The 72,089-nt window shown below is 43.5% G+C and overlaps 7 non-coding genes across 7 annotated transcripts; 4 read left to right on the forward strand and 3 right to left on the reverse strand.

Moving 5' to 3' along the window:
- Positions 1–7,573: 7,573 nt before the first annotated feature.
- On the forward strand, positions 7,574–7,644 carry TRNAG-CCC (transfer RNA glycine (anticodon CCC)). The gene has a single exon. It is a non-coding gene; the product is annotated as a tRNA-Gly (tRNA).
- A 7,541-nt stretch (positions 7,645–15,185) lies between these two features.
- On the forward strand, positions 15,186–15,258 carry TRNAK-CUU (transfer RNA lysine (anticodon CUU)). Its single transcript has one exon. It is a non-coding gene; the product is annotated as a tRNA-Lys (tRNA).
- Positions 15,259–19,128: 3,870 nt separating this feature from the next.
- On the reverse strand, positions 19,129–19,202 carry TRNAN-GUU (transfer RNA asparagine (anticodon GUU)). Its single transcript has one exon. It is a non-coding gene; the product is annotated as a tRNA-Asn (tRNA).
- Positions 19,203–25,925: 6,723 nt separating this feature from the next.
- Positions 25,926–25,997, forward strand: TRNAQ-CUG (transfer RNA glutamine (anticodon CUG)). Its single transcript has one exon. It is a non-coding gene; the product is annotated as a tRNA-Gln (tRNA).
- A 17,808-nt stretch (positions 25,998–43,805) lies between these two features.
- Positions 43,806–43,877, reverse strand: TRNAQ-CUG (transfer RNA glutamine (anticodon CUG)). Its single transcript has one exon. It is a non-coding gene; the product is annotated as a tRNA-Gln (tRNA).
- Positions 43,878–50,659: 6,782 nt separating this feature from the next.
- TRNAN-GUU (transfer RNA asparagine (anticodon GUU)) lies at positions 50,660–50,733 on the forward strand. The gene has a single exon. It is a non-coding gene; the product is annotated as a tRNA-Asn (tRNA).
- Positions 50,734–54,606: 3,873 nt separating this feature from the next.
- On the reverse strand, positions 54,607–54,679 carry TRNAK-CUU (transfer RNA lysine (anticodon CUU)). The gene has a single exon. It is a non-coding gene; the product is annotated as a tRNA-Lys (tRNA).
- Positions 54,680–72,089: the final 17,410 nt, after the last annotated feature.

A 72,089-nucleotide genomic window follows, 5' to 3' on the forward strand; every position in this document is an offset into this window, starting at 1 on the left:
ACGGTGTGTCAACTTTCTCATCATTTCCATCTGATTGTTCTGTTTCCAGTTATCTAGTTTTCCTGCCCCCTTGACTTCTCTTCTTTGCTTTAGAGTGAGTGTTGACCTTTTGGTCTCATACAGGTGACTTTTATTTTTTTAAGGAGTGCAGTACTCATAGGTGATATTGATTATTTTATCAGCCAGTCATCTCTTATTTAGCTAGATAATGACTTCGTGGAGTAGTTTTGGTTCAAGGTTTAAGAGTATCTCATGGAGATGATCATGGAGAGTCCTCCAGTCTCAACTGATCCAGTAAGTCTGGACTTTTTAAGACTTTGTGTTATTTTCCACATTTTGCTCCCATTCTATCAGGGTCTATCTATTGTGTTCTTGATCAGAATGGTCAGTAGTGGTAGCCAGGTACCAACTAGTTCTTCTGATCTCAGTAGATAAAGTCGTTGTCATTCATGTAGACTATTAGTCCTGTGGGCTAGTTTCTTCTCTGAGCCTTTGGTTTCCTTCATTCTCTTTTACTCCGATGCATGGAGATTGACAGTTGTATCTTAGATGGCCATTCACAAACTGTTAAGACCCCAGATGCTACTCACCAAATTAGGACGCAGAACATAAACGTAACATACTATACTATGGCAATTGACCGAGTTGTGACATGAAAGTATTGTCCTAAGCCTTTAGATCCCATAAACCAATTCCTCAAGGTATTTAATAAGTATCTGTGCTTGTGCTATCAACTGGTTTATTGTATATATGAATATATATGGATGCATACACTTACATATATATTCACCTGCATATACTTATATCTATATCTGCCCACCTAGATACTCACATACATGCCTGGTAACCACCAGTGAATGTTAGTTTCATTATGTATACTTATTCATGTCTTTTTATTGCAGTGAGATCATATAGTACTAGTTCTTTTGTAACTGATTTATTTCACTCAGCATAATGTCCACCAGTTTCATCCATATTATATTTTGAGAACTCATCATTATTCTTTATGGCTCCATAGTATTGCATTGTATGGATGTACTGTCTTTATGTTGAACATAAAGAACTCTTAAGAACTATCTGTTTGTGATCAAATTGACAACAGCAACTCAGAAGATTAGATAGGAACCTTAGGGCCCAGTGAGTTTATGTTAATGGAGGGAGGAACAACACAGAAAAGGAGGGTGATAATGGCTGCACAACTCAAAGAATGTAATCAATGTCACTGAATTGTACATGTAGAAACTGTTGAGTTGGTGTATGTTCTGCTGTGTATACTCAGAACAACAACAAAATAAATAAAATAAAATTACCTAGAATAATAAAAACAAAACCTCAAAGAGATATTATTACACATCCACCAGAAGAGGCAACACTTAAGAGACAGAAAACACAAAGTGCTGAGAAGATATGAAGTAAGTTATTGCTGGTTAGGATTCTGTTCTAGGCAACTGTTCAGCAGCTTGTTATGACGTGAAACTTGCACCTACCCATGACCCAGCAGTTACAGTACCTGGTATATGTGTCGCCATGAGTTGGAATTGACTGGACGGCCACGGGTTTGGTTTTTTGTTTTGGTGCACACGTATTGAGTAAAAATACAACATACCAAAATTTGTGAGGAACAGCTGAAGCAGGGAAATTTAACCCACTAAGTGCTTATATTAGAAGAGTCTCAAATCACTAACCTTATCCTATCACCCCAAGAAAAGAAAAAAAGAATAAAACAAACCCAAAGCAAACACAACAGGAAATAATAAAAATAAGAGCAGAAGCCGATGATGTTAAAAACCGAAAAACAACAGAGAAAACCAATGGAACAAACAATGGTTTTCTAAAATGATCAATGAAATCGGTAAAGAAAAGAGAGAAGATACAAATCACTAGTATCAGGAAAGAAACGGGATATCATATATCCCCGAATCGGAGCTGAAGACCCCGGTCAACTGGAAATGCCAAGAGGTGAAGACTGAAAAGTTCCCCAAAAAATCCAGTTGCATCTAAAGACTAGGAAAAGTGCAGCTTAGCAAGACAGAAAACTTTTAGACAATAACCACTCTCCTCTAGGCAAACACAGAAAAAGATTGTTTTTTATTATGTAGCATGTTGGGGAAGGAAAAACGGGGAGAAGACATGAAAGAGAGAAAAGCACGAGGAACTGTACCTGTCCAAGAACAAATCAGCAATATATTGTGACTGTTTTTACGTCAGAAATATAGTGGTTGCTAGGAGTTGTGACGCGCCGTGATTTTACAGTGGTTAGTTTTTTTTTTAGTTAGTACTCTGCGTTGTGGCTGCAACAACCTCGGTTCCAGTTCGAGTCACAGCAGTGTCATGGTGTCTACCGTGGCTGAGCTTGGGGTGTCTATTTTTTCCTTTCGCTTTTCATCTCTGTACTGGCTGGGCCTAGTATCTGAGGTCAGAGAGTTCCCCTTACTGGTGGCTCCGGAGGACTCTCTAGTCGGGAGAGGGGAAGGAAATCCTACAGTGCACACACTGCTGGAGGTTATCCGTACACCCTGGAGTTGCCCAATGTCTGAGCATGCGCGCAAGGTATCCCAAAAGGTGAAGGCTGTCTACCAGCCTTGTCCATAGCTTCCACTAATGAAATGTGTAGTCATAACTTTTTTGTGTGTGTGTGTGGTCGAGGTGTTTCAAATATCAGTGACGACCTTTTAGACGAAAAGAGAAATGAGATGAAATAAGAGTTTCCACTCCAACAGAAAATTTTACAATACAATCTAATAAACATAAAATCTAAACTTGGTGTCCTCCCCTGGCCCTGAATTTTTATGCTAACAGTAAATTATTGAAGTATAATTCACAGAGTAAAATGTACAAATCTTATGTACTCAGTCCGGTGAATTTTGACAAATGTAACCATCACCTAAATCAAGTTACAGAAAGTTTCCATCAGCCCAAGAAGATCCTTTGAACACTTTCCCAGTCAATCAACCTCACCCCCACTTAGACAAGCACCATTCTGATTTCTATCTCCATAGATTAGTTTTGACAACTCTTGAAATTTACATAAATGACTATACCTTTTTGCGTTTGTCTTTTTTTTTTTTTTTTAATGGAGCCTAATTAATGTTGCTGCATGCATGTGTGTGTTTTATTTTGGTGTTATTGATGAGTGTAATTTCAATTTGCGAATACAAGAGAGTTGATGAACAACTAGGCCATTTCTAGTTTTGGCTATCGTGAATAAGACTGCTCTGAAAATGCTTGTTAAAGCCTTTTTGTAGATATGTGCATTCATTTCTTTTGAGTATGTGTCTATTAGTGGCATTACTGGGCTGTGGGTTTTCCAGAATGGTTGTGTTAGATTACTGCCTCAACAGCAACAAGAGATACAGTTGATCCACATTCTTCTCAGCACTTGGTATTCTCTCTCAATTTTTAAAAATTTTCCCCATTCTGATGGCTGTATAATGGCATACCATGGCGACAAAAATTTCTGCTCCCTTAAGGATTAATGATGTTTAAAGTCTTTTCTTATGCCTTTTGCCTAATAAAAAATTCTCTTTTGTGAAGACAGCCTGTTTGCTTTTAATTGTCCAAACTATTTTTTTTTTACTTCCTAAACAAATGTTTTATCTTAGAATAGATTGTTTACAGAAAAGTTAAAATGATAGTACTGAGAATTCATACATATTCCACAACCAGGTTCTCCTATTATTTATATCTTAAAATGGCATATTTGGCACAATTAATGAACTAATATTCATACATTATTATTAACTAAAGAAGGTATTTTATTCAGGTATCCTTAGTTTTTACTTAGTGTCCTTTTTCTGTTCCAGGATACATCATTACATTTAGTTGTCATGTCTCCTTAATCTCTTCTTAACTGTGACAATTCCCCAAACTTTTCTTATGTGTGATGGCTCGACAATTCCAAGGAGTACTGGTCAGGCATTTTGAAGAATGTCCCTCATTTGGGATTTGTCTGATGTTTTTCTCCTGATTAGACTGGGGTATGGGCTTGGGGAGGTAAAATGCTATTCCCTCACACCGTATCAACATGACTTAACAGTACTGATGTTAATCCTGATCATCTGACTGAGGCAGTGTTCCTCAGGTTTCTTCCATGGAAAATTGCTCTTTTTTCCCCCTTTCTGGACTGTTTCTTTGGGAGGAAGTCACTATGAGTAGCCACATTTAAATAGTGGGTTTTACGCCACACCTCTGTGAGGGCAGAGTACATAAAGTATTTGGGATTCTTCTGCAACGGACATTTGTCTATTCTTATGGGGGTACATTTATTTGTTTATTCAAGCATCTGTTTATATTAACATGACCTCATGGATATGTATTTTATACTTTGGGTTATAATCTACTATTACTGTGTTTATATTGTTGCTCAAATTATTTCACTTTGGCCATTGGGAGTTCTCTTAATTGCCTCCTGTGTCTCTTTGACATACCCCTATCATTTTGGTTTTTTTTAAAGGAGGCCCTGGTTGGCACAAAGAGTTAATCGTTCAACTAGGCAGTTTGAACCCAGCCAGAGGCACCTCAGAAGACAGGTCGGTCTGCTTTGCAAAGATCACAGCCTTCAAAATCCTGTGGAGCAGTTCTACTCTGCTCACAAGAGGTCACCATAAGTCATAATAGACTCCACAGCAATGAACGACTTTCTTAAAATCGATATTTAAATTTACTCCAATTAAAAGTCTAATTTATATTTACAACTGCAAACATAAGCTGACGACTTTAATGTATACATTTATGATGTGTGAGGTAGATTCTTACTGCCTCTGCCCATCCTTCTCCTCAGCTTTGTCTCTGACCTTCTTATTTCTGTCTAGATCAGAGACACCTTAGCTGCCAGAGCTTGGCTCAACTTCACTCCTCCTGGAGATGCCCCACTGCTCTCTGGCATCAAATGACACTGCTGAGGGCAGCTGAGTGCTCTCAGCTGGTGTAGTTGAAGATCACAGGCTCCTGATTCATCCACGCTCTGTCCTTTGGCCATGTGAAGTCCTAAGAGTCCTTACTGGCTGCTTCCAGTCAGCTCTATCCTGATTATTACCCACAAGCCTCACCCTTTCGTGGACCCTAAGGCCATGGTCTCTAACATCTTCACTACCACGGGTTATCTGTACCACCTAGGAGCTACTCTCTTTCCTGGAGGTTCCATTGCTTGATCCTCACTATGTGATGAGCACAGTGCCTAGCCCAAGGCCCAGGATGGGAATCACGGCTCAATAATGACATTATGAATCCTTGCCTGAACTCCACACATCTGGCAGGAGAATAGGTGAATATGACAAAAACATTATTTCTAAACGTTTCATACTACTGAAACACACCAGAACTTACTCCCCAGCTTGTAAGGCATGCTGCAGAGGTGGTTGTTGCACTTCAGGTGAAACACTAATTCCTTCAGGATCACATACTAGTCCCCAAGGCTGCCATATTACTGTGTAGGTGTCTTAGCTATCTAGTGCTGCTATAACAGAAAAACCACAAGTGGTAGGCTTGAACAAAGAGAAATTTATTCTCTCACAGCCTAGGAGGCTAGCAGTCTGAATTCAGGGTGCCAGCTCCAAGGGAAGCCTTTCCCTTTCTGTGGACTCTGAGGGAAGGTCCTTGTCATCTATCTTTCCAGGTCAAGGTTCTTCTCAGAACAGGGATCCTGGGTCCAAAGGACACGTTGTTCTCCTGGCTCTGGTTTCTTGGTGGTGTGAGGTCCCACGTTTCTCTGCTTGCTTCTCTTTTATATCTCAAAAAAGATTGACTTAAAACACCACCTAATCTTGTAGATGGAGTCTTGCCTCATTAACATAACTGCCATTAATCCTGCCTCATTAACATTATACAGGTAGGATTTACAACACATAGGAAACTCACATCAGGTCACAAAATGGTGGACAATCACTCAATACTGATAATTATGGCCTAGCCACCTCGACATACGTTTTGGGGGGACACAATTCAATCCATAACAATAGCAAACTCTTGAATATCTTTTATTTTATTATCAATGCCTGGTTCTCCAGAATTTCCTCTTTGACAGCAGGATTGCTCTTTTCTGCTGGATCTCAGCATAGACCAGCATAGACCAGACTTACCATGAAATAAAGCGCTCAGCAGAAGTAAGGAAAGGGCTACTGTTCTGATCTTGCATGCACGATAAAACTTGTGCAGGTACACCCAGATGCAGTAAATGAACTGTGGTGGAAAGAACAGGAATCACACACATTGGCCAGGAATCAAAACTGGGTGCCCCTTGTGAATATACTTTTACCATTGAACCACCAGTGTTCCAAATTCAAGGTTACCTGCATAGCTCATAACACTCCCAATAGCATTGTTTTTCCCTGAACTGACATCTTTGAGTGACCAAAGAGGGGTGGTTAAGGGAAGAAATCTTGGAGTGAATTTTCACTTACTTGCTGTTTTGTAGGCCTGTGTAACACATAACAGTTGAAAAACAGGACTTTTTAATCTTTGGCCTTTTCCAAGGACTCGAAAGAGGCATCAGAGAAGAAAAGCTCAAGAATCACCTAGACCTCCTGGAGTACCTCAGACACATCAGCCTCCTGAACCACCGCTGGGTACTGAATGCCCCTCTGGGAAAAAGTGAAACCCATCTCAAGGTTGGAAGGAAAGAGATGGGAGGTACCAAGCAACCAGAGGACAAAGAGATTGGACCAGCTCGTGGATAAATGACATTTCCTTAGATTCATGCTGATTTAGGACCAGAGGTAAGAGACTCAATAATTTCTGACGTTTTCTATAGAGATTTGTTATGGATTGAATTGTGTCCCCCAAAAATATGTGTTATAAAGCCTAACTCCCCCTCCCTCACCCCTGCAACTTGGGTTTGTAATACCAATTGAATTTTCTTTGTTATGTTAATGAGGCAGAATCGGTATAGGGTGTGTCTTAAGCCAATTTTGAGATATAAAAAGAGCAGATTAGGCATAGAAGCAAGGAAGCACAAAAGGAGAAAGACTGATGCCACAGAGAGATTACCAAGAAACCAAGGAAAATAAACTGAAAGAGACAAGGGTTTTTCCCCAGAGCTGACAGAGAGAGCCTTTTCCTAGAGCCGGGCCCTCAATTCAGACTTCTGGCCTCTGAAACTGTGAGAACATAAATTCCTAATTAATAAAGCCTTCCAATTGTGATATTCTTGTTATAGCAGCATTAAGAAAATAAGAGAAGGTGTATTATCCACTTGGATCCCTCATGCCCCAGTGGGTAAGTGCTGGGCTGCTAACCAGAAGGTCAGCAGTTGGAATCCACCAGCCTCTCCTTGGAAACCCTATGGGGCAGCCCCTACTGCCAAGGGTTGCTATCAATTTGATGGCGTGGGCATTAAAAATTACCCAGTTGTAAAGAGTTGATATCAGAATCTTTCAAGTCAGATCATTTTATTTGAATGCTATAACTTTATAGTATTGCCTGATGCCTTTTGTTCTGGGCAGCCTTTCTGTGTGCTAGTTATTTCTTCCAAAGGGAACACCATTTAAACCCATTTTAGATTTGCTTTTTCCAAATCCTGTCAGTCTTTTTCAAAATAGCCCTTAGCACCACAAGTTACAAGCGGCTTTATCAGTCAGCATTGGTGGTTCAGTGGTAGAATTCTCGCCTCCCACGCGAGAGACCCGGGTTCGATTCCCGGCCAATGCACACTTTTTCACCCGTCACTCCTTCATATGCCCAATGCTGTTACACTTCCTGCTCTGCTGAAATATGCACTGCGCTGTTAAGACACTGTCCTCCCGCTGCAGGGGCGGTAAAGGAAGGAAAACAAGAACTAGATACTTGGAGTTATTTCTGGAGCAGAAGACTCCAAGCAGTCACCAACGAGGTTCGGTGATCCCGTAGGGGTTAGTACGCAGTATGCAGAGCAGCAACTACACGGCGAGACCGGGTCTTTCAAATGCCAAGTGGGGTGGGTGGGTCTCTGTGGTTTGTGTGCTTGAAATCCAAACTACTGTTTCTTTTATCTAGTCTCCTGACAAATCCCTGGAATCTAAAGTGTATCTGGTCACTGATTCAAGTCCTGGACTTGGACTGACCGCTTGGCCAGGTCTCACTATGGGGTGGAGAAAAAGAAACGAAATTCCTGCAAGGAAAGAAGCTGTGGGCTGGGCAGATACCCTGGCGGGTATCTGCATATTAATAGGATTATCAGAAGACAAAATACTTCCCTATACAAATGGCATGGGGGTGATGTTGGACGTCCTCTAACTTCACAAGGAGGAAGGAGAATCAAGATCAACAACCCAAGGCTGATTCCTATGAGGTGGAGGTCAGACATGCCTCCTCTCTCTGCCATCTTTATCAATTCTGACACCAACCGTCCCTTCCAAAGCACTCTGCACTTCTATACTGGGTTTGATAAATTCATTGCAATGGCCACACAGAACTCACAGAGAATACTCATGATTATGGGGTCTATTAGGGAAGTAACAGGTTACAGCTCAGGTTCAGGAACACTCAAGATACAGTACTTCCACCAGAATAGCCTCTTCCCAGCAGTGCTTGCAGGCACATCTCTCCCTGGCCCTCCATGTCTGCTCAAAGGCACTTGGCTTTCTTGATCCATGGACTGGGAAGCCCACCGAGGTCTCCCCTGCCAGTCTCTCCTGCCAACGCTTCTCTGCCACGGCTTCTCCCTGTCTTCATGGTTATAGCTTGCTCCCTGTTTCCTGAGTCCAAGAGCTTCTCAGCACAGGGATCCCAGGTCCAAAGGACATGATTTCTGCTCCTGGCTGTTCTTCCTGTCGTGGGATCCTGTCTTTCCCACCTCTGGGTGGCTCACTTCAAGCTCAGGGGAATGGTAAAACGGACCAATCCCTTTGGTGAGCCACAATTACCCTATCACACAGTCCCACCCCATCACTTTGATAAGAGTTACAAGACCATTGCTAGAAAGGCCACACAAAAGTGAACCATTGCATTACATTCCTCCAGAAATCAAGTCCACCAGCATATCTAACCCTTAAAATTTATGTTGGTAGGACATAACCGTTTGAGTCTCATTGATTCATTAGTGTTTGAAAACCTTATCCCAGATATTAACTTATATACACTACAGGTACTTTCTCCAATTTTTCACTTTCCTTGTAACTGTGTTCCTAGTTTTTTTGTTTTTTTCTTTAATGTGCATAGACTCATTTTTAAAATTTTCATATAGTCCCGTGTTTTGCTTAAAAGTCTCACCCACAATTTGTTTATGAGCATGTATCAAAGGTTTATTCCAAGCTTATCACATGAAGGAAGTTTATCTGTAAGCCAATTCAAATATTTGATGGAGACATTAATAACCATTGTTAAACTGAATACAAAAAGGGAACGTCTCATTATTTTCCTAGGGCTGTGATAACAAAGTACCACAAACTGGGTGGTTTAAAACATCAGAACTTTATTCTCTCACCGTTTCGGAGGCTAGAAGTCCAAATTCAAGGTGTAGTCAGAGCCATGCTCTCTCTGAAGACTATGGGGGAGGAATCCTTCCTTCACTCTTCTAGCTTCTGGTAGTCCCAGGCATTACTCCACTGTGGTAACATAATCACAATCTCTGCCTCTGTCTTCACATTGCCTCCTCCCAGTGTGTCTGTGTGTCTGGCTGACTCTTGTCCTCTTTTTATAAGAACACCAGTTATAGTAGATTTGGGCCCACTCTACTCCAGTATGACCTTGTGTTAACTAACTACATCTAAAAAGACTCTAGTTCCAAATAAGTTCACCTTCACAGATACTGGGGGTTAGGACTTGAACATATCTTTTGGGGGGACACAAATCAACTTATAACATTGGGGTAAAGACAATTAGATTTCTTGGGAAAATGGTTCAAGATTACTTGGCTCCATCCAAATTTTGATTTGCATTTCTCTAATGGCTAGCTGCTATGAGTCAGAGTAGAATCAATGGCAATAAGGTTTAATGGCTAGTGATGGCAAGCATTTCCTCATGTGTCTGTTAGCCGCCTAAATGTCTTCTCCATCCAAAACTGATAGTCAATTAATTGGACAAGGTTCCCAGAAGGAACTCTTAAACTCATTGTAGTTTCTAGGCATTTTATCAGAAACATTGATGAATTTCCATCAGAGGCAGCTGATCACATCAAATCATAAAAATTCTTTCTCAACTTAGGTTTGGGGAAAAAATTGTATTGGTATTATCTTTCGTATTTCTAATACAAATATTTTAAATGCATATATATTTTACTTATTATGCATTAAAAAGCCCTTGTGCTGTCCAAACAACTGCCTGTGATCTACGGACAGGGAACTGCCAGAAATTCAGGCTGGCTTCAGAAGAGGACGTGGAACGAGGGATATCATTGCTGATGTCAGATGGATCCTGGCTGAAAGCAGAGAATACCAGAAGAATGTTTACCTGTGTTTTATTGACTATGCAAAGGCATTGGATTGTGTGGATCATAACCAATTATGGATAACATTGTGAAGAATGGGAATTCCAGAACACTTAATTGTGCTCATGAGGAACCTTTACATAGATCAAGAAGCAGTTGTTCGGACAGAAGAAGAGGATACTGATTAGTTTAAAGTAAGGAAAGGTGTGCATCAGTGTTGTATTCTTTCACCATACCTACTCAATCTGTATGCTGAACAAATAATACGAGAAGCTGAACTATATGAAGAAAAATGGGGCATCAGGATTGGAGGAAGACTCATTAACAACCTGTGTTATGCAGATGACACAACCTTGCTTGCTGAAAGTGAAAAGGACTTGAAGCACTTACTAATGAAGATCAAAGACCACAGCCTTCAGTATGGATTGCGCTTCAACATAAAGAAAACAAAAATCCTCACAACTGGAGCAATAAGCAACATCATGATAAACGGAGAAAAGATTGAAGCTGTCAAGGATTTCATTTTACTTGGCTCTACAATCAACACCCATAGAAGCAGCAGTCAAGAAATCAAAAGATGCATTTCACTGGGCAAATCAGCTGCAAGAGATCTCTTTAAAGTGTTAAAAAGCAAAGACGTCACCCTGAGGACTAAGGTGAACCTGACCTAAGCCATGGCGTTTTCGTTCGCCTTACATGCGTGTGAAAGCTGGAAAACGAATAAGGAAGACCGAAGAAGAATTGACACCTTTGAATTGTGGTGTTGGTGAAGAATATTGAATATAATACCATGGACCACCAAAAGAAGGAACAAATCTGTCTTGGAAGAAGTACAACCAGAAAACTCCTTGGAAGCAAGGATTGCAAGACTGCACCTCACATACTTTGGAAATGTAGTCAGGAGCGATCAATCCTTGGAGAAGGACATCATGCTTGGTCAAGTAGAGGATCAGAGAAAAAGAGGAAGACCCTCAAGAGGATGGATTGACATAGTGGCTGCAATAATGGGCTCAAGCATAAAAACGATTGTGAGGATGGCGCAAGACTGGGCAGTGTTTTGTTCTGTTTTGCCTGGGGCCGCTATGCATCAGAACCAACTCAACGGCACCTAACAGCAACATCAATAATATGTACAAACACATCTTTCTTCTCCATTCTTAAAGAAAATGTGGAATACTGTATACATTTTTTCACTTCTTGCTTTGCTTTTTTTTCACATAAACAATTTATCCTAGAGATAACTCAGTATCAGAGATCCTCGCATTTTGGCCACTTAGAACTTCATTACGTGTATTCATGACCAGGTCATTCTTTAAAGTGTTGTATGCAATCTAACCATTTTGAAATCATTAATCCAAGTGATTAAACCACTTGTCAAAGACACAAACTAGCCTTAAAAATCCCTTTGCCTTTGAGTCGATTCCAACCGTATAGGACAGAGTAGAACTGCCCCATAGTGTTTCCAAAGTTTGCTGCTGGATTCGAACTGCCAGCCCTTTGGTTAGCAGCGAAGCAAAGTAGGGAGGTGTGGATGAGAAGGGAAGGAAACCTCCAGGAGGTGGGTGCAGAAACTCAGTCGGGGTCCTGGAGAGGAAAAGGTTTTTATTTCCTAGTATAATGGTCGCTATGAATTGGAATTGACTGGACAGCAGTGGGTTTGATTTGGGTTTCTTTTTATAATGGGGAAGGAGTGAGGGAAGGAACGGAGAGAAGACTTGAAAGAGAGAAAAGAAAACTATCTGTTGCTGTTCGACAATAAAGCAACCAATTATTGAGAGTGTTTTTCCATCAAAAAATGTTCAGAGAAGCTCATCATCTGTCAGCAAGTTCATGGCATGCGGTGATTGTATAGTGGTTGGTACTCTTCCTGGTGGCTGAAGTAACCTCGCAGTGTCTGGTGTCTATCTTGACACAAACTGACTCCTCTTGAGGTTTGCCTTTAATTCTTGGACAGGCTGCACTCCTTAGCTGAGGCCATAGAGCGCCAGGACTCAGGGCTGTGAGTCAGGAGATGGGAAGGAAGCCCGTGCACAAACCTGGGGTCTAGTCATCTGGAAACCCTAGAAGTGGCCCGCAAGAGAGCAGAAGGTGAAATGCCGCTTCTCATTGAGTCTAATGAGAAAGTGGTCATAACCTATTTTCTAACTATTTCAACTATGTGTGGCTTTTTTAAAAGAAGGAGAATAAATTTTTAGTGAGTTTAAAATATAATCCAGCTCTCAACCCATTAATTCGGTCTGTGAAGCTTCCATGACCCTGATTTGGTCATGTTGTGCTGCCTTCCCCAGTATTGTGTACTGTCCTACCCCTCACCAAAGTTACAACTTTTCTATTGTTACTTAGCATTAGGATACTTCACTGGCAACCCCCCTGTCTGGAGCAAGGGAGAATGAAGAAAACCAAAGACACAGGGGAAAGATCAGTCCAAAGAGCTAATGAATCACAACTACCACAGCCTCCACCAGACTGAGTCCAGCACAACGAGGTGGTGCCCGGCTGCCACCACCGACTGCGATGACAAGGATCAAAATAGAAGGTTACAGACAGAGTTGGAGAAAAATGTAGAATAAAATTCTAACTCACACACACACAAACAGACTTACTGGTCTGACAGAGAATGGAGAAACCTGGAGAGTATGGCCACAGAATACCCTTTTAGCTAACTAATAAAGCCACTCCTGAGGCTTACCCTTCAGCCAAAGATTAAACAGGTGGATTACAAAAAACCAGACTAAGTGGGTACACCAGCCCAGGGGCAAGGACTAGAAGGCAAGAGGGGACAGGAAAGCTGGAAATGGGGAGCCCAAGGTGGAGCAGGGGAGAGTGTTGACATGTCACGGGGTTGGCAACCAATGTCACAAAACAATATGTGTATTAATTGAAAAACTAGTTTGCTTTGTAAACCTTCATCTAAAGCAGTATATATATATATATATATATATATATATATATAATTCACACTGCTTGCATGGTCTACACAGTCATCTCCATCTTCTGTCCCACATGTCTATGCCAACAGTCCATTCTTCAAACATAACTCACAAAGTGTGAAAGGTAAAAATCTTAAGTGGGCAGCTTATTAGATTTTGAAAAATGTAACCATCACCCAGAACAAGTTATAGGAAATTTCCATCACCCCAGCAATGTCCGTAGAACCCTCTTCCAGTCATTCTTTGCTCATCTCTGCTTAGTTATTCAATATTCTGATTTCTATCACCAGAGATTAGTATTGCTGCTCTTGGAGTTCACATTAATGAATGTATACCTTCTGGTAAAGCCCTGGTGGTGTATTGGTTAGTTGCTACGGCTGCTATCCAAAGGGTCGGCAGTTCGAATCCGCCAAGGACTCTTTGGAAACTCCATGGGGCAGTTCTACTCTGTCCTATAGGGTCGATATGAGTCAGAATCACCTCGAGGGCACTGGGTTTGTTTTTTTTATATACCTTTTAGTATACGGCTTTTTTTCTTTTCTTTTGGGCAAGCAGCCTAGTGTTTTTGAAATATATCCATCCACATTGTTGCCTGCCCGCTTCACTAATTGATTTTCATATTAGTGCGGTCTCTTCCAAAGTGTGTAACACCAGTATTGATGGGCAGTTGGGTTATTTTTAGATTTTGCTTGTGACCAAGGCTGCTACGAATATTCTTGGATGAGTCCTTTGTGGAAGTGTGTGTCCATTTCCCTTGAGGACTTAACTACAGGTGACCTGCGTGAATGGCCCTGATTGTGATCTTACAGAGGTTAGTACTCTGCGTTGTGGCGTCAGCAGCCTCGATTCGAATTCGAGTACGGCAGGTAGTTGTAACTTGGTTATCTTTTAAAGGTTGCAGTTCTGCTTTTGCTGGAGGCAGACTCAGGGGTGCCATGAAAGAAGTGGTGAGTAATAGTTTCCACCACCCACACTGGGAGAGACGCTTCAGGGCAGTATGAAAATCTGCGGGAGCAGTAACCAAGGCTGCAAGGAGAGTGTCCTTCGACCTTCACTTGGGTAGAGGTGAGGACCCTTCTAGGGAGTGATCCCGCAGCTCGTCAGAGGGTGGCGATCTGAAAGCTTTGGGGAGAGGAGTCAAGGATCTTGCCAGCAAGTTCGCCTGAGTCTCTGAAACCGACCTGAGTTTCAGTCTCGGTGGGATCTTTACGCGCAACGACTGTGATCGTTCATTAAGGCCACACAAAATTTTAGTATTTAAAAACAAACGTGTGCCCCCAAATAAATAGTGATCAAGACTTATTTTTTCAACGCGTCACCGTCTCCCTTTTACCCCCCCCCCATCAGGGTTTAGGGGAGTAAAGAGTTTCGGCCTGAGAAGAAAGCTTGGGAGGCAGCTCAAAGGTCCCGAGGCCAGTTTCCGCTCTCCTCCTGCTCCCCGAGGTTGTTTGCCACACTCTTCTCCCTCCCCTAGCGCTCTTTCAGAGCCAGAGTCTCCGAAACCGGGTTTTCGGAGTGACCCGGTCCAGAAGGAATTTGCAGAAATATATAGATTTCAGGACTCTTGATTGCCACGTCCGGTGAGTCCACCTGACCACGCGCAGGCTGTCTTTGAGCCTCGGGTTTTTTCAGTGGTAAAAGGTAGAGACTATGTCTATGAAATTCCAGACCCAGAGATTGCTTCCACACTGGTGCTGAGGTGGTTAAGAGCTCAGAATGCTGACCAAAATGTCGGCGGTTTGAATCCACCAGCTGCTCGATGAAAACCCTACAAGACAGTTTTACTGTTTTTTTTTTTTTTTTTTTATAGCATCGCTATGAGTCGTAATCGACTTGACGGCATTGGGTTAGTTAGACTATCGACGCTAGCTCCCTAAACAAAAGGTTAAATACATAAAAAAGGATCGCATTGTACCGCCCGACTAGCTCAGTCGGTAGAGCATGAGACTCTTAATCTCAGGGCCGTGGGTTCGAGCCCCATGTTGGGCGTACAGTTTTCCCTCGCTTTCGTTTTTATGCAATCTTCTCTAGTCAGCAATCAACAGGGTAAAGTAAATAAATACATAATACCGTTGACATCAAGTCCATTCTGACTCATAGAGGCCCTACAGGACGAAGTAGACTCCCCCACAAGGTTTCCAAGGAACCACTGGTGGATTCAAATAGCAGCCCACCTCTTAACCACTGCACCACAGGGGCTCCGCCAACAGAGTTAAACCAAAAATCAAACCCGTGGTCGTCTAGTTGATTGCGACTTATAGCGACCCTATGAATTACGAGCTTCTCAATTGCCGTTGCTGCCCGTGTTGTTGTAAACGTCGGCGAATTTTTCCAGGAATCTCTTCCCAGCATGTTTTGGAAGAAGTACACCAGAATGCTCCTTACAAGTGAGGATGGCGAGACTTCAGCTCACTTGGTTGGACAAGATACTAGGAGGGAGGTTTTGGGTATAGTCCTGGGAGAAGGAGGGACCAGTCCCTAGAGAAGGATATCATGCTTGGAGAAGGGTCAGCAAGAGAGGAAGACCCTCAAAGAGATGGACTGACACAGTACGTGCAACAATGGGCTCAAACATAGCAAAGGTTGTGAGGATGGCCCAGGACTGGGTAATGCTTCCTTCTGATGTACCTAGGGTCGCCATGAGTGGGAACCCACTCGACGGCACCTAATAACAGCAACAACATATTTTCAACGCACTGGAAAAAAAAATACATATATATACGTGGAAATATACATCAAAACATACACTACTCAACAATTTCTACATGTACTATTCAGTGACATTGATTACATTGTCACTATCCTTTTCCACATCATTTCGAAGGGAAATGATTTATCCTTTAACATAAACAGTGATTCTCTCAGAACAAGAGACCTTGGAGGCATGTAAAGAACTGCTATGAGGCTTGTGAAGAAGAACTGCCATGAGACCACCTCTCCTTGGCCAGCTTATCTTCCCTGGGAGGCAGCCATGGGACAGTTTCTCAATGCCTTCCGGGTTCTGACGAGATATGAGGGTTTATAGTCTCTTCACCTCCAGGCTATAGCTGCGGACTGTAAAACTGCTTAGCTGCTGTAAGAACCGTTTCCTAAGCAGTGAGTATCCTACAACTCCTGTTGTAGTCAGCAGATCACCTTTCTTTCCCTGTCTTCCTTTTTGGTGTGTGGGATGGGAGCCCGGGCACCACTGGCTACTCATTCTTTTGTTGTCTATGTAAGTAATGCAGAATACACAGCACACACATCTTTTCATTCTTAACATTTTTGTTGTGATTAATTTTGTCATTGGCAGCATTTTGGTGTCAATTAGTTTTTTTTTTTCCTTTAAGTTTGTATACCATGATTTCCTTTACTTATGTGGGAATGAGTTTGCTGTCTTTAGGCCTGTGTCATATCGTGACTGGAAAGCTATCTATCTGTATATGTTCACTTGGTTCACTCTTTCTTTCTCTCAGATAATTATAAACACTGAGATAAATATTCTACCAATCATCGTCACAACCTTTATATTCTTTGCATTCTTGTCAGAGCCTCCCTATTTCGTATTTCCTATTTTAAAATAAAGTTCTGCAGCTGATGTATGTTTTGAATACCATAACTGGATTCTCTTTTTCACAAAAAAGTAATTGTAATGTTGATGCAATTTCAAAATGCAAAACTTTTTTTTAAGTTTTTTTTTTTTTTAATTGGCATCTGTGAATTTCTAGCCCAGAGAAGACTGGAAAAAACAAGGGAAGAAGAAAGGAAACAAAATCCTCTGGAAATTATGGATCAGGATGCATCAAGAAGTCCATAAAAACTTTGATTTCCCCGCGACCTCAGGTGACAAGTGTGATTTGTTGCTTAGTGACCTGTCTTGTAACTTCAGCAGCCTGTGGTCAACTTTGACTCACAGCAGGTGAATAGGGTCTGGTGTGTCTGATGCTTTTAATATACACTTTTAAAGTCGGTCATTTATTTGTTTAAAAGTAATAAAGTCAGTCTTTGTAAAAACCCATCAAATGTACAGAAGAAATGAAATTTTCCCTGATTCTCAGTTCCAATCCTAAGAGGTAATTCATGTTAATATTTTGTTATGTGGCCTTTTAAAACAATAGTACAGGTGTACAATTTTATTAATCATGTGGATGAAGCAATAACTAATTGAAGTGCTGCTGGATGCTGTTTAGCCTAGAGACCCAGGAAATCTGTCTACCCTGATCAATGGGATAAGGAATCATAACATTGCCTATAGGGCTTTCATCCCACTTAAGGAATTCTTGTAAACTGAGGCAGAGCAGATCGCTTAGGCTGAAGTCCTAATGTATTCTTTCTTTCCTTCTCCTAAGCCTAAACTGGATATTACCTCATTATCTCAGATATAGCTGGATGATAGGAGTGAACAAAAGCAGGTAGCAGAGAGAAAGTGAGGCAGGGGTGGGAGACTCTTCCCCTGCCTGAGTCAGCCTCACCAGTGATGAATCTTTTGTGAAATAGAGAGTAGAGAGACCCTCAACCCAGTGCTTTTGCTCCACGCTCCTAAACACTTAATGAACTACAATACATAGTCTGTATTTGAAACAATGGGTTAGTACTTGTTCAGCATTTGGGAGCTGGCAGCTTGGGTAGAGAAGCTGAGAATTTTCTAACCACGTGTGTGTTTCTATACACTGTCTTGATTTTCTATTGTCAGACAAACACATACCAATCCCCCTGGGAGGAAAAGATCACAGAAGTACAAAAAGAGTCCCACACCCACCTCATGTGACTCTCCCTGAGAACTTGCAACCTGGTCACTGTGACAGGCATCTCAGACATTCCAGAGATGTCTCTTTAATGTTACCACCAAACCTCTCAAAGGATCAAAGTAGGACTGAGCTCTAGGTAAAACTACATGAGAATTCATCCTCTACTTCCTATGACAAGTTTTCGTTAGCTACTTGTCCACCCTAGCTCACCAAACAAGATTTTACAGCAAGCACCACATACATACCAGCATGGACCAAACACTTCCACAACCACAATAGATCACCCTGTGGTATCAAGTTCCCCCAAATAAAGTCTTAAGGATACAATCTCTCCTTTGGTTGCCACAGAAAATAAAAATCCATTACTTAAAGTCCTAATCTGATGAAAAAGTAACCTTCCAAGTCTTCCCTTTCCCATTTTTACTTGTCTCAGGACCAGCCGTGAAGGTTCCACTCTGGAGGGTGGGTGAGTGCTGGGTTCCTCAGCAGCTGCAGCCTGGGCTCTCTGTCATGGAACCATGGGAACAGGGTGACCTCTGTCAACCTCTACAGTCAGGTGAATGCAATGCAACCTCAGGTCTCTCCTGGCCACTTTTCCAGAATCCCAGGAGTCAGGAGAACACAGAAGAACATCACAGAGCCAGCCCCTTATTCACAAAATTCAGAGTAATGTGTGCAACCAAGAAGCAATAACATTCTCCAAGCAAAAGTGATGGGTTTGCACTGCTATAAAAATGCCAGGTGCAGTGTTGCCCAGAAAAGAGCTTTGTCTCAGAATGTGGGGCTATGACTTCTTTGTGGGGCAGTTAGGCAGGCACTAGCAAAATTAGAAATGCACAAATACTTTGATCAGGCAGGCCTACATCCAGGAATGCAGTTGTAAAACCCCCGTACAGTGCCTCCGGAATAAATAAACTCCTCAGGTCCGTTCTCACGCTTGGTGGAAAATATATCTTTTACCGAAAAATTTCTTCGTTTAGTCCATTAAATGGGACTTGAATCTTCGCAAAGGATATTTTGGAGTCTGATTCTAAGCGGATGGAGACCCAGAGGGCTCTGAAGTTTAAAAAAAAAAAAAAATCACAGACAATCTAAAGCTGCCTTTAAGCAGCTATGAAGAAGATCGTACCATCGTCCCCGGGTGGGTTCGAACCACCAACCTTTCGGTTAACAGCCGAATGCGCTATCCGATTGCGCCACAGAGACGCGCAGAATTTGTCTCTCAAACTTATCCTTTGATGTCAGGAATTGCCCTTTAACCCCAGGCTGGACATGTCTTTACATCTTTCTGGCCTGCCCAACCCTGCGCTCTCCAGAAACCGGGGAACACAAGACACACTTAGGTCGAGAGTCTTGCCCTTGGACACGCTTGGGCACTGATATCGAGCCGGAGTCAGCTGAGGGGCTCCGACCCCCTCAGTCCCGCGCAGTGGGAGGCGCACAGTCGCTGCTTAGCACTTGCAGGGAAGGAAGCGGGACAAACCACCGCCCAGCAGGACTCCGCGTTCCCAGGCTGCAGAGATCTGCCCCAGCCTTCCCTCCGGGAGTCCACTGCGCCCCCCTGCTCTGCGCCCGGGGCCTTTCCAAGGAATGCTGAGAAAGTAACCAGTCACGTACACTGTCCAGTGCATAACTGTCAGGTGCTACCGTAAGAGGCAATGATAAGAAATTATGAAGAATAGAGCGTTGGAGTAAACTTCATACCTGCTTAAATACCTGAGGAAAGCTGAGTGTTTACTAAGAGTACGATAATGTTTAACAACTGTAGTTTAGTTCCAAATACAGCTGCAAATCTTCTATAGCTTTGTAGCCTTTTGAGGGCTCCTTGCAAACTTGCACACTAGTTTGTTATTTTCTTCCTCGATAATAAACTGAACCTGTACATAAACCAAGAGGCAGTCGTTCGAACAGAAAAAGGGTATACTGAATGGTTTACAATCAGGAAAGGTATTTGTCAGGGCGACATCCTTTCACCATACCTTATTCAATCTCTATGGTTAGCAAATAATCCAAGAAGCTGGACTATATGGAGAAGAATGGAGCATTAGAATTGGAGGAAGATTCATTAACAACCTGCATTATGCAGATGATACAACCTTGCTTGAAGCACTTACAAATGGATTACACCTAAACATAAGGAAAACAAAAATCCTCACAACTGGACCAATAAGCAATATCATAAACAAAAGGAGAAAAGATTGAGGTTGTCAAGGGTTCAATTTCAGCTACTTGGATTCACAATCAACATCCATGTAAGTGTTGAAAAGCGAGGATGTCACCTTGAAGACTAAGGTGTGCCTGACCCAAGCCATAGTGTTTTCATTTGCCTCCTATGCATGTAAAAGCTGGACAATGAATAAGGAGGACCAGAGAAGAGTTGACGCCTCTGAATTGAGGTGTTGGTGAAAGAACATTGAATGTACCGTGGACCGCCAGAAGAATGCACAAACTTGTCTTGGAAGAAGTACAACCAGAATGCTCCTTAGAAGCAAGGATGGTGAGACTACCTCTCACATCCTTTGGATGTGTTATCAGGAGGGATCAGCTCCTGGAGAAGGACATTATCCTTGGTAGAGAGTCAGAGAAAAAGAGGAAGACCGTCAACCAGATGAATTAACACAGCGGCTGCAGCAATGGGCTCAAGCATAAAAACGATAGTGTGGATGGTGCCAGAACCAGCAGTGGGTGTTTTCCTTCTGTTCTGCATAGGGTGGCTATGAGACAGAACCATGTGGAGGACACCTAACAACAAAAACAACAACACTCCATTTGAAAGCTCTTCTTGCATAGTCGTTAAGAGCTATGACTGTGACTCAGAAGGTCGGCAGTTCGCACACATTAGCCTGTTCATTGGAAACCCTATGGGGCAGTAGTACCCCGTCCTACTCGAGGCAATGGTTTATTGGTTTTAATTCTATGTTTATTACTAGACGTATTCCTTTTGCTTTAGATTTATTTAGATTTATTTTCCCCACAGCCTCCAGGGAGAAAGCGCGCGGAAGAGGCTCCCGACCACGCCGTGAGAAAGGGGAGGCAGAGAAACAGCAGGTGCACTTGGGGCCGCGGGCAATTTCACTAGTGCCTGAAGAACTCGGAGAAAAGCACCCACGATGGTCGTGGAAAACTTGCAAATTGCAGTAGCAGCACGAAGAGGGTAGATTTCTGAGAAGTCTCGGTGGGACCTCATGGGGTAGGTTGAAAGAGACCCTTAGATCCTGGTCGTCGGTCCTTTCTTTCCGTGGACGTCTGAAGTCCCGCCTGGAGGAGAAGAGCACAGGTGGAGGCCATTCTCAGGGCCCAAGGGAGGGTGCAGTCGCTCCCGCAGTCAGACGCCCGCTCTGCGCAGCAGTTTCAATCCACTGCCCGGCTCCCCTCTTCTGCTCAGAAGCAGTACGCTTCAGGGGACTGGACCCTGACTCAGTGCCGACCAGCTCTGGGACCAAGGAAATCCATTCAACTCTCGCTGCAAACCTCACTTTCCTCATCAGGAACGCGCCCAAGTTGACTTCAGTCTTTGCCCAGGTATCTTACATTTGGGCAACTGATCTCAGGCTGCTAGAGAGAAGAGAAGCTTAAAGCTTTTCGTCATCCTTCTAGTTCGGTCTGTACCGCGCAAGACTTCTAATTTCAAAGTCTTGAGTATCGCCCACCTTCTGGGCATTGTGTTTTGGAGGATCCGGGTGCAGCTGCTCCTGGGGCCATGTGGATACCTGGAAGGCCACGAGGAGTCCTGCCCTCCTCCTCTTGGAGCTCTGAGCCTGGGAACTACCTCCCTTTCTGTTTGGACGGTAAAGAAGAATGACGTCTGGTAGTTTCAATTTCCCTGAGACCGACTGACCAAACTTAAGGTTTCTTAGTTTGGTCTACCTTAGTTCTGCTTTCTATGCTTGGGGGGCTGATACCATCTCATTCTCTTTCCTATCAGGCTGTGGAAGCCTCACAGAGATAACTGGGTTGGAAAGTAATTGGTTTCTCTTCCTCATTCTAAATGTTCTATTCTATGCATAAAAAGCCATTATTCCAGGAAAGGTGTACAGACTTCAACAGATCCCCACAGGGGGTCCCCATAGAAGAACCGTTAGCTTGTATGGGAGAGAAGATGCAGTGGGACTGGGCCTCTGGCTCCGTCCTGCCTAAACTGGGATGGAGAAAATTATGAAGAGGGAGATTCAGAGGGAAGCAGGACAGGTTTGGGAGGATGAAAAGAAAAGGTGAGGAAGATCCCAGGATGTATCTATTCACTGGACCCAGTAAAGACAGCTTGTTTCTCTGGGCCTCTCCTCCCCTCCCCTGCCCCTCATGGCGGCCTCTCATCCCTCCACCGACCTCCTGATTCTGGGAATGCCATCATTTTCTACTGGACCTACCCAGCCGAGGTCCAGTCCTCTCTAACAGGACAAGTATTGGTCCCTTACAGGTCTCCTTTACACTGTTCTCTCTTCTGTGGTCCTAGGAGAGTCAGGAGTATTGGATTATCCCCAGAGAACAGGATATTCAGCCTAGGTATTGTGAGACCGTCATGCTGAAAGTGAATCCAGCAGTCTCAGGTCATTTTTGACTATACTTGTTAATAATAAATAAATAAATAAATAAAAAGAAACTCCTTGGTCCAGGTCATTTGAAAATGTGGAAAATAATACTCAAATTATTTTGAAATTAGTAACACTTGTGATTAAACCCTCATTTGCAAAGGCACTGACAAGAATCAGTAATCCATGTGGAAAAGCCCCCGTTTTAAAGGCGGTCTGCTGAAGCCAGTGCACCCTTCTGTTCACCTGCAGCTATGACATGGTAACTGCTCCCAGATTAGTCTTTTTACTTTAAACAACCATAAAAATGACAGAATATGTGAGGCACCAATTTACAGACATTGGACAGAAGCAGTGCAAGACTGTGATCCCTGAGAGAGGGTTGGGAAGAATTCCTGATGGTGGTACAAATTTCAGCAAGCTGAAATCCCAGCAGAGCATGGTACTCACATGAGGAGGCAGAGATCAGAGGTAGGACAGATTAGAGCACTGGAAGGGAGAAAATGGTTTAGAGGCCAGTTTTCAGAAGTCCATCTCTAGGTCTACTGCAGGTCATTTGCTGAGTACTGGGCTGCTCATGTGCAGGAAGGTACTACCCAAGGCTTGCCAGGGGACAGATGCTACCAGATGGAGAACAGAACAAGGTCCTAGAGGTCAGTACCAGGCAATGTTGGAATTCAAGCTTTGTTAACAACTCTTTACCACTCTGAGCACCCAGTGGAGACTCTCTCCAGAAAGGGTGTGCTTTAAGAGCCGAAGCCACACCCTAAAGTAAGGTCTACTCTTGACAGTCCCTAACTGTGCTGCAACCCAAGCCCTGATAAGACAGAGCTGCAGGGGAGACAGTGTTTGGAAGTTGAGTTCCAACAGGTTAGAGTGTTTTGATAAACACCTTGAGCTTTCTGCAGGTTCACTTTAAAGCCTAAATCCAGTCCTACACAAGTTCAAAGTAATCAGCCAGTAATCAAAATGCTTCTCGTTGTTGTTGTGTGCCATCAAATCAATTCCAACTCACAGCAACCCGATATGATACAGTAGAACTGCCCCATAAAGGCTTCTAGAACAAAAATTGCTAGTCCGGAGAAAGATACCAGAATACACTACAATGTATCATTCAAAGTGTCCAATAATTCAACAATACTAGACATGCAAAGAAACACGTGTTGGGTGTTCAAGAGAAAAATAAGTCAATAGAAACCGACTTCCAATTCCAAGATGTCCTAGATGTTAGGTTTAGTCGACTTCAAAGCAGCTGTTTTACAGACACACACACACACACAGAGAAAACATGATGTCAATGAGTGGTCTGATAGACAAGCTCCACAGAGCTGTGAAAACCATCAAAAGGAACCAAATGGAAAGTCTAGGGCTGCCCAATGGACTTATAAACAAAGTGGCCTAGCAGCATGGATGCAAATTACACCTGGGCTCAGTGACATGGGTTTCCACTCCCCCATGAGTGCCCAAACAGCCAACAGCAGGGAACAACTCTGACTCCCTGATATGACACCAGTCCCCAGTGGAGGTGGGGGCGATCAGCCAGCCACATGATGGCAGGTTGAGCACACAGGACCCATGATAGTTTTTATTATGTATCAGTTTGATTAGGTTATGATTCTCAGTGGTTTGGCAGACTTTGGACTGATTGCTTTTTCATAATGTAATATTGTATAATTACCTCCATGATGTGATCTCATGTGATCAGCCAATCAACTGTAAGAGGAGTTTTCTCAGGTGTGTGGCCTGCATCCAATATATAAGGACATTCCAGCAAAGCTTATTCCACACCCCCCCACACCCCCACTTCCTCACCCTCTGATTGGCTGATATCGTGAGGTGGTCTTTCTAGCCTGGCTAGGCCCCCACCTAAGTCACCTTATTAGCATAAACTTTCAGGTGTCCTCTAGAGGCCTGTAGGAAAAAAAAAAAAAAAAGGGGCATTTCAATTACTCAGCAAATTCCAAGGATTTAGAGTTATCTCAAGGAGCCCTGGTGGGGCAGTGGTTAAGTGCCAGGGTACTAACCCAAAGGTCAGTGGTTTGAACAGACCAGCCACGCTGCAGAAGAAAGTTGCGGCAATCTCCTTCCATAAAGATTTACATGCTTGGAAACCTACTGGAGAGCTCTTCCATGTCCTACAAAAGCCCTGGTGACATAGTGGTTAAGTGCTATGGCTGCTAGCCAAAAGGTCTGAAGTTCAAATCCACCAGGTGCTCCTTGGAAACTCTATGGGGTAATTCTACTTTGTCCTATAGGGTCCCTATGAGTCCCTATGAGTCAGACTCCATGACAGGGTTTTTTTTTTTCCCCCTGTTCCATAGGTTTACTATGAGTCTGAAATGACAGCAATGGATTTCATTTTATATATTTTGGTTTAGAGTTATCTCTCTGAAACCAAGGTCAAAGACCAAATGATTTGGATGAACTTAAATCCTTTACCTCACAGTACACTTTAGAAAACAACTAAGAAACAGTGAATTATATATGAGAAATGGGAATGTAATGGACGTGGCCAAGCCCTCAGAAAACAGACTGTGGCTGTGTAAGTGTCAGAGCCCTGTCTTGTAGCCTCAACAGCATGTGGTCGACTTTGAGTCACACCAGATGAGTTTGTCTGGTTTGTCTGAGTGTATAAACGTTAAACATGGTTAATTGCTTTTTATCGTAAATCTAACAAATACCTGTTTTTTGTAAGAAAAACCTACCCAAAAAAGAAGTGTATAAAGAAGAAAATGAAAGTTCTCCTGCCTCCCAAGCCCACTCCCCAGATAATCCACTGCTGAGACACCTCTATATATATGACACATAGGAAGCTGTGGGGACTTTGGAGTGTAATAGGTGTGGTTTGGCCTAGGGACCCAGGAGGTCCCCAGTCCTGCCCTCACAATCATCTGCCTTCCCTGGACAATGAGAAGTGGGTGAAGGCAAAGAAAAGGAAAATAACACTATTGTTTGCAGAAGTTTCACCTTGGGGCAGGAGAGTCTGGTAAAGCAAGCAAGGCATGTGGTTTCTGACTGAGGCTTCAAGAGCTGTGCCGTTGCCCTACACCCAAAGTGGATTTTACCTTGTTTCCTGAGATGCCGATGAAATGATAGAAGTCAATAAAAGGAGAGGGCAGAGAGAAAGGAAGACCGCTGAGTCCACTCACACAGATCCACCTTCCTCGAGTCTTGTCTGACAGAGGACTGCCTTGAGATTAGTCCGTGGAAACTATGGATGCTTAATGAGAATTTTCACTCCTGTTTTATTGAGATGCTCATATATATGCGTCGAAAAGGAGTGGACGGCACGGATTGGGTTTGGGACTTTACTGAGATGCTCATGGATATGAGTCAGAATCCACTCGAGGGCACTGAGATTGCCATGTGGTATAGAGCTGCAATCAAACGCTTCCAAGGTGGTTCCATGGTGTAATGGTGAGCACTCTGGACTCTGAATCCAGCGACCCGAGTTCAAGTCTCGGTGGGACCTTATTGTTTAATTCAAACGAAAGGTGTTTAAAACAACAACAACAAAAAAAGAAAACCCCTTAAATGAAAGGAAACTTGTTACCTCTATTCCGCGTCCCCCTCCTGGTCGTCATTTAGGAGCCAGAAAACTTTCCGTCCTCAGGAAAGAAACAGGAACGGAACCCCAGGCTCCGCGGAACAAGAGCTGCTGCAGGTCCCTGCTCCCCGTGGCTTTTTGCGACTCCCAGGCCGGTCCCCTCGTCCTCTCGTCTCCTCCTCAGAAATGAGGGTCCCAGAAACCCCCACAAAATAGCTGAGGAAGGAGAAAAGACAGGAAGAAACAGAGAGGAGAATAGGTGAGAAAAACGGAGAAAGTAAGGAATGGAAGGCAGAGGATTTGGGCGTTCACAGCAGCAGCTTCAGTTGCTGGCTTTGGACCACCGCCGCTCTTCACTCAGGAGCGCTCCCATCCCTTCCTGACCCACCCGAGAACTCGGTTCTTTCGAGAAATCTCAAAGCTGCTTGCCTGGCATTTGTTCTTGCAAAGTTTCCTTTCACTGTCTGGAGGTGGATTAAGTTGGTGGGCCAGTGAGTGGAAGCCAAGTGAAGAGCCCTGTTGGCCCCCTTGCTGTTGACTAGCAGGTGGTGCACCCACTCACCCAAACGCACACCATTTTCCCCCTTGCAGGCCGGTCTGCAGGGTCTGGAGGGGAAAACTGGAAAATCAAGGCTTAACAATGTTTCTTTAGAGATAAAGAGAGAAATACTCAGATAATTGCTTATATGGGTTGAAAGTGGTTACCTCTGGAGAACAGGAAATGTAAAAAGGGATCAGGGGAACTACTGTTTTCCATAACAAACTTTTGGGCATATATTACTTTGATAAAAATATACACTAAAGAAAAAAAATTTCTTTGTTATGTAGGATGTTTTTAAACTTCATCGTTTGTGTTTGTATGGAAATTTTGAAGTAGTTGTATGTATCACTTTTTAAAGATTCCAGGGTTTGCATCCTGTGTAGAAATCTCTTCCCACTGTAAGATTATAAAAATTTTATTGGCGGCAATTTTGAAGTAAACATCGAATCATTATTCCCCTTTTAATGAGCTGAACAGATGGGCTAATAAACTCCCAAATTCTCCCAGATATGACTAATTCCACAGCTCACACCCTGAGACATCAACAACTGAGAGGACTGGACATGAGCCAGTGCTAAACAGAGACCAAGGAAATCCATTAACCTCTCTGCAACCCTCAGCTTCTTTGTCAGCAACACGCCAAAGCTTGCTTTCAGTGATGGCTCAGATATTTTGGGCAATCTTCCATGACAGGGAGAATCAGAAGCTCTCAGCTCTTACTCCTCAGGCTAGCTCAGTGCACAGGCCATACAACTTCTCCTTTTAAGGCCCTATGTGGGTATGTACTTCCTAGTTTTCTTTGGATCTACCCTTGATCGACCTCTTTGGTATCTACTTTGGATACCAGGACAAGGTAGTGTTTCATTCTGTGGTACACAAGCTCCTCAGGTTACACAGGTAGATTCCTATGCATTGCCTCCACCGAGGCCACAAGCAGGGAGGTGCCAGGGCCCTGCCCCTTGAAACTGTTATTTATTCAGTTTCAGGAACTCCAGTTACATAGATATTAGGCCACTTGATATTTTCTCACAGGTCAATGATGCTCTGTTCTTTTCATTTTTACTTCTCCCCCTCCCCCATCTCTCTCTGGGTTTCATTTTGGATAATTTATATTGCTATGTCTCCCACCGAAAAGAGGAAGACACTCAGCGAGATGGATTGACACAGTGCTGCAACAATGGGCTCAAGCATAACAGCCATTGTGAGGATGGAACAGGACCAGGTAGTGTTTCGTTCCGTGGTACACGGTGTCGCTATGAGCGGGAACAGACTCTATGGCACCTAACAACAACAGCGTGTCTCCTACAGGGTCTCATCTGCTGTTAAAATCATCCAGTGCATTTTTCATCTCTAGAAGTACCGAGTCTTTTTAAAGAATACATCTTTCATTTCTCTCCTCATCAAGCTCATGCTTTCCTCCATCGTCCTGAACATATGGAACATGTTTGTAATAGCTGTTTTAATATCTGTGTACTGATTCTATCATCTAAGTTATTTCTGTGTCCGTGTCTGTTGATTGACTTAGCTCATGGTTATGGATCCTATTTTCCTGCACAAGGACTCCACTTCTTTGGATACCTGATAATTTTTACTGGATGCTAGACATCAGGAATTTTACATTAAGTACTATTGGTTTTGTTTTGTTTTTAGTCCTTTAAATATTTTTGGACTTTGCTCTGGGATGCAGTTAAGTTACTTGGAAAAAGTTTGATTCTTTCCAGGCAGGCTTTTAAGCTTTGTTAGGCAGGTTCTGAACATCCTTTAGTCTAAGGCTAATTTGGACACAGTGTTGAGGTGTGTTATATGCCATATGTGTTAGATGCACTTTCCATTCAGGCTGGTGGGAGCACACACTGTTACGGGCTCTGTCCTATACTTCCTGTGATCCAATGTCTGAAAAGAGCTGGTTCACATATATTTTGTTTAAGGTGGAAGAGTAAACACCATCTCTGTTACTCCATCATGGCCCAAAGCAGAAATCTGTACACTTTTCTTTTGTTCTTTTTCACAATTAAGGAAAACTACTTATCTTGATGTTGTTTGTTTCCTATCTCCTATACCTAACACGTGCCATACACAACGCTATGTGTATTATTATATCATCCCATTAATCTATACAATAACTCTACGAGACTCTTAATTTTATTATTTTCATATGAGACTTGAAACACTGAAGGAGCTGGCCCAAGGTCAAACAGAAGGCAAGTAGTGGTGCCAGGACTGGAAGGGAGGCCTTCCCAGAGGTAGCGCTCCTAGCCACAGACCAGACCATAGCTCTTTGTAACAACCTTGTATATCTGATATGCCTGGAATCCAGTATCCAAGGAGTTCCTAGCCACCGTGTCCGTTGACTCCTTTGGGTCATAAACTCCTCCCTCAGGGAGTCAGAGCGTAACTTAGCCCTTAAACTCTGACTGAGGAAAGCCCTGAAATTCTCTGCAAACCCATGTTTTCTCATTGGAAAGACTGAAAATGGACTTCGGTCTCAATTCAGATCATTTATATTTGGGCAAGGAAACCTCCTGCTGCTGGGGAGAAAACTTCGCGGTTCTTCCTCATCCAGCTTTATCAGTCCGGTAGGATGTAGGGCTTCAGTGTCCTGAATACTCAATTGGCGTCTTTTAGTTGGATTTCTTTGAACCTGTCCTTGTCTTGCCTCCCCCTTGCCCTCCCTAGCATCTTCTGGGGCCTTGCAGATCTCTGTGCTGTGCCCGCAGTAGCCACGAGGGGGCGCCATGGCCCTTGGCGCCTTTTCTCGGTTTGGCTAGTGAATAAGGATTCCAGATGGTTTCAGTTCACCAGGACACAGGCTCAGAAGTGAGAGTGAGGGGAGAGCACACCCTGGGAGGGGCTGGCAAAAGGCCCACACACCTGACAACACAAGACCTTGGGTTTTCTTCTAAAATATAGTTTCATATTCAGCCTTTTTGGATAAGGAGAAAACTAAAGTTATTTCTGACAGTGAAAAATAACGTTTTATTTCTTCACAATTCCTGGACACCCTGGGTGGCAAAAACAGTTCAATGCTTGACTACTAGCCCAAAGGTTGGTGTTTCAAATCCACCCAGACGTGCCTCGGAAGACAGAACTGGCGACCTGCTTCTGAAAGAGCTTTGAAAACCCTATGGAGCAGTCCTACTCTGCACACATGGGGTCCTGATGAGTAGGAATCAGCTTGACAGCAACTAACCACAACAGCATTTACAATTCCTACCATTGTTGAAAGAGAGGGCATCGTAACGGAGCTTCCTAATTTTGCAAGCTCCTGGTGCATGTCAGGTGCAAATCCGAGGCAGAAAGAGAACTAATGCTCCCTGTCTATGAAGGATGTGAAAGAGGGCTTGAGGAAAGGGGTGGGGAAGAGGAACCTGGAGCCAGAAAACAAAGAGGCTGCTTTTGGGATGAGGGGTGCTGTAAAATGGTGGGAATAGTAGCGTCAGTGTCAGAACCTGTCAAATTCAGGGGGGATAAAGATCAGGAGGAGCTCTGGCAGCATAGTGGTTAAGAGCTATGGCTGCTAACCAAAAGGTTGGCAGTTCGAATCCACCCACCACTCCTTGGGAACTCTATGAGGCAGTTCTGCTCCATCCTATAGAGTCGCTATGAGTCGGAATAGACTAGAAGGCAGTGGGGTTAGTTGTTTTTTTTTTACAACTAGGATCTCCCAAAGCTGATTCCCTTCAGGTGGCTGGCAGTCAGACATACCTCCATCCTCCATCCATTTTACCAGTTCTGACACCAGCCCTCCCTCTCATGACATTCTCTACTTCTCTTCCGGGTTAGATGATGTGTTCCAATGGCCACACAGAGCTCACAGGCCATACTTAGAGTTAAATAGTTTATTAAGGAAGTAACAGGGTACTTACTCGGGATCGGGATCAACAGCCTATAACTCAGAATCAGGATCGGGAAGCATGTAGGCAAAACCTCCCTTCCTCAGTGTAGGATAGCTCTCTCAGCTCCTCTCAGCCGCCTGAAGATGGGCTCTTCTTGGCCCTCTCAGGACAGCTTCCCCTTGGCTCTGCTGTCTATCACCACTGATTCTGATGCTGCTGTGTCCCTTTTGGGCCTGTTACCATCTGCAGTGTTACAGCCCTTGACCTGTGTTATAGCTTTTTTAGGAGGTTCTTCACCTTTTCTCTCTCTTTGCTTCTTCTCTCTTCTTTCTTCCTTCCGCTTCTTCCTGTATCAAAAACCTCTGTGGAGTTAACTGTATATATATACAAATTTCTCATCAATTTCAAGGCATGACTCTCCCACCAGGGCCGTGAACTGACCAATCTCCCCTCTGTAGGCCATAGACACTTCATTTGCATAGTAGACTACAGGTACTTCATTTGCATAGCCTATAATCACTGCATTTGCATGGTGCATTGACCAATCCCTGCAAGGTGCATACTAATTACTGGGCAGACTGCAGCTCAGGGCCAGATAAAAAGTATCAAACCTCAAGTTGTTTACAGCTTACCCAGGATATGTCCGTCCCCCTGGAGGAAAGTAACAAACCCTCTGGGGTAGAGAACTAGGCAAAGGTAACAACTCCTCAGGGCTTAGGAGAAATAATCTCTCAAGCTGTTTTACCAAAGAACCAGGGCAAAAGGTCACTTAAAGGATCTCATGTCTCCACAGGTGTGTTGGGGTGGCATCTGGAGACAGTTTTCTGGCAATGGGTGTAGGACTTGGGAGCCAGACATCTAGCAGGGCAGCTGTCACCCAAGGAAAGAAGCCTGTGGAAAGTTCAGATATTTAAAAGGCATTTGATGAAGGGTTGCCACCTGGCTTATGATACCAGCACTCTTTCTCATCTCTACAAAGAAAGCATCAAAGTGGGCTTGATGTGCTTGTTATGCATGGTGGGTATGAATATGGAATACATACTTATTCGTATTAAAATATTTATCCTTTTACCACCTCAAACTAGCCTGTAGGTCTAAAATAGTCTACATGAATTGTGGCCTCACCTATCCTGAGAACATAAGAACTAGATGGTGCCAGCTACCATTACTGACCACTGTGATCAGGGACATAATAGGTGGTCCTGGAAAAAAAGAGAGAAAAAATGCAAAACAAAACTCAAATTTCTGAAAAAGTTCAAATTTACTGGACCAATAGAAACTAGAGGAACCTCTTTGATTATCATCCTGGGATATCCTTTATACTTGGATCTCGAACCACTCCTGGTGTTCACCTATCAGCCAAAAGACAAGAGTGGCTCATAAAATAAATATCACCTGTGAGTGCTGTGCTCCTGTTAATAATGAGACCTAACAGTAAACATTTACCCTAGACCAAGGATAAGAAGCTAGATTAACAGGAATGGACAGGAAGCTAGATTAATAGAAGCAGAACAAGAAAAATGGAAATAAGGAGAAGGCTGACACATTGTGGCAAGTGTAACCAATGTCACTGAATAACGGGAGGGTAAATAAAAAAATATTGCTACTAGGGTTCCAGTTCATACATGCATGGGTTTATTCCACATGAAACGTGTTTAAACATGTCTCTGTGATCCGTGGATGGCTGAAGACAAGTTCTCTCAGTCAGTAACACACTTGCCTTAATCTCCTTAAGGTGCCTTACAAAAAAATAAAAGGATACTTTTCATGCAATGGGGAAAAAAACGATTTTGAGGTCAGGGCTAATACCGAGTTTTTAACAACACTCAAGTGGACATACACCCAAATCATTGAAGCTTTGCTACAAGTTTATGGGAATGCTGCCCCACATAAAATCAGTTTTTGGATGGATCAAGCATTTTAAGAAAGATCAGGAATACCTCAAAGATGAGCCAAGAGAGGGAAAACCGTTCAGAAGTTTATGGCAACTGCTTTTTGGGATTCCAAAGAGGCAATCTCTATAGATTTTCTCGAAGGAAACAGGACGATCATGGGGGCTTATTATGAACAAGTTTTAAGGAAATTGAAAACTGCTTTGGTGACAAAAAGACCAAGAAAGTTGAGCCTACAAATGTTTTCCATCATGACAACGCACCTGCTCATTCTTCAAGGGTAGCAAGGACTGTCCTAGGAGAAGTTTGTTGGGAAACCTTATCCCATCCACCCTACAGCCCTGATCTTACCCCTTCATACTTCCTTTTGTTCCCAAAACTCAAAGAACATTTTAAAGGAACACGATTTGAGTCCCTCCAGGATGCCAAAACTGCCGTTTTGACGTGGTGTAAATCAAAGAGTGCACAATTCTTCAGGGAAGGGTTAGAGAGATGGGAATACTGCCTTCAGAAGTGAATAGGCCTAGATGGAGGATATGTCGAGAAACAATAGCTTCATATTTTTATATTTTTGTTTAATAAAGGTTTCTATGATTTTGTAACCATACTTGTGGACTTACCCTTGTAGGTATATAAGTTGTTAACTGAGAACCTAATTTGCTGTGTAAACTTTCACCAAAAACACTATAAAATATGAAAAAAAAAAAAAAGGAAGGAGGAGAAGAATAAATAAAGAAATGTTCAAGTTTGTCATGTAATAAAGTCATTTAGTTTACTGCAAGGTAGGTATGGCCAGACACTCAAGTAAGACCTCAAGGTGTTCCTTTAGCACTGGAGAATCAGAATAACAATTACAATGTTAGTTTAAATGTCACAGTACTAATCTGTAGACTTTGGGCTTTTACTTTTAAAGAGTGCTCTCAAGAAGGAGACCTGACCAGCTCTTGAACTCAGAGGAGGTTCCCCTGTAGCAAGGGTCTGAAGTCGGTTGTGGTGAGCAGTATCTCAGCAGGCTTCTCGGTCTTCAGAGAGGGGCAGAGAGACCATTTGCTTCTACTTTCTCCAAAAATGAGCAGAAATCCACGGTTTTATATACCAGGTGTGCTGGCATGTTCAACTATAACTGAAGTGCTTTTTGCCAATTAAGGGCATTGTTGTATAACATATTTATCTTTTTCTAATTTATAGAGATTTGATTAATGTTACATTCTGTCATCACAGACTGCAGGTGCATAGCCCAATTTCAGAAAGTTATTTACAACTTACCCTACAGCCCTGGTTCTGCAGTGGTTAAGACCTTGGCTATGAAGCAAAAAGTTTGGCAATTTAAATCCACCAGCCTCTCCTTGGAAACCCTATGGAGCAGAGTTGGAATCGACTCGACAGCAATGGGTTTGGTTTCCACATAGTTCTATTATCTATTTTCATGGTTAGAGCAACGTTCTAATGATTTACAGTTAATGGTTAGGGAGCATTGTAGAAACACAAGTTCCTATTTCTAAATTCAGAAATTCTCTAACTTCACATTATAAGGGACTTACACATAGGTGATGCATTATGAAAACATCTTAACAGTGTAAAAAGCATTAGAGAGGCCTACATAATAATGAGGTGATTTGAGAACATCACAAGAATCATATGTAACAAAAGTGTTCCTCCATTCCTGTCTAGAGGCTGAGTCTGGCTGGTGGTGCAGTGGTTAAGAGCTTGGCTGCCACCCCAAAGGGCCACAGTTTGAATCCACCAGTCACTCCTTGCAAACCCTATGGGGCAGTTCTACTTTTTTCTGTAGGGTCACTATGAGTCAGAATCGGCTCCAGGTTGTTTCGTTTTGGGTTTGGCCAGTATTCATGGCATGGGGCCTTTGGTTGCTACACTGTCACCTGATTCCTCATTTTCAGTACGGGCCTTGTCCTCCACTGTGAGACTGGCCACCATGCCACCCACCCTTTTCACACCCTGTACAGAGATCCCTTCAATAAATATTCTGTGATTTGACGAACAGAATAGAATCTATTTGTAAATATTCAAGCAGTCTTTGAGCTTGATGTTCCAAGCTCTACCTTCAGTTTTTCCTGGGTTATATTTATACACGAAGTCAAGAAGATCAGGTCATCCCTTAAGCGCCTCAGGTAAAACTTTGCCCGGATATTTTCTGAAAGTCGGACGATGGGACGATGGCTTCTGCCTTTGCGAAACATAAAGTGCTAACATAAGGTAGGCGCTGAAGGTCTGGGGATGGCCACCGGGACAACGACAAAGTCCAAAACACCACGCACCAGAGTTTGAGATCGCCAGTCGTCGCTGCTAAAAATTCCTACTGGATTCATGGAATTAGACTGGAAACTGTCTTAATAAAACCAATAGTGGTAAAACCAGTAAAGACTGCGGGCTTGCAATCCACTGCGCAGTCTCCCTAGCCCCAGAGGTACTGTGAGGATGGCTTCAAATTTTAATTGAAATGGTGTATCACCAAGAAGACTGGATTTGAAAGGGACCGGTTTCCTCTGTAAGCATTTAGAATCAAGTAGAACTGGCGTTCTATTTTGCGCTTGAAGAGCCATTATTCCGAGAAGGTTGCACAGGCTTCAACGGACGGCCAAAGCGGTGCAGGAAGGAGGGAGGTGAAGAGCCCGCGCAGTCAGGAGAGACGCGGCGGGTCAGGCTACCGGGCACCGCTGGCGGCCTAAACTGTGGGGTGGGGGGGCGGCGGGAGGCGGTAGCTGGGGAGGGGGAAGACGTCACTTCTTCCTCCGGCTGCCGGGCCGCTCATTGGCCGGCTGAGAGGAAGGGGCGGAGGAAAACGCGGGCCAGGGGAGCGGGGCGTGGGTAGGAGCGAGTTCCGTGACGTCACTGACGGGGCCGGGTCTTATGTAGATGACGCCTCGCAGTGACTGGGTTTCCGTTGGATCAGTATCGCTGCTTAATCAGCTTATGGTTGTCGGTGCTGTGGCACGGAGTCCAGGGCTGTCGCTTGAAATTGTGTGCAATTAGGAGCGCAGAGGGGCTCTGAGGGTTCGGGAGTGAGGTTAGCGAAAGACCATCTGTGTAAAAAGGGTAAGGAGTGTGAGGCTGCCATGGGGCGAAGGCTGAGAAGTTAGTGTTTACTTCGCCCGAAAACTAAAATAATTCAATAACGTTGTTTTCGTATGGGACGGTTTGTTCTTTGTACTTCGGATGTGTCGAGCACTGCGGTTTACCCCAAATGAAAGAAAATCGCTTACGTGGTTTGTGATAGCGGACAACTGTGTCAGCGCACTCACTTGATCCTCCCTGTTTAGAGAATTAGGTTTGCCTAAGAGCTGTCATGCGTCAAATTTTCAACCAGGGGTTTTTACTAAGTTGTTTTATTTTATTTTTTGAAGGTTACAGTTTCAGTTTAGCGTGTCGGGGGATGGGAAAGGATGTACTCGGTGTAAACCCTTGGGGAGAAGACCCTTTCTTCTCGGTGTTCCTTCGGCCTTTGGTTTCTTGGTTTTTCTTGGTCTGGGAGGAGTCTTTTTCGCATGGTTGTTTTCCTCCTGTGTTTCATCATTTCTTTGCACGTCTGTCCTCTTTTATGAAACAGCTCTCAGGATTAGGATCGCTATGAGTTGGAATTGACTCCAACCGCAGTGGGTTTATCTTCAAACAAAGATTTCGTTACCCCCAAAGAAGGTCATATTCACAGGTACAGGGCTTAGAACTTAAACGTATCTCTTTGGGAGACACAATTCAGGGGCAGAGAATTCCAAGGCTGATGCTCTTCTTAATGTCAGTAAAAAACGCTGTCTGTTTTCACAACCTGAAGATCCTGAAACAAGTTCTGGTTGACAAAAAAGCCCCGTTAGTTTTAGGCACACCTTCTGCAGGGGAACGATCTGCCATCCTGTTCTGGCTACCCTGTACATGTCCACATAGGCCATGAAGGTCAGAACCCAAGTCTTGGTGGAATACCTTGTCTTCCGCCCAGGAACATAAGATAGTCTTGTGAGAAGCTTGACTCTTTTCTCACCTGCCTCTCTTTGTTACGGAAGGCTGCTACTAGACAGTTTTCCCATCCACATCCCTGCTTCCAGTGAGGTGTGCCCTCCTTAGGGCACAGCCCCAGGATATAAAACTGCTTAGCTGCAGCAAGGCATTGACTACTCAGTTGCAGTCATCTGGCCCCCTTTTTTGAGTGTGGTCTAATGACAGGGCCATGAGGAGCTGGCACTTTTTGACAACTTTTCCTTTTACTGCCCATGCAAGTAATAAACTATCTGAATCTAAAAAAGGGTCTTTAATTTTTTTTTTTACTGTCTGAATCTGTCATGCCTTGACTCTGCCTTGTCTTGTACTTGGCACCTTGTAGTCACTTCGAGTCTTGCTGAATCCCTGTGCATTGTCGGTTCACCTTAATTGTGTGCTGATGCGGTTATCAAGAATGCTGTATGTAAACTAGCCAGCGAGGAACTGTGGTGGACAGACATATGGTACACATTTCCTCTGCTCATGTGCACTCTTTCTTGTCCCGTTGAATTTCACTTACAAAGCACAAGTTGAAAGATAAACTTATAAATAATTCCAAGACGATGACAGCAGAACATTAAACCGAGCCTGAGGATCCTTCTGAGCTTAGGGCTCTCAGTGACTGCGCAGGCCACGTGCCCATGAAGCTGGCCTTGCATGGAGGTCCAGGGCCAGGTGTCACTAAGAGTTCAAACACTCTCAGGGAGTAGAGAAGCCACCACACAGCACAACTATCCAGAGAAGAACCAGAACCTACAGGAGATGACAGGTGGGAAGTACCTTTGCATACAGCTTTTCCTCTCTTTCAAAGTTCTTCAGTAACTACTAACTGAAGCGTGTGGTCTTTGGCTTTATCCATTATTTCAATCCAGACTTAGTCAATGACTTTGGGACTTTTTTTTTTTTTTTTTTTTAATTTACCCAGACCCTGTAGTCCTCAGTAGCAAAAACAGATTCCTCTTCATAGGATTTCCAGCCTCAAGAAGCTCCAGCTCCTGTTGACTTAAATTCCAGACCCTCAAGTCACGTGAAGACACCCAGAGATTGGTGGTCAGTTGCTGGACAGTCAAAGCATTTTGTTTGCTTGTCAAACTTCCGTTCCATTACAATAAATTCCTGAAATTTATGGCCACTTCTTAATTGCTTAGCTAGATTTTTTTCCATGGAAAAATTGATATTGATATTGCTGTGGAGTTGCAGCCTAGAGTAAGGCAAAAAAAAAAGAAGAAAAGAACGTGAATTCCAACCAGCCTGTGAAAACATCAGTTGAATAAAATCAATGCTGAAAGAAATTAGCTGCAATCCATTTATGCTTGAAAATTTCATGTACCAAAAATCAGCTAAAAAATGTAACGAAAAAGTTATAAGGTAGAAAAAGTACCCAGGATTTTGAGACTGGAATACCAATCTTAGTAAAAGGACAAAGACTTCTAATTCCTTATTGACCTAAAAGTGTAAGAATGGGCTTTTTGGTAGAATCACTCCGGAAATATATAGCCTTAGATCCTGGGTCTCAGTCTCAAATGTCCCACCAGTAGGCTATTGTGCTGTGACATTGTCCTGAGTGAATTTACCAGCCTCCTAGCTACATCTTCCCAGACTCTGCAGGACCAGGGACCTGCTCCATCTGCATCAGCCTTGCCACATGTCTTGGGGGAAGTCATGGACTTCAACTCAGAGCTAGTTTCTCTGCCTGTAAATGAGAGGGTGCTTGGAATACTTTCTAGAGATCCCTCTGGTTCTCCAGTTCTTCTCAGAAGAATTGTGATTTGTTATGTTTCTTTGGCACTTAGTGGTGTTTTGTGCCTTTGGCCTGAGAGATTGCTTTAGGAGAGTCCATCACAGCAAATAACTTTGTACCTCCAGGTGGGGCTCATTTTACTTTCCAAGAGCCAGTTGTCCTGTATGTGGTATGAGTACTACTGGTAGTACTTGAGATAATTTGAGGTGGTAAAAGGATAAATATTTTAATACGAATAAGTATGTATTCCATATTCATACCCACCATGCATAACAAGCACATCAAGCCCACTTTGATGCCTTCTTTGTAGAGATGAGAAAGAGTGCTGGTATCATAAGCCAGGTGGCAACCCTTCATCAAATGCCTTTTAAATATCTGAACTTTCCACAGGCTTCTTTCCTTGGGTGACAGCTGCCCTGCTAGATGTCTGGCTCCCAAGTCCTACACCCATTGCCAGAAAACTGTCTCCAGATGCCACCCCAACACACCTGTGGAGACATGAGATCCTTTAAGTGACCTTTTGCCCTGGTTCTTTGGTAAAACAGCTTGAGAGATTATTTCTCCTAAGCCCTGAGGAGTTGTTACCTTTGCCTAGTTCTCTACCCCAGAGGGTTTGTTACTTTCCTCCAGGGGGACGGACATATCCTGGGTAAGCTGTAAACAACTTGAGGTTTGATACTTTTTATCTGGCCCTGAGCTGCAGTCTGCCCAGTAATTAGTATGCACCTTGCAGGGATTGGTCAATGCACCATGCAAATGCAGTGATTATAGGCTATGCAAATGAAGTACCTGTAGTCTACTATGCAAATGAAGTGTCTATGGCCTACAGAGGGGAGATTGGTCAGTTCACGGCCCTGGTGGGAGAGTCATGCCTTGAAATTGATGAGAAATTTGTATATATATACAGTTAACTCCACAGAGGTTTTTGATACAGGAAGAAGCGGAAGGAAGAAAGAAGAGAGAAGAAGCAAAGAGAGAGAAAAGGTGAAGAACCTCCTAAAAAAGCTATAACACAGGTCAAGGGCTGTAACACTGCAGATGGTAACAGGCCCAAAAGGGACACAGCAGCATCAGAATCAGTGGTGATAGACAGCAGAGCCAAGGGGAAGCTGTCCTGAGAGGGCCAAGAAGAGCCCATCTTCAGGCGGCTGAGAGGAGCTGAGAGAGCTATCCTACACTGAGGAAGGGAGGTTTTGCCTACATGCTTCCCGATCCTGATTCTGAGTTATAGGCTGTTGATCCCGATCCCGAGTAAGTACCCTGTTACTTCCTTAATAAACTATTTAACTCTAAGTATGGCCTGTGAGCTCTGTGTGGCCATTGGAACACATCATCTAACCCGGAAGAGAAGTAGAGAATGTCATGAGAGGGAGGGCTGGTGTCAGAACTGGTAAAATGGATGGAGGATGGAGGTATGTCTGACTGCCAGCCACCTGAAGGGAATCAGCTTTGGGAGATCCTAGTTGTAAAAAAAAAACAACTAACCCCACTGCCTTCTAGTCTATTCCGACTCATAGCGACTCTATAGGATGGAGCAGAACTGCCTCATAGAGTTCCCAAGGAGTGGTGGGTGGATTCGAACTGCCAACCTTTTGGTTAGCAGCCATAGCTCTTAACCACTATGCTGCCAGAGCTCCTCCTGATCTTTATCCCCCCTGAATTTGACAGGTTCTGACACTGACGCTACTATTCCCACCATTTTACAGCACCCCTCATCCCAAAAGCAGCCTCTTTGTTTTCTGGCTCCAGGTTCCTCTTCCCCACCCCTTTCCTCAAGCCCTCTTTCACATCCTTCATAGACAGGGAGCATTAGTTCTCTTTCTGCCTCGGATTTGCACCTGACATGCACCAGGAGCTTGCAAAATTAGGAAGCTCCGTTACGATGCCCTCTCTTTCAACAATGGTAGGAATTGTAAATGCTGTTGTGGTTAGTTGCTGTCAAGCTGATTCCTACTCATCAGGACCCCATGTGTGCAGAGTAGGACTGCTCCATAGGGTTTTCAAAGCTCTTTCAGAAGCAGGTCGCCAGTTCTGTCTTCCGAGGCACGTCTGGGTGGATTTGAAACACCAACCTTTGGGCTAGTAGTCAAGCATTGAACTGTTTTTGCCACCCAGGGTGTCCAGGAATTGTGAAGAAATAAAACGTTATTTTTCACTGTCAGAAATAACTTTAGTTTTCTCCTTATCCAAAAAGGCTGAATATGAAACTATATTTTAGAAGAAAACCCAAGGTCTTGTGTTGTCAGGTGTGTGGGCCTTTTGCCAGCCCCTCCCAGGGTGTGCTCTCCCCTCACTCTCACTTCTGAGCCTGTGTCCTGGTGAACTGAAACCATCTGGAATCCTTATTCACTAGCCAAACCGAGAAAAGGCGCCAAAGACCATGGCGCCCCCTCGTGGCTACTGCGGGCACAGCACAGAGATCTGCAAGGCCCCAGAAGATGCTAGGGAGGGCAAGGGGGAGGCAAGACAAGGACAGGTTCAAAGAAATCCAACTAAAAGACGCCAATTGAGTATTCAGGACACTGAAGCCCTACATCCTACCGGACTGATAAAGCTGGATGAGGAAGAACCGCGAAGTTTTCTCCCCAGCAGCAGGAGGTTTCCTTGCCCAAATATAAATGATCTGAATTGAGACCGAAGTCCATTTTCAGTCTTTCCAATGAGAAAACATGGGTTTGCAGAGAATTTCAGGGCTTTCCTCAGTCAGAGTTTAAGGGCTAAGTTACGCTCTGACTCCCTGAGGGAGGAGTTTATGACCCAAAGGAGTCAACGGACACGGTGGCTAGGAACTCCTTGGATACTGGATTCCAGGCATATCAGATATACAAGGTTGTTACAAAGAGCTATGGTCTGGTCTGTGGCTAGGAGCGCTACCTCTGGGAAGGCCTCCCTTCCAGTCCTGGCACCACTACTTGCCTTCTGTTTGACCTTGGGCCAGCTCCTTCAGTGTTTCAAGTCTCATATGAAAATAATAAAATTAAGAGTCTCGTAGAGTTATTGTATAGATTAATGGGATGATATAATAATACACATAGCGTTGTGTATGGCACGTGTTAGGTATAGGAGATAGGAAACAAACAACATCAAGATAAGTAGTTTTCCTTAATTGTGAAAAAGAACAAAAGAAAAGTGTACAGATTTCTGCTTTGGGCCATGATGGAGTAACAGAGATGGTGTTTACTCTTCCACCTTAAACAAAATATATGTGAACCAGCTCTTTTCAGACATTGGATCACAGGAAGTATAGGACAGAGCCCGTAACAGTGTGTGCTCCCACCAGCCTGAATGGAAAGTGCATCTAACACATATGGCATATAACACACCTCAACACTGTGTCCAAATTAGCCTTAGACTAAAGGATGTTCAGAACCTGCCTAACAAAGCTTAAAAGCCTGCCTGGAAAGAATCAAACTTTTTCCAAGTAACTTAACTGCATCCCAGAGCAAAGTCCAAAAATATTTAAAGGACTAAAAACAAAACAAAACCAATAGTACTTAATGTAAAATTCCTGATGTCTAGCATCCAGTAAAAATTATCAGGTATCCAAAGAAGTGGAGTCCTTGTGCAGGAAAATAGGATCCATAACCATGAGCTAAGTCAATCAACAGACACGGACACAGAAATAACTTAGATGATAGAATCAGTACACAGATATTAAAACAGCTATTACAAACATGTTCCATATGTTCAGGACGATGGAGGAAAGCATGAGCTTGATGAGGAGAGAAATGAAAGATGTATTCTTTAAAAAGACTCGGTACTTCTAGAGATGAAAAATGCACTGGATGATTTTAACAGCAGATGAGACCCTGTAGGAGACACGCTGTTGTTGTTAGGTGCCATAGAGTCTGTTCCCGCTCATAGCGACACCGTGTACCACGGAACGAAACACTACCTGGTCCTGTTCCATCCTCACAATGGCTGTTATGCTTGAGCCCATTGTTGCAGCACTGTGTCAATCCATCTCGCTGAGTGTCTTCCTCTTTTCGGTGGGAGACATAGCAATATAAATTATCCAAAATGAAACCCAGAGAGAGATGGGGGAGGGGGAGAAGTAAAAATGAAAAGAACAGAGCATCATTGACCTGTGAGAAAATATCAAGTGGCCTAATATCTATGTAACTGGAGTTCCTGAAACTGAATAAATAACAGTTTCAAGGGGCAGGGCCCTGGCACCTCCCTGCTTGTGGCCTCGGTGGAGGCAATGCATAGGAATCTACCTGTGTAACCTGAGGAGCTTGTGTACCACAGAATGAAACACTACCTTGTCCTGGTATCCAAAGTAGATACCAAAGAGGTCGATCAAGGGTAGATCCAAAGAAAACTAGGAAGTACATACCCACATAGGGCCTTAAAAGGAGAAGTTGTATGGCCTGTGCACTGAGCTAGCCTGAGGAGTAAGAGCTGAGAGCTTCTGATTCTCCCTGTCATGGAAGATTGCCCAAAATATCTGAGCCATCACTGAAAGCAAGCTTTGGCGTGTTGCTGACAAAGAAGCTGAGGGTTGCAGAGAGGTTAATGGATTTCCTTGGTCTCTGTTTAGCACTGGCTCATGTCCAGTCCTCTCAGTTGTTGATGTCTCAGGGTGTGAGCTGTGGAATTAGTCATATCTGGGAGAATTTGGGAGTTTATTAGCCCATCTGTTCAGCTCATTAAAAGGGGAATAATGATTCGATGTTTACTTCAAAATTGCCGCCAATAAAATTTTTATAATCTTACAGTGGGAAGAGATTTCTACACAGGATGCAAACCCTGGAATCTTTAAAAAGTGATACATACAACTACTTCAAAATTTCCATACAAACACAAACGATGAAGTTTAAAAACATCCTACATAACAAAGAAATTTTTTTTCTTTAGTGTATATTTTTATCAAAGTAATATATGCCCAAAAGTTTGTTATGGAAAACAGTAGTTCCCCTGATCCCTTTTTACATTTCCTGTTCTCCAGAGGTAACCACTTTCAACCCATATAAGCAATTATCTGAGTATTTCTCTCTTTATCTCTAAAGAAACATTGTTAAGCCTTGATTTTCCAGTTTTCCCCTCCAGACCCTGCAGACCGGCCTGCAAGGGGGAAAATGGTGTGCGTTTGGGTGAGTGGGTGCACCATCTGCTAGTCAACAGCAAGGGGGCCAACAGGGCTCTTCACTTGGCTTCCACTCACTGGCCCACCAACTTAATCCACCTCCAGACAGTGAAAGGAAACTTTGCAAGAACAAATGCCAGGCAAGCAGCTTTGAGATTTCTCGAAAGAACCGAGTTCTCGGGTGGGTCAGGAAGGGATGGGAGCGCTCCTGAGTGAAGAGCGGCGGTGGTCCAAAGCCAGCAACTGAAGCTGCTGCTGTGAACGCCCAAATCCTCTGCCTTCCATTCCTTACTTTCTCCGTTTTTCTCACCTATTCTCCTCTCTGTTTCTTCCTGTCTTTTCTCCTTCCTCAGCTATTTTGTGGGGGTTTCTGGGACCCTCATTTCTGAGGAGGAGACGAGAGGACGAGGGGACCGGCCTGGGAGTCGCAAAAAGCCACGGGGAGCAGGGACCTGCAGCAGCTCTTGTTCCGCGGAGCCTGGGGTTCCGTTCCTGTTTCTTTCCTGAGGACGGAAAGTTTTCTGGCTCCTAAATGACGACCAGGAGGGGGACGCGGAATAGAGGTAACAAGTTTCCTTTCATTTAAGGGGTTTTCTTTTTTTGTTGTTGTTGTTTTAAACACCTTTCGTTTGAATTAAACAATAAGGTCCCACCGAGACTTGAACTCGGGTCGCTGGATTCAGAGTCCAGAGTGCTCACCATTACACCATGGAACCACCTTGGAAGCGTTTGATTGCAGCTCTATACCACATGGCAATCTCAGTGCCCTCGAGTGGATTCTGACTCATATCCATGAGCATCTCAGTAAAGTCCCAAACCCAATCCGTGCCGTCCACTCCTTTTCGACGCATATATATGAGCATCTCAATAAAACAGGAGTGAAAATTCTCATTAAGCATCCATAGTTTCCACGGACTAATCTCAAGGCAGTCCTCTGTCAGACAAGACTCGAGGAAGGTGGATCTGTGTGAGTGGACTCAGCGGTCTTCCTTTCTCTCTGCCCTCTCCTTTTATTGACTTCTATCATTTCATCGGCATCTCAGGAAACAAGGTAAAATCCACTTTGGGTGTAGGGCAACGGCACAGCTCTTGAAGCCTCAGTCAGAAACCACATGCCTTGCTTGCTTTACCAGACTCTCCTGCCCCAAGGTGAAACTTCTGCAAACAATAGTGTTATTTTCCTTTTCTTTGCCTTCACCCACTTCTCATTGTCCAGGGAAGGCAGATGATTGTGAGGGCAGGACTGGGGACCTCCTGGGTCCCTAGGCCAAACCACACCTATTACACTCCAAAGTCCCCACAGCTTCCTATGTGTCATATATATAGAGGTGTCTCAGCAGTGGATTATCTGGGGAGTGGGCTTGGGAGGCAGGAGAACTTTCATTTTCTTCTTTATACACTTCTTTTTTGGGTAGGTTTTTCTTACAAAAAACAGGTATTTGTTAGATTTACGATAAAAAGCAATTAACCATGTTTAACGTTTATACACTCAGACAAACCAGACAAACTCATCTGGTGTGACTCAAAGTCGACCACATGCTGTTGAGGCTACAAGACAGGGCTCTGACACTTACACAGCCACAGTCTGTTTTCTGAGGGCTTGGCCACGTCCATTACATTCCCATTTCTCATATATAATTCACTGTTTCTTAGTTGTTTTCTAAAGTGTACTGTGAGGTAAAGGATTTAAGTTCATCCAAATCATTTGGTCTTTGACCTTGGTTTCAGAGAGATAACTCTAAACCAAAATATATAAAATGAAATCCATTGCTGTCATTTCAGACTCATAGTAAACCTATGGAACAGGGGGAAAAAAAAAAACCCTGTCATGGAGTCTGACTCATAGGGACTCATAGGGACCCTATAGGACAAAGTAGAATTACCCCATAGAGTTTCCAAGGAGCACCTGGTGGATTTGAACTTCAGACCTTTTGGCTAGCAGCCATAGCACTTAACCACTATGTCACCAGGGCTTTTGTAGGACATGGAAGAGCTCTCCAGTAGGTTTCCAAGCATGTAAATCTTTATGGAAGGAGATTGCCGCAACTTTCTTCTGCAGCGTGGCTGGTCTGTTCAAACCACTGACCTTTGGGTTAGTACCCTGGCACTTAACCACTGCCCCACCAGGGCTCCTTGAGATAACTCTAAATCCTTGGAATTTGCTGAGTAATTGAAATGCCCTTTTTTTTTTTTTTTTTTCCTACAGGCCTCTAGAGGACACCTGAAAGTTTATGCTAATAAGGTGACTTAGGTGGGGGCCTAGCCAGGCTAGAAAGACCACCTCACGATATCAGCCAATCAGAGGGTGAGGAAGTGGGGGTGTGGGGGGGTGTGGAATAAGCTTTGCTGGAATGTCCTTATATATTGGATGCAGGCCACACACCTGAGAAAACTCCTCTTACAGTTGATTGGCTGATCACATGAGATCACATCATGGAGGTAATTATACAATATTACATTATGAAAAAGCAATCAGTCCAAAGTCTGCCAAACCACTGAGAATCATAACCTAATCAAACTGATACATAATAAAAACTATCATGGGTCCTGTGTGCTCAACCTGCCATCATGTGGCTGGCTGATCGCCCCCACCTCCACTGGGGACTGGTGTCATATCAGGGAGTCAGAGTTGTTCCCTGCTGTTGGCTGTTTGGGCACTCATGGGGGAGTGGAAACCCATGTCACTGAGCCCAGGTGTAATTTGCATCCATGCTGCTAGGCCACTTTGTTTATAAGTCCATTGGGCAGCCCTAGACTTTCCATTTGGTTCCTTTTGATGGTTTTCACAGCTCTGTGGAGCTTGTCTATCAGACCACTCATTGACATCATGTTTTCTCTGTGTGTGTGTGTGTGTCTGTAAAACAGCTGCTTTGAAGTCGACTAAACCTAACATCTAGGACATCTTGGAATTGGAAGTCGGTTTCTATTGACTTATTTTTCTCTTGAACACCCAACACGTGTTTCTTTGCATGTCTAGTATTGTTGAATTATTGGACACTTTGAATGATACATTGTAGTGTATTCTGGTATCTTTCTCCGGACTAGCAATTTTTGTTCTAGAAGCCTTTATGGGGCAGTTCTACTGTATCATATCGGGTTGCTGTGAGTTGGAATTGATTTGATGGCACACAACAACAACGAGAAGCATTTTGATTACTGGCTGATTACTTTGAACTTGTGTAGGACTGGATTTAGGCTTTAAAGTGAACCTGCAGAAAGCTCAAGGTGTTTATCAAAACACTCTAACCTGTTGGAACTCAACTTCCAAACACTGTCTCCCCTGCAGCTCTGTCTTATCAGGGCTTGGGTTGCAGCACAGTTAGGGACTGTCAAGAGTAGACCTTACTTTAGGGTGTGGCTTCGGCTCTTAAAGCACACCCTTTCTGGAGAGAGTCTCCACTGGGTGCTCAGAGTGGTAAAGAGTTGTTAACAAAGCTTGAATTCCAACATTGCCTGGTACTGACCTCTAGGACCTTGTTCTGTTCTCCATCTGGTAGCATCTGTCCCCTGGCAAGCCTTGGGTAGTACCTTCCTGCACATGAGCAGCCCAGTACTCAGCAAATGACCTGCAGTAGACCTAGAGATGGACTTCTGAAAACTGGCCTCTAAACCATTTTCTCCCTTCCAGTGCTCTAATCTGTCCTACCTCTGATCTCTGCCTCCTCATGTGAGTACCATGCTCTGCTGGGATTTCAGCTTGCTGAAATTTGTACCACCATCAGGAATTCTTCCCAACCCTCTCTCAGGGATCACAGTCTTGCACTGCTTCTGTCCAATGTCTGTAAATTGGTGCCTCACATATTCTGTCATTTTTATGGTTGTTTAAAGTAAAAAGACTAATCTGGGAGCAGTTACCATGTCATAGCTGCAGGTGAACAGAAGGGTGCACTGGCTTCAGCAGACCGCCTTTAAAACGGGGGCTTTTCCACATGGATTACTGATTCTTGTCAGTGCCTTTGCAAATGAGGGTTTAATCACAAGTGTTACTAATTTCAAAATAATTTGAGTATTATTTTCCACATTTTCAAATGACCTGGACCAAGGAGTTTCTTTTTATTTATTTATTTATTTTTTATTAACAAGTATAGTCAAAAATGACCTGAGACTGCTGGATTCACTTTCAGCATGACGGTCTCACAATACCTAGGCTGAATATCCTGTTCTCTGGGGATAATCCAATACTCCTGACTCTCCTAGGACCACAGAAGAGAGAACAGTGTAAAGGAGACCTGTAAGGGACCAATACTTGTCCTGTTAGAGAGGACTGGACCTCGGCTGGGTAGGTCCAGTAGAAAATGATGGCATTCCCAGAATCAGGAGGTCGGTGGAGGGATGAGAGGCCGCCATGAGGGGCAGGGGAGGGGAGGAGAGGCCCAGAGAAACAAGCTGTCTTTACTGGGTCCAGTGAATAGATACATCCTGGGATCTTCCTCACCTTTTCTTTTCATCCTCCCAAACCTGTCCTGCTTCCCTCTGAATCTCCCTCTTCATAATTTTCTCCATCCCAGTTTAGGCAGGACGGAGCCAGAGGCCCAGTCCCACTGCATCTTCTCTCCCATACAAGCTAACGGTTCTTCTATGGGGACCCCCTGTGGGGATCTGTTGAAGTCTGTACACCTTTCCTGGAATAATGGCTTTTTATGCATAGAATAGAACATTTAGAATGAGGAAGAGAAACCAATTACTTTCCAACCCAGTTATCTCTGTGAGGCTTCCACAGCCTGATAGGAAAGAGAATGAGATGGTATCAGCCCCCCAAGCATAGAAAGCAGAACTAAGGTAGACCAAACTAAGAAACCTTAAGTTTGGTCAGTCGGTCTCAGGGAAATTGAAACTACCAGACGTCATTCTTCTTTACCGTCCAAACAGAAAGGGAGGTAGTTCCCAGGCTCAGAGCTCCAAGAGGAGGAGGGCAGGACTCCTCGTGGCCTTCCAGGTATCCACATGGCCCCAGGAGCAGCTGCACCCGGATCCTCCAAAACACAATGCCCAGAAGGTGGGCGATACTCAAGACTTTGAAATTAGAAGTCTTGCGCGGTACAGACCGAACTAGAAGGATGACGAAAAGCTTTAAGCTTCTCTTCTCTCTAGCAGCCTGAGATCAGTTGCCCAAATGTAAGATACCTGGGCAAAGACTGAAGTCAACTTGGGCGCGTTCCTGATGAGGAAAGTGAGGTTTGCAGCGAGAGTTGAATGGATTTCCTTGGTCCCAGAGCTGGTCGGCACTGAGTCAGGGTCCAGTCCCCTGAAGCGTACTGCTTCTGAGCAGAAGAGGGGAGCCGGGCAGTGGATTGAAACTGCTGCGCAGAGCGGGCGTCTGACTGCGGGAGCGACTCCACCCTCCCTTGGGCCCTGAGAATGGCCTCCACCTGTGCTCTTTTCCTCCAGGTGGGACTTCAGACGTCCACGGAAAGAAAGGACCGACGACCAGGATCTAAGGGTCTCTTTCAACCTACCCCATGAGGTCCCACCGAGACTTTTCACGGATCCACGCACAGTCCTGCTACTGCAATTTGCAAGCTTTCCACGATCATCGTGGGTGCTTTTCTCTGAGTTCCTTAGGCACTAGTGAAATTGCCCGCGGCCCCAAGTGCACCTGCTGTTTCTCTGCCTCCCCTTTCTCACAGCGTGGTCGGGAGCATCTTCCCTGCCCACTCCTCACTTTCTTCGTGGAGGCTGTGGGGAAAATAAACCGAAAGCAAAAGAAACACGCGTATTAATAAACATAGGAATAAAACCAAAAACCACTGCCTCAAGTCGGTTCCAACTCATAGAGAACTTATAGAACCGAGCACTACTGCCCCATAGGGTTTCCAAAGAACAGCCTTCTCTGTTCTAGCTGCCAACCTTTTGGAGTCACAGCCATAACTCTTAACCACTATGCCAGCAGGGTTTCTGAAGGAGTGTTGTTGTTCTTTTTGTTAGGTGTCCTAGGGACGGTTCTGCCTCATAGCCACCCTTAGCACAACAGAAAGAAAACACTCACTGCCTGGTCCTGCACCATCCGTACAATTGTTTTTATGCTTGAGCCCATTATTGCAGCCACTGTGTCAATTCAACTGGTTGATGGTCTTCCTGTTTTTCTCCAACTCTCCACTTTACCAAGCATGATGTCCTTCTCCAGGAGTTGATCCCTCCTGATAACACATCCAAAGGATGTGAGAGGTAGTCTCACCATTGTTGCTTCTAAGGAGCATTCTGGTTGTACTTCTTCCAAGACCAATTTGTTCATTCTTCTGGCAGCCCGTGGTACATTCAATATTCTTTCACCAACGCCTCAATTCAAAGGCATCAACTCTTCTTCGGTCTTCCTTATTCATTGTCCAGCTTTCACGTGCATAGGAGGCGATTGAAAACACTATGGCTTCGGTCAGGCTCACCTTAGTCTTCAAGGTGACATCCTTGCTTTTCAACACTTCCATGAGTGTTGATTGTGGATCCAAGTAACTGAAATGGAACCCTTGACAACCTCAATCTTTTCTCCGTTTGTCTTGATGTTGCTTATTGGTCCAGTTGTGAGGATTTTTGTTTTCCTTACGTTGAGGTGTAATCCATCCCTAAGTGCTTCAATCCCTCTTCACTTTCAGAAAGCAAGGTTGTGTCATCTGCATAATGTAGGTTGTTAGTGAACCTTCCTCCAATTCTGATGGCCCGTTCTTCTCCATGTAGTCCAGCTTTTTGGATTATTTGCTAAGCATACAGATTGAATAGGCACGGTGAAAGGATGCAACCCTGACAAATGCCTTTCCTGATTGTAAACACTCAGAACTCCCGTGTTCTGTTCGAACGACTGCCTCTTGGTTTATGTACAGGTTCAGTTAAGTTTATTATCGAGGAAAAATATAAAAAGAAAACAAAAAACTAGAACGCAAGTTTGCAAGGAGCCCTCAAAGGGCTGCAAAGCTATAGAAGATTTGCAGCTGTATTTGGAACTAAACTACAGTTGTTAAACATTATCCTACTCTTAGTAAACACTAAGCTTTCCTCAGGTATTTAAGCAGGTATGAAGTTTACTCCGACTCTCTGTTCTTTATAATTCCTTATCATTGCCTCTTACGGTAGCACCTGGCAGCTACGCACTGGACAGTGTACGTGACTGGTTACTTTCTCAATATTCCTTGGAAAGGCCCCGGGCGCAGAGCAGGGGGGCGTAGTGGACTCCCGGAGGGAAGGCTGGGGCGGATCTCGGCAGCCTGGGAACGCGGAGTCCTGCTGGGCGGTGGTTTGTACCGCTTCCTTCCCTGCAAGTGCTGAGCAGCGACTGTGCGCCTCCCACTGCGCGGGACTGCGGGGGTCGGAGTCCCCTCAGCTGACTCCGGCTCGACATCAGTGCCCAAGCGTGTCCAAGGGCAAGACTCTCGACCTAAGTGTGTCTTGTGTTCCCAGTTTCTGGAGAGCGCAAGGTTGGGCAGGCAGAAAGATGTGAAGACATCTCCAGCCTGGGATTGAAGGGCAATTACTGACGTCAGAAGATAAGTTTGAGGCGAAAGATTCTCGTGTCTCTGTGGCGCAATCGGATAGCGCGTTCGGCTGTTAACCGAACGGTTGGTGGTTCGAGCCCACCCAGGGACGACGGTATGCTCTCCTTTATAAAAGCTGCTTGAAGGCAGCGTTAGGTTGTCTGCGAATCCTCAGAGCCTTTTGGATTTCTATCCGCTTTGAATCAGACTAAAAAATATCCTGCACGAAAATTCAAGTCCCATTTAATGGACTAAACGAAGAAATTTTTCGAGAAAAGATGTATTTTCCACCAAGCCTGCGAACGGACCTGAGGAGTTTTATTCCAGAGGCACTGTACAGGGGTTTTGCAACTGCATTCCTGGATGTGGGCTTGCCTGATCAAAGTATTTGGGCATTTGTGATTTTGCTAGTGCCTGCCTAATTGCCCCACAAAAAATCTGTACCTAGTCATAGCCCCCACATTCTGAGACAAAGCTCTTTTCTGGGCAACACTGCACTTGGCGTTTTAATAGCAGTGCAAAACCATCACTTTGCTTGGAGAATGTTATTGCTTGTTAGTTTCACGCATTACTCTGAATTTTGTGCATAAGGGGCTGGCTCTGTGATGTTCTTCTGTGTTCTCCTGACTCCTGGGATTCTGGAAAAGTGGCCAGGAGAAACCTGAGGTTGCATTGCATTCGCCTGACTGTAGAGGTTGACAGAGGTCACCCTGTTCCCATGGTTCCATGACAGAGAGCCCAGGCTGCAGCTGCTGAGGAACCCAGCACTCACCCACCCTCCAGAGTGGAACCTTCATGGCTGGTCCTGAGACAAGTAAAAATGGGAAAGGGAAGACTTGGAAGGTTACTTTTTCATCAGATTAGGACTTCAAGTAATGGATTTTTATTTTCTGTGGCAACCAAAGGAGAGATTGTATCCTTAAGACTTTATTTGGGGGAACTTGATACCACAGGGTGATCTATTGTGGTTGTGGAAGTGTTTGGTCCATGCTGGTATGTATGTGGTGCTTGCTGTAAAATCTTGTTTGGCGAGCTGGGGTGGACAAGTAGCTAACAAAAACTTGTCATAGGAAGTAGAGAATGAATTCTCATGTAGTTTTACCTAGAGCTCAGTCCTACTTTGATCCTTTGAGAGGTTTGGTGGTAACATTAAAGAGGCACCCCTGGAGTGTCTGAGATGCATGTCACAGTGACCAGGTTGCAAGTTCTCAGGGAGAGTCACATGAGGTGGGTGTGGGACTCTTTTTGTACTTCTGTGATCTTTTCCTCCCAGAGGGGATTGGTATGTGTTTGTCTGACAATAGAAAATCAAGACAGTGTATAGAAACACACACGTGGTTAGAAAATTCTCAGCTTCTCTACCCAAGCTGCCAGCTCCCAAATGCTGAACAAATACTAACTCATTGTTTCAAATACAGACTATGTATTGTAGTTCAATAAATGTTTAGGAGCATGAAGCAAAAGCACTGGGTTGAGGCTCTCTCTACTCTCTATTTCACAAAAGATGCATCACAGGTGAGGCTGACTCAGGCAGGGGAGGAGTCTCCCACCCCTGCCTCACTTTCTCTCTACCACCTGCTTTTGTTGATCCAGCTATATCTGAGATAATGAGATAATATCCAGTTTAGGCTTGGGAAAGGAAAAGAAGGAATATATTAGGACTTCAGCCTAAGCCACCTGTTCTGCCTCAGTTTATAAGAATTCCCTAAGTGGGATGAAAACCCTATAAACAATGTTATGATTCTTTATCCCATTGATCAGGGTAGACAGATTACTGAAGGATAAGTGTAATGATTTCCTGGGTCTCTAGGCTAAACAGCATCTCACAGTACTTCAATTAGTTATTGCTTCATCCATATGATTAGTAAAGCTATACATCTGTACTATTGTTTTAAAAGGCCATATAGCAAAATATTAACAAGAATTACCTTTAGGATTGGAATTGAGAATCAAGGGAAATTTCATTTCTCCTTTACATCTTATGGGTTTTACGAAGAATGACTTTATTGCTTTTAAACAAGTAAATGACCGACTTTAAAAGTATATTAAGTGTCAGACAAACCAGACCATATTCACCTGCTGTGAGTCAAAGTTGACCACAGGCTGCTGAAGTTACAAGTCACTAAGCCACAAATCACACTTGTCCCCTGAGGTCGCGGGGAAGTCAAAGTCGTTATGGACTTCTTAATGCATCATGGTCCAGAATTTCCAGAGGCTTTTGTTTTCTTTCTTCTTCTCTTGGTTTTTCCAGTCTTCTCTGGGCTACAAATTCACAGATGCCAATCAAAAAAAAAAAAAAAACTTTTAAAAAAGTTCTGCATTTTGAAATTGCATCAACATTACAATTACTTTTTTGTGAAAAAGAGAATCCAGTTATGGTATTCAAAACATACATCAGCTGCAGAACTTTATTTTAAAATAGGAAATACGAAATAGGGAGGCTCTGACAAGAATATAAAGGTTGTAATGATGATTGGTAGAATATTTATCTCAGTGTTTATAACTATCTGAGAGAAAGAGTGAATCAAGTGAACACATACAGACAGATAGCTTTTCAGTCAAGATATGATAAAAGCCTAAAGACAGCAAACTCATTCCCACATAAATAAAGGAAATCATGGTATACAAACTTAAAGAAAAAAAAAAACTAATTGACACCAAAATGCTGCCAATGACAAAATTAATCACAACAAAAATATTCAGAATGAAAAAGATGTGTGTGCTGTGTATTCTGCATTACTTACATAGACAACAAAAGAACGAGTAGTCAGTGGTGCCCGGGCTCCCATCCCACACATCAAAAAGGAAGACAGGGAAAGAAAAGTGATCTGTTGACTACAACAGGAGTTGTGGGATACTCACTGCTTAGGAAACAGTTCTTACAGCAGCTAAGCAGTTTTACAGTCTGCAGCTATAGTCTGGGGGTGAAGAGACTATAAACCCTCATATCTCGTCAGAACCCGGAAGGCATTGAGAAACTGTCCCATGGCTGCCTCCCAGGGAAGATAAGCTGGCCAAGGAGAGGTGGTCTCATGGCAGTTCTTCTTCACAAGCCTCATAGCAGTTCTTTACATGCCTCCAAGGTCTCTTGTTCTGAGAGAATCACTGTTTATGTTAAAGGATAAATCATTTCCCTTCGAAATGATGTGGAAAAGGATAGTGACAATGTAATCAATGTCACTGAATAGTAAATGTAGAAATTGTTGAGTAGTGTATGTTTTGATGTATATTTTCATGTATATATATATATATGTATTTTTTTTCCAGTGCGTTGAAAATATGCTGTTGCTGTTGTTAGGTGCCGTCGAGTGGGTTCCCACTCATGGCGACCCTAGGTACATCAGAAGGAAACATTACCCAGTCCTGGGCCATCCTCACAACCGTTGCTATGTTTGAGCCCATTGTTGCACCTACTGTGTCAGTCCGTCTCCTTCAGGGTCTTCCTCTCTTGCTGACCCTTCTCCAAGCATGATATCCTTCTCCAGGGACTGGTCCTTCCTTCTCCCAGGACTGGTCCCTCCTAATATCTTGTCCAACCAAGTGACCTGAAGTCTCGCCATCCTCACTTGTAAGGAGCATTCTGGTTGTACTTCTTCCAAACATGCTGGGAAGAGATTCCTGGAAAAATTCGCCGACGGTTACAACAACACGGGCAGCAACGGCAATTGAACGGTAACGGCAATTGAGAAGCTCATAATTCATAGGGTCGCTATGAGTCGCAATCAACTAGACGACCACGGGTTTGATTTTTGGTTTATCTCTGTTGGCGGAGCCCTTGTGGTGCAGTGGTTAAGAGGTGGGCTGCTGTTTGAATCCACCAGTGGTTCCTTGGAAACCTTGTGGGGGAGTCTACTTCGTCCTGTAGGGCCTCTATGAGTCAAAATGGACTTGATGTCAACGGTATTATGTATGTATTTATTTACTTTATCCTGTTGATAGCTGACTAGAGAAGATTGCATAAAAACGAAAGCGAGGGAAAACTGTACGCCCAACGTGGGGCTCGAACCCACGACCCTGAGATTAAGAGTCTCATGCTCTACCGACTGAGCTAGCCGGGCGCCTGTAGGCATATCTTTCTTATATGTTTAACCTTTTGTTTAGGGAGCTACAGTCAGTAGTCTAACTACATACTTAAAAAAAAAAAAAAAAAATCCCTTATTAGCGATTAAGACTCACAGCGACTCAATAAAAAAGGCCCACTGCTGCCGAATCGATTCTGACTCATAGCGACCCTATAGGACAGAGTAGAACTGCCCCATAGAGTTTCAAAGGAGCAACTGGCGGATTCGAACTGCAAATCTCTTGGTTAGCAACCTTAGCACTTAACCACTACGCCACCAGAGTTACCGCGACTCAATAAAAAAATAATATATATATATATTTTTTTACAGGTAAAACTGTCTTGCAGGGTTTTCAAGGAGCCTCTGGTGGATTCAAACCGCCGACATTTTGGTCAGCAACCTGAGCTCTTAACCACTGCAGCACCAGTGTGGAAGCAATCTCTGGGTCTGGAATTTCATAGATACAGTCTCTACCTTTAACCACTGAAAAAACCCGAGGCTCAAACCCGAGGCTCAAAGACAGCCCGCGCGTGGTCAGGTGGACTCACCGGACGTGGCAATCAAGAGTCCTGAAATCTATATATTTCTGCAAATTCCTTCTGGACCGGGTCACTCCAAGAACCCGGTTTCGCAGACTCTGGCTCTGAAAGAGCCCTAGGGGAGAGGAAAGAGTGTGGCAAACAACCTCGGGGAGCAGGAGGAGAGCTGAAACTGGCCTCGGGACCTTTGAGCTGCCTCCCAAGCTTCTTTCTTCTCAGGCCGAAACTCTTTACTCCCCTAAACCCTGATGGGGGAGGGGGTAAGAGGGAGAGGGTGACGCGTTGAGAAAGTAAGTCTTGATCACTATTTATTTGGGGGCACACTTTTATCTCCTGCATTCCTGACATACTCTTCTTTACCTCCATATTATCAGTCCGATTTCCTCTTGGTACCCACCCACTGCCGTCGAGTAGATTCCGACTCATAGCGACCCTATATAGCAGGACAGAGTAGAACTGTCCCCATAGAGTTTCCAAGGAGCACCTGGTGGGTTTAGAACCGCCAACCTTGTGGTTACCAGCCGTAGCACTTAACCACTGCGGCACCAGGGTTTCTTTCCTCTTGGTTTTAAAAAAAAAAAAAAAAAATGGTAGTCTGGATCAATCACACCAGCAAGTACGGTAAGTTCCTTCTTTGCCTGTTGAGCCAGAGGCATAAGGAGCCCAAAGTGGCCAGGTGGTATTCTTAGCTTACAGTTCAATGGAATCAGTGATATGTCTCCAGCTGGGAGCATTCCTCCCTTTGGAATTAAGACCTCTAGGCCTGCAGAGCATAAGGTCACGGGGACAAGATGCAAAAATCTTGCAAGTGGGTCACTAGGGGAAATAGTGAGTGGTGCCACTCCCATTTCCACCCCTTGATTCCTGGACCCATGAATCCTTGCTGTGGGAGAAACGGCACCATATATTGGACACTGGTTTAGAGCATATACAGCCTCCTGGAGAACATTGCCCCAACCCTGCAAGGTATTGCCACTTAGCTGGTGCCTTAACTGTGTCTTTAAGAGACCATTCCATCCTTCTATTAAGCCAGCTGATTCGGGATGATGGGAAACATGGTAAGACCAGTGAATTCCATGAGCATGGGCCCACTGCCACACTTTGTTTGCTGTGACGTGAGTCCCTTGATCAGGGGCAACACTCTGTGGGATGCCATGACAGTGGATACGGCACTCTGTAACTCTAAGGACAGTAGTTTTGGCAGAAGCATGGCATCCAGGGAAGGCAAATCCATATCCAGAGTAAGTATCTATTCCAGTAAGGACAAAATGCTGCCCTTTCCATGGTGGAAGTGGTCTAAAGCAATCAATTTGCCATCAGGTTGCTGTTTGGTCACCTCCAGGGATGGTGCCATATCGGGGACTCTGCTGCCGGCAGATTGAGCACTCAGAAGTGGGCTGTAGCACGGTCAGCCTTAGTGAATGGAAGTCCATGTTGCTGGGTCCATGCATAACCTCCATCCCTGCTACCATGGCCACTTTGTTCATGAGCCCATTGGGCAAAAGATGGGAGTAGCTGGGGAAAGAGGATTAGTGGTTTCCACAGAAGGCATCAACTTATCCGCTTGATAAAACCATCCTCTGCTGAGGTCAACTTTTGGGGAGCATTCACATGAGACACAAATATCTTCTCTTCTTTGGCCCATTTGGAGAGGTATATCCACATACCTCTTCCCCATAAATCCTTGTCTTCAATTTTCCAAACATTTTCCTTCCATGTCCCTGACCATCCAGCCAAACCATTGGCCACAGCCCATGAGTCAGTATACAATCCCACATCTGGCCATTTCTCCTTCCAAGCAAAATGAACAACCAGGTGCACTGCTCAAAGTTCTGTCTATTGGGAGGATTTCCCTTCACCACTGTCCTTCAGGGAGGTCCCAGAAAGGGGCTGTAGTGCTGCCACTGTCCACCCTTGAGTGGTGCCTGTGTATCGCACAGAACCATCTGTAAACCAGGCACTAGTTTTCTCTTCTTCAGTCAACTGGTCGTAAGGAACTCTCCATGAGGCTATAGGTGCAGACTGGGAGATAGAAGGTAATGTGACAGGAGTGGAGACCATGGGCTCTTGGGCCGCTTCCTCATGCAACTTACTTGTGCCTTCAGGTCCTCCTTGGACCTGATCTGGTATATACCACTTCCATTTAATGATGGAGTGCTGCTGTGCACATCCAACTTCATGACTCTGTGGGTCAGACAACACGCAGCTCGTGATGGGCAGCTCAGGCTGCATGGTGACTTGGTGGCCCATGGTTAAGCGTTCAGTCTCTACTAAGGCCCAATAACAAGCTAAAAGCTGTTTCTCAAAAGGAGAGTAGTTATCTGCAGAGGATGGCAGGGCTTTGCTTCCAAAATCCTAAGGGCCTACACTGTGATTCACCAATAGGGGCCTGCCAAAGACTCCAAACAGCATCTCTATCTGCTACAGACACTTCAAGCACCATTGGATCAGCTGTATCATATGGCCCAAGTGGCACAGCGGCTTGCAGAGCAGCCTGAACCTGTTGTAGAGACTTCTCTTGTTCTGGGCCACACTCAAAATTAGCAGCTTTTTGAGTCACTTCATAAATAGGCCAGAGAAGCATACCAAATAAGGAACACATTGCCTCCAAAATCCAAAGAGGCCCACTAGGCTCTGTGCCTCCTTTTTAGTTGTGGGAGCAGCCAGATGCAATAACTTATCCTTCACTTTAGAAGGAATTTCTCAACATGCCCCACAGTGCCGGACCCCCAGAAATTTCACTGAAGTGGAAGGCGCCTGAATTTTTGTGGGATTGATTTCCCACCCTCTAGCACGCAAATGTTTTACCAATAAGTCCAGAGTCACTGACACTTCTTCCTTACTAAGTCAGATCAGCATAATGTCATCAATGTAATGGACCAGTGTGACATCTTGTGGAAGGGAAAGTCAATCAAGTTCCCTACAGACTAAATTATGACATAGGGTTTGAGAATTGATGTTGCTCTGAGGTAGGCAAGTGAAAGTGTGTTGCTGGTCTTGCCAGTTGAAGGCAAATTGCTTCTGGTGGTCCTTTGAGATAGATATGGGAGAAAACGGCACTAGCCAGATCAATAGCTGCATACAAAAAGTTACCAGAAAAAAAAAATGTATTAATTAGCTCAAGCTATGAAACTACATCTGGAACAGCAGCTGCAATTGGAGTCACCACTTGGTTAAGTTTTCAACAATCTACTGTCATTCTCCAAGATCCATCTGTCTTTTGCACAGGCCAAATAGGTGAGTTGAATGTGGGTGTGGTGGGAATCATCACCCCTGCATCCTTCAAGTCCGTGATGGTGGCAGTAATCTCTGCAATCCCTCCAGAAATATGGTATTGCTTCTGGTTTACTATTTTCCTAGGCAGGGGCAGTTCTAATGGCCTCCATTTGGCTTTCCCTACCATAATAGCCCTTAATCCATTTGTCAGGGATCCAATATGGGGGTTCTGCCAGTTGCTGAGTATATCTATTCCAAATATGCATTCTAGAACTGGGTAAATTGCTACAGGATGGGCTTGGGGACTCACTGGGCCTACTGTGAGACAGACATGAGCCAAGACTCCATTAATAACCTGACCTCCATGTGCCCCCACTCTGACTGGTGTGTCCTGGAGATGTTTTGGGTCTCCTGGAATTAATGTCAGTTCAGAGCCAGTATCTGGTAATCCCCAAAGAGTCTGATTATTTCCCTTTCCCCAGAGAACAGTTACTCTTGTAAATGGCCGTAGATCCCTTTGGGAAGGGCGGGAGAGAGACCAACGGTATAAACTTTTGGCAGTGTATTGGAGTCCTTCCTCAAGGGGACCTGGCCTCCCCTTCATTCAAGGGGTTGTAGGTCTTTAAACTCTCTCAAGCCTGGGAATTGACTGAAAAACCGTGACTCTCTATTCTGGTGATTCAAGTTAGGCTGCTGTTCACCTGACTTAGAATTCATCCATTTGTACAGATCAAGTAAATATTTAGTACATTTCCCATCTATTTCACTCCTAGGGACACTGTGACTAAGTAGCCAAAGCCATAAGTCCATATGAGTCAGACTATTCTGATTTCTACTTTGACTCTGCTGTCTATTACTGTAACCAGTCCCCACTTGTCTTTGTCGACTGAGTGCGGCCACTTGGCCCCTACTACTATGGGATCCCATCAGCCCCATTGTAGCTAGATGTCTTAATTCAGTTAGGGCAGTTCCCACTGCCAAATCTGATTTACATAAGATAGCAATCACAGCATCTTGAAGGATGCTGGGGCTCCCTTCACAAATTTGTTCCTCACACCTGTAGTAAAAGGTGTGTCCTTCCATGTGTGGATCTGTGGATCTAACCTGATAAATCCACTCTAGCATGCATTCAGTTTTGTACTTTCTTCCCCGTGCCTATCTGCTTTTATTCAGTCTCACAGAACGTTCACCTGACTTAAAATATATACAAATTTTGTCTACATTTTATACATGTTATCTTGTAGAGTGTCTCTGGTAAAAGCAAACAGCCATGACCAGAAGCGGACCTCCTTCTCACAATTATAGCAGCCTAGCACACTGGGGATGATCCCGGGTGTTGCAGCAGTTAAATGCTTGCTGCTAACTGTAAAGACTACAGCCTTAGAAACCCTATGGGGCAGTTCGACTCAGTCCTATGGGGTGACTATAGGTCAGAACCCACTCCAACGCTCCCCGTTTGGTTTTTTGATAGCAGAGGGAGCTGGAGAGACCCTCATGCAGACTAAATTGCTGCATGTCTATATAACCTTGGGCAAGATGCTTTTTAGCTCTCTAAAACAGCTCCTCCCTTGTGTGAAAAGTAGAAACGGCAAAAACCGTGTCCCCTGAGGAAGAAAAGAAGGAGCATGCCCACCAGGGTCTGCGCCGGAAGTCTGAGATGCAGGATGTCCAGCCCTGTGTTTGAGAAGAGACAAATGGCCCGCCATTATGTCCTTTCCTTCAACATAGTTTTGGGGTTGTCTCTGTGGGAGTTTTCTACATCTGACCCTTGTAGCGCACCAGTGCTATGGGAATAATTAAGAAGGTTCCTGTCAAAAGAGAGGCGTTGCATAAGGATTTCCTGACCTGGAGGGAAACAAGTCCAGGCTGCAGGGTGAAAGTGCCAAATCCTAACAAGCAGACCACCAGAGATCTGTAATTTAAGTTCCTTTTCTCGAATCTTCTGACAGTAGCGCCCCTCGCATGGAGCTCTGAGAAGCCCATGTTCTCTCATCTTTCCCTGTAAAGTCCTCCCCTTCAGGGATCATTCCCAACTGCCATTCCCTCTCGGCTTTCTCCAAAAGGCCCTCAAGTCCAAAAGTCGTGGAGGAAGTTCCCTCATCTGGGCTATGCCTTTGTGAGGCAGCAGCATGTGGGGAAGTAAATGCAGGATCCAGGGCCCTGGACAAGGTTGTGAGATTGCCAGTGGGAGGAGAGGCGCCCAGGGTGAGGAGCACCTAGCACTAGCGATTCCTCTAACTTAAAAAAGGGATGAGGAGGAGCCAAGATGGCAGAATAGACATACTCTTCCCCCGCAAGCGCTCTTTACAACAAAGACCTGAAAAAACAAGTGAAACCAGTATATTTATGACAAGCTAGGAGCCCTGAGCATCAAAGGCAAGCTTAGAAAACAAACAGAGGGGCAGGGGGAGGAAGAGATGGTTCAGAAGCAGAGAGGAGTTACCAGACCTGAATTGCGGGGAGCCCTCAGGCACCATTCCTGGAGCTGCGGTGGCGGGCTGGTACTAGCCTTCTGCTGCAATTTCCTTAGGGAGAAGCAGCCAGCCACACACCCTCCTCACACCTCTGGAACCAGAGAAGAATGGCACTCTCAGCAAATGCTAAGTACTTGTGTATATTTTATCATCCCCCCACTCCCAAGCCGGCTTCAGCAGCTGAATTCCCCAGGCCTGAGAAAGGCACTGTTGAATGCGTAGAGCCATCCTGCCAGCCTTGGAGAAGGAAAAAATTTGCAATGGGGGGAAAAGATAATTTGCCAGCTTCACTAACCAGGGGAGCTCAGGACAGAAGCAGCTCCTGTCCAGGCATAAACGGTCTGTGGGCTTTGAGCACCTTTTCCCTCTGCATGGACCTGTGTGTGCCTATTTCAGGAGAGTAGGCCCTTACTGGCAGATTCCAACCATTTCACCTGTGCGGTGGAGAGGTGGGTGTTTGATGTTTGACATTGCTTTTTGCCTGTTAAACTGGGTCCTCACCTACCCACATGAGGGGCCTAAGGACCAGTAGCTCCATTCAGGTCACCCAATCACCCGTGACAAGGGTCCAAGGATAACTGGTACCTCCCAGTCCTTACAACCAAAAACGTTGGGTGCCCATGGCCCATCTGCCGAACCCACCCACCTGCATGCTTTAGGGAACAGGGATACACTTTCCTCAGAGACACTCAGGGGTCAGCTCTCAGCTCCCAGCCTTGTTCAGAGCGTGACTCCCTGCTGCAATCAGATACCTGTACAATCACCCCTGCGCCTCTAAGACTGTAGGACAAAGCCTATACCACACACTTGATGATCTGAATTCATACAAGAAAACTGAATGGACTCCTAGACTGGTATACCTGATAACAGCTCTAGCCATCTGGGGACAGGATGTCAGAGCTCCAAAGGCGAAAATAATCAAGCTAGCTCACTCAAGCAACCCATTTGGGCATATCAAAACAAAACAAAGCAAGAAGCTACAAAACAGTAAGCAAGCATAAACTAATACAATAACTTATAGATGGCTCAGAGACAACAGTCAATATCAAGTCACATTAAGAAACAGACCATGATCACCTCAACAAGCTCTCAAAACAAAGAATCCAGGGATCTTCTAGATGAAAGTGCATTCCTGGAATTACCAGAGGCAGAATACAAAAGATTAATATAGAGAACCCTTCAAGACATCAGGAAGGAAATGAGGCAATAGGCAGAACAAGCCAAAGAACACACAGATAAAGCAATTGAAGAAATTAGAAAGATTATTCAGGAACATGATGAAAAATTTAATAAGCTGGAAAAATCCATAGACAGCAATCAGAAATTCAGAAGATTAATGATAAAATTACAGAAGTAGATAACTCAATAGAAAGTCAGAGGAGCAGAAATGAGCAAGTAGAAGCCAGAATTTCTGAACTTGAAGAAAAATCACTTGGCACTAATATATTTGAAGAAAAATCAGATGAAAGAATTAAAAAAAAAAAAAAAAAAGGAAGAAGAAACCTTAAGAATCATGTGGGACTCTATCAAGAGAAATAACCTAAGAGTGATTGGAGTACCAGAACAGGGAGGGATAAGAGAAAATACAGAGAGAATTGTTGAAGATTTGTTGGCAGAAAACTTCCCTAATATCATGAAAGATGAGAAGATATCTATCCAAGATGCTCATTGAACTCCACATAAGATAGATGTTAAAAGAAAGTCATCACCAGAAGAACTAGATGCTGCCCAGCTACAACCGATGACTGCCCTGACAGGGAACACAACAGAGAACCCCTAAGGGAGCAGGAAAGCAGTGGGATGCAGACCCCAAATTCTCATAAGACCAGAGTTAATGGTCTGACTGAGCCTAGAAGGACCCCGGTGGTCATGGCCTCCAGACCTTCTGTTGCCCCAGGACAGGAATCATCCCCAAAGCCAACTCTTCAGACATGGATTGGACTGCACAATGGGTTGGAGAGGGATGCTGGTGAGGAGTGAGCTTCTTGGATCAGTGGACACTTGAGACTATGTTGGCATCTCCTGCCTGAAGGGGAGATAAGAGGGTGGAGGGGGTTAGAAGCTGGTGAAATGCACATGAAAAGAGAGAGTGGAGGGAGAAAGCCCACTGTCTCATTAGGGGGAGAGTAATTGGGAGTGTGTAGCAAGGTGTACATGGGTTTTTGTGTGAGAGATTGACTTGATTTGTAAACTTTCACTTAAAGCACAATAAAAATTATTTAAAAAAAAGAAAGTCATCAAAATATATTATAATCAAACTTGCCAAAACCAAGATAAAGAAAATTTTAAGAGCAGCTAGGAATAAACTAAAAGTCACCTACAAAGGAGAGCCAATAAGAATAAACTCAGACTACTTGGCAGAAACCATGCAGGCAAGAAGGCAATGGGATGACTTATTTGAAAAACTGAAGGAAAAAAATTGCCAACCAAGAGTCATATATCCAGAAAAACTGTCTTTTAAATATGAAGGTGAAATTAGGACATTTCCAGATAAACAGAAGTTTAGGGAATTTGTAAAAACCAGTGCAAAACTACAAGAAATACTAAAGGGAGTTCTTTGGTTAGAAAATCAATAATATCAGGTATCAACCCAAGACTAGAACACTGGAAAGAGCAATCAGAAGTCAACCCAGACAGTGAAATAAAAAAAAAAAAAGCAAGATTTAAAAAAAAGCTCAAAACAGGGTAACAGCTATGTTATTATATAAAAGAAGATAGTATTAAAACAATAAAGAGGGACCAAGAAATGTAATCATAGATCTTCCATATGGAGAGTAAGATACGGCAATACAAAGAAATAAAAGTTAGGTTTAAATTTAGAAAAATAGGGGTAAATAATAAGGTAACCACAAAGGAGGCAAACTATCCTACTCATCAAAATAAAATACAAGAAAAAAAATAGAGACTCAGCAGAAACAAAATCAACAATTACAAATATGAGGAAAGGACAATATATAAAGATAATCTACTCAGCACATAAAATTAAGTGGGAAAAAGAAACTGTCAACAACACACAAAAAAAGACATCAAAATGATAGCACTAAATCATAAAAAAAAAAAAAAATTACCTATCCATAATTATGCTGAATGTAGATGGACTAAATGAACCAATAAAGACACAGAGGGTGGCAGAATGGATTAAAAAACATCATCCATCTATATGCTGCCTACAAGAGACACTCTTTAGACTTAGGGACACAAACAAACTAAAACTCAAAGGATGGAAAAAAATATATCAAGCAAACAACAATCAAAAAAGAGCAGAAGTGGCAATATTAGTTTCTGACAAAATGGACTTTAAAGTTACATCCATTGTAAGGATAAGGAAGGACACTATATAATGATTGAAGGGACAATATACCAAGAAGACTCGACAGCACTGGGTTATACCAAGAAGACATAACCATATTAAATATTTATGCACCCAATGACAAGGCTGCAAGATACATAAAACAAACTCTATCAGCATTGAAAAGTGAGACAGACAGCTCCACAATAATGGTAGGAGACTTCAACATACCACTTTTGGTGAAGGACAGGATATCCAGAAAGAAGCTCAATAAAGACACGGAAGATCTAAATGCCACAATCAACCAACTTGACCTTATAGACATATGCAGAACACTCCACCCAACAGCAACCAAGTATACGTTCTTTTCTAGTGCACATGGAACTTTCTCTAGAATAGACCACATATTAGGTCATAAAGCAAGCCTTAGCAGAATCCAAAACATTGAAATACTACAAAGCATTTTCTCTGACCCTAAGGCCATAAAAGTGGAAATCAATAACAGAAAAAGCAGGAAAAAGAAATCAAACACTTGGAAACTGAACAATACCCTGCTCAAAAAAGACTGGATTATACAGGACATTAAGGATGGAATAAAGAAATTCATAAAATCCAATGAGAATGAAAACACTTCCTATTAGAACCTGTGGGACACAATGAAAGCAGTGCTCTGAGGTCAATTTATATCAATAAATGCACACATCCAAAAAGAAGAAAGGGCCAAAATCAAAGAATTATCCCTACAACTTGAACGAATAGAAAGACAACAACAAAAGAAACCCTCAGGCACCAGAAGAAAACAATAAAAATTAGAGCAGAACTAAATGAAATAGAAAACAGAAAAACAATTGAAAGAATTAACAAGACCAAAAGCTGGTTCTCTGAAAAAATCAACAAAATTGATAAACCATTGGCCAAACTGACAAAAGAAAAACAGGAGAGGAAGCAAATAACCTGAATAAGAAATGAGATGGGCAGTATTACAACAGACTCAACTGAAATCAGATTACCATGAAAAATTGTACTCCAACAAATTTGAAAACCTAGAAGAAATGGATGAATTCCTAAAAACACACTATCTACGTAAACTAACACAAACAGAGGTAAAACAACTAAATAGACCCATAACAAAAGAAGAGATCGAAAAGGTAATCAAAAAACTCCCAATAAAAAATCCCTGGCCCTGATGACTTCACCAAAGAGTTCTACCAAACTGTCCAAGAAGAGTTAACACCACTACTACTAAAGGTATATCAGAACATAGAAAAGGACGGAATACTACCAAAATCATTCTATGAAGCCACCATATCCCTGATACCAAAACCAGGTAAAGACACCACAAAAAAAGAAAATTACAGACCTATATCCCTCATGAATTTAGATGCAAAAATCCTCAACAAAATTCTAGCCAATAGAATTCAACAATATATCAAAAAAATAATCCACCAAGACCAAGTGGAATTCATACCAGGTATGCTTTTTTTTTTTTTTTAATGCAGGGATAGTTCAACATTAGAAAAACAATTAATGTAATCCATCACATAAATAAAACAAAAACAAGAATCACATCATTTTATCAATTGATGCAGAAAAGGCATTTGACAAAGTTCAACACTCATTCATGACAAAAACTCTCAGCAAAATAGGAATAGAAGGAAAATTCCTCAACATAATAAAGGGCATTTATACAAAGCCAACAGCCAACATCATCCTAAAAGGAGAGAGCCTGAAAGCATTCCTCTTGAGATCGGGAACCAGACAAGGATGTTCTTTATCACCGCTCTTATTCAACATTGTGCTGGAAGTCCTAGCCGGAGCAATTAGGCTAGGTAAAGAAGTAAAGGGCATCCAGATTGGCAAGGAAGAAGTAAAATTATCTGCATTTGCAGATGACATGATCTTATACACAGAAAACCCTAAGGAATCCTCCAGAAAACTACTGAAACTAATAGAAGAGTTCAGCAGAGTATCGGGATATAAGATAAACATACAAAAATCAGTTGGATTCTTCTACACCACCGAAAAGAACATCGAAGAGGAAATCGCCAAGTCAAAACCATTTACAGTAGCCTCCAAGAAAATAAGATACTTAGGAATAAATCTTGCCAGAGATGTAAAAGACTTATACAAAGAAAACTACAGTGAGCTTTGCAAGAAATCAAAAGAGACCTACATAAGTGGAAAAACGTACCTTGCTCATGGATAGAAGACCTAACATCATAAAAATGTCTATTCTACCAAAAGTGATCTCTACATTTAATGCAATTCTGATCCAAATCCCAACGACATTCTTTAATGAGATGGAGGAACAGATCACCAACTTCATATGGAAGGGAAAGAGGCCCCAGATAAGTAAAGCATTGCTGAAAAAGAAGAACAAAATGGGAGGCCTTACTCTACCTAATTTTAAAGCCTATTATACTGCCACAATAGTCAAAACAGCCTGGTACTGGTATAACAACAGATACATAGACCAATGGAACAGAATTGAGAATCCAGACATAAATCCATCCACATGTGAGCAGTTGATATTTGACAAAGGCCCCAAAACAGTTAAATGGGGAAAAGACAGTCTTTTTAACAAATGGTGCTAGCATAACTGGATATCCATCTGCAAAAAAATGAAACAATACCCATACCTCACTCCAAGCACAAAAACAAGCTCAAAATGGAACAAAGACCTAAATATAAAATCTAAAACGATAAAGATCATGGAAGAAAAAATAGAGACAAGGTTAGGAGCCCTAATACATGGCATAAATAGTATACAAAACATTACTAATAATACAGAAGAAAAACTAGATAACTGGGAGCTTCTAAAAATCAAACACCTATGCTCAACCAAAGACTTCACCAAAAGAGTAAAAAGATTACCTACAGATTGGGAAAAAGTTTTTAGCTATGACATTTCCCATCAACCCCTGATCTCTAAAACCTACATGATACTGCAAAAACTCAACTGCAAAAACACAAATAACCCGATTAAAAAATTGGGAAAAGATATGACAGATACTTCCCTAAAGAAGACATTCAGGTAGCTAACAGATACGTGAGGAAATGTTCACCATCATTAGCCATTAAGAGAAATGCAAATCAAAACTACAATGAGATTTCATCTCACACCGACAAGTTTGGCATTAATCCAAAAAACATAAAACAATAAACGTTGGAGAGACTGTGGAGAGATTGGAACACTTACACGCTGCTGATGGGAATGTAAAATGGTACAACCACTTTGGAAATCGATTTGGTGCTTCCTTAAAAAACTAGAAATAGAACTACCACACAATCCAGCAATCCCACTCCTTGGAATATATCCTAGAGAAATAAGAGCCTTTATACGAACAGACGTAGGCAGACCCATGTTCACTGCAGCACTGATTACAATAGCAAAAAGATGGAAGCAATCAAGGTGCCCATCAGTGGATGAATGGATAAATAAATTATGGTATATTCACAGGATGGAATACTATGCATTGATAAAGAACAGTGATGAATCTATGAAACATTTCATAACATGGGGGAATCTGGAAGGCATTATGCTGAGTGAAATTAGTCAGTTGCAAAAGGACAAATGTTGTATAAGACCACTATTATAAGAACTCAAGAACAGTTTAAACAGAGAAGAAAATATTCTTTGATGATTATGAGAGGGGGTAGGGAGGGAGGGTAGGAGAGGGGTATTCACTAATTAGATAGTAGAAAGAACTACTTTAGGTGACTGGAAAGACAACACACAATACAGGCTAGGTCAGCACAACTCGACTAAACCAAAAGCAAAGAAGTTTCCGGAATAAACTGAATGCTTTGAAGGCCAGCGTAGCAGGGGCAGGGGTTTGGGGACCATGGTTTCAGGGGACATCTAAGTCAATTGGCATAATAAAATCTATTAAGAAAACATTCTGCATCCCACCTTGGAGAGAGGCATCTGGGGTCTTAAACGCTAGCAAGCGGACATCTAAGATGCATCAATTGGTCTCAACCCACCTGGATCAAAAAAGAATGAAGAACACCAAGAACACAAGGTAATTACAAGCCCAAGAGACAGAAAGGGCCACATAAACCAGAGACTACATCAGCCTGAGATCAGAAGAGCTAGATGGTGCCTGGCTACAACCGATGACTGCCCTGACAGGGAACACAACAGAGAACCCCTGAGGGAGCAGGAGAGCAGTGGGATGCAGACCCCAAATTCTTGTAAAAAGACCAGACTTAATGGTCTGACTGAAACTAGGACTCTGGTGGTCATGGCCCCCAGACCTTCTGTTAGCCCAGGACAGGAACCATTCCCAAAGCCAACTCTTCAGACAGGGATTGGACTGGACAGTATGTTGGAAAGGGATATTGGTAAGGAGTGAGCTTCTTGGATCAGGTGGACACTTGAGACTATGTCAGCATCTCCTCCCTGGAGGGGAGATGGGAGGGTAGTGGGGGTTAGACGCTGGCAAAATGGACACAAAACGTGAGAGTGGATGGAAGGAGCGGGCTGTCTCATTGAGGGGAGAGCAGATGGGGATATGTAGCAAGGTGTATGTAAGTTTTTGTGTGAGAGCCTGACTTGATTTGTAAACTTTCACTTAATGCACAATAAAATTTTTTTAATTAATTAATTAATTAAAAGTAAAAAAAGGGAGGGGGACGAGGAGGTGGAATGCATACGTAGAAACAAAGATACCTTAGATGGAAATCTCTTTCATCCAAGGCCTCAAGGCCTGAACTGAACTGCGAATGTCCCCCTAAAATCTTCTAAGTGAACAATTTAGAATAGCTTACAGCTGCTCAGATTAACACGATGGCTCTGGAATTTCTCCTTAGTGCACCTATGTCAGTAAAAATACATAGCCGTATCCAACATTGTATTCCTTCCACACTGCTTCCACCCCCTTAGGATCCATTTCCAATAAATGTACCCCAGGATTTCTGTTCATATATAATGGCAAAAATCTTGTAGTATTTCTGGTCGAAGACCGAAGATGGAAGAAGAATTGACGCCTTTGAATTGTGGCGTTGGAAAAGAATATTGAATATACCATGGACTGCCAGAAGAACGAATAAATCCGTCTTGGATGAAATACAACCAGAATGCTCCTTAGAAGCAAGGATGGCGGACTGCGTCTTACATACTTTGGACATGTTGTCAGGAGGGATCAGTTCCTGGAGAAGGACATCATGCTTGGTAAAGCAGCGGGTCAGCGGAGAAGGGGAAGGCCCTCAACGATGTGGGTTGACACAGTGGTTGCAACCATGAGCTCAAGCATAACAACGATTGTAAGGATGGCGCAGGACCGGGCAGTGTTTTGTTCTGTTGTGCATAGGGTCGCTATGAGTCGGAGCCGACTCAACGCACCCCCCCCCCACCACCACCACCTCTGGTTGTATTTCACCTTCCCATGGGTCACCACACTTTGTGCATTTCCCTCTGGGGCTTTTCAGGACTTGAGTCTTATTATAGTCTAAAGTAGTGAGAAAATGTAGCAATCTACTGGAGGAGGAGTAAAAGGAAGCTGTGCCTGGTTTCAAACCAGGACCTTTCACGTGTGGGGCGAACGTGATAATGACTACATTACCGAAACCAGGCGGTTGCTGAAACTTAAAGATCCATCTATGAAAATGTTTTTTCTGTCACCCCAGCAATGATCTCATCCTGTTCATACTTGCTTAAATCAGACATCAAGAAGCCCTAATGATTGAAGTAGTTTTGAAATAACAGGAATGTTTTTATCTGGAGCCCACCAGGGCATGAGGGCAGCCGGGGCTAGAAGTTCATACTAGCACACGGCACCCCTGGCCCCCACTGTCAGGGAAAACTGGATAAATCTCTGCCCGAACCTTCTCTACAGACTGAATGGAATGGGTGTTAGGTTCCTGAAGGTGCAAGAGGAGCCTCGTGGAAGTACAAAACCCTTCCCTCTGGCCCTCGAGGAGAGGCTCTGAAGAGACTAGTCTTGAGGGATATTGCCAAAGGAAGGCAGCAACAGCGACACTACCAAATAATCTTGAGATGTTTGCAAGCTACTCTCAAATGATGCGGCAAATACATGTATATGGAGAAAGATCGACAATGCAAGTGTGGGAAAATGTTAATTGGCGAGTCTATGTGAAGAATATATGAAGTTACTGTTATTGCAACTTTTTTGTATTTTAGAACATCCCAAGTTCTAATTTGCCGTCTTTATTTTTTTTACTTTATTTATTTATTTCTTGTACTTTAGATGAAGGTTTGCAGAACAAACTAGTTTCTCATTAAACAGTACACACATTGTTCTATGACACTGGTTAACAAGCCCACAACATGAGGTATTCCTTCCTGCCTTCCAGTCCCTGCCGGAGGGCTGGTGCACCCCTTTAGGCTTGTTTGTTCCATGGGCCTGTTCAATCTTTGGCTGAAGGGTGAACCTCAGGAGTGACCTCTTTACTGAGTTGAAAGGGTTTCCAGGGGCCACACTCTCAGGGTTTCTCCAGTCTCTATCAGGCAGCAAGTCTGGTCTTTCTTTTAGAGGTAGAGTTTTGTTCTACATTTTTCTTCAGCTCTGTTGGGACCCTCTATTGTGATTCCTGTCAGAGCAGTCAGTGGTGGTAGCTGGGCACCATCTAGTTTTACTGGATTCAGTCTGGTGGAGGCTAAGGCTATGGTAGATGTGGTCCATTAGTCCCTTGAACTAATCTTTCCCTTGTATCTTTAGTTTTCTTCATTCTTCCTTGCTTTCTTGCTCCTGAGACCAGTGGAGTATCTTAGTTGGCCACTCATAGGCTTTTAAGACCCCAGATGCTACTCACCAAAGTAGAATGTAGAACATATTCTTTACAAACTGGGCTATGCCAATTGAGCTGGATGTTTCCCTACAGCCCTCAGCCCAGCAATTTGGTCCCTCAGGGAGTTTGAATGTGTCTATGGAGCTACCATGGCCTTGCCTTTTACAGGCTGTGCTGGCTTCCCCAGTATTGTGTACTGTCTTACCCTTCTCCAAAGTTTCCACTTATCTATTGTCTATTAAGTGTTTTTCCATCTGCAACCCTCCCCTCCCTCATAACCATCAAAGATTGTTTCTTTTTGTATGTAAACCTTTTCATGAGTTTTTACAGTAGTGGTCTCATACAAAATTTTCCTTTTGTGATTGACTTATTTCACTCAGCATAATGTCCTCCAGATTCATCCATGTTATGAGATGCTTCACAGATTTATCATTGTTCTTCATCGTTGCATAATACTCCATTGTGCATATGTACCACAGTTTATTTATCCATCCACCCGTTGAAGGGCATCTAGGTTGTTCCCATCTTTTTGCAATTGTGAACAATGCTGCAGTTAACATTGGTGTCCGTATTCGTGTGACTACTCCTATTTCTCTAGGATATACCCCTAGGAGTGGGATTGCTTGATCATATGGTATTTCTATTTCTAGCTTTCTAAGGAAGTGCCATATCGTTTTCCAAAATGGTTGTATCATATTGCATTCCCACCAGCAGCGTATAAGAGTTTTGATCTCCCTGCAGCCCCTCCAACTTTTGTTATTTCCTGTTTTATTGATTCGTGCCAGTAATGCTGGGGGTAAGATGGTATCTCATTGTGGTTTTGATTTGCATTTCTCTCATGGCTAGAGATTGTGAACACTTCCTCCTGTGTCTGTTGGCCACTTGAGTATCTTTGAAGTGTCTGTTCATTTCCTTTGCCCATTTTTTAATTGGATGGTTGATTTGTCTTTTTATTGTAGAGGTGTTAGATTTTCTTGTAGATTTTAGAGCTTAGACCTTTGTCTGATTTGTAATAGCCCAAAATTTTTTCCCAGTTCGTAGGTTCTCTTTTTATTCTTTTGGTAGAGTCTTTTGATGAGCATAAGTGTTTACTTTTTAGAAGAGGTCAGTTATCTAGCTTATCCCCTGGAGCTTGT

The sequence above is a fragment of the Loxodonta africana genome, chromosome 3, assembly GCF_030014295.1.
Source record: "Loxodonta africana isolate mLoxAfr1 chromosome 3, mLoxAfr1.hap2, whole genome shotgun sequence".
Lineage (NCBI taxonomy): Eukaryota > Metazoa > Chordata > Mammalia > Proboscidea > Elephantidae > Loxodonta > Loxodonta africana.